Source organism: Phoenix dactylifera, chromosome 11, assembly GCF_051530095.1.
Source record: "Phoenix dactylifera cultivar Ajwa chromosome 11, Ajwa_hap1_PhDact_Kaust_v1.1, whole genome shotgun sequence".
NCBI classification, from domain to species: Eukaryota; Viridiplantae; Streptophyta; class Magnoliopsida; order Arecales; family Arecaceae; genus Phoenix; species Phoenix dactylifera.
Window position 1 is genome coordinate 5,087,917 of NC_143200.1, and position 71,677 is coordinate 5,159,593.

The 71,677-nt window shown below is 37.3% G+C and overlaps 5 protein-coding genes and 2 long non-coding RNA genes across 16 annotated transcripts in view; 3 read left to right on the plus strand and 4 right to left on the minus strand.

Moving 5' to 3' along the window:
• The first annotated feature begins 14,847 nt into the window (after window positions 1-14,847).
• On the plus strand, window positions 14,848-23,848 carry LOC103707820 (uncharacterized). 2 transcript variants are annotated; one of them, XM_008792485.6, is made up of 4 exons: window positions 14,848-15,911; window positions 16,137-16,187; window positions 16,337-16,409; window positions 23,390-23,848. In XM_008792485.6, exons 1-4 carry the CDS (start codon window positions 15,265-15,267, stop codon window positions 23,543-23,545), a joined length of 927 nt encoding a protein of 308 aa, XP_008790707.5. In that variant the 5' UTR covers window positions 14,848-15,264; the 3' UTR covers window positions 23,546-23,848. The 2 variants fall into 2 exon arrangements, with proteins under 2 accessions (XP_008790707.5, XP_088562701.2); XM_088706575.2 differs by lacking the exon at window positions 23,390-23,848 and adding an exon at window positions 22,681-23,147 and having other exon boundaries at window positions 14,853-15,911.
• LOC103707821 (uncharacterized) lies at window positions 23,285-34,425 on the minus strand. Of its 7 annotated transcripts, none has more exons than XM_088706581.2 (3): window positions 33,374-34,424; window positions 33,153-33,245; window positions 23,285-23,645 (listed from the first exon to the last, which is right to left on the minus strand). In XM_088706581.2, the coding sequence occupies exon 1, from the start codon at window positions 34,296-34,298 to the stop codon at window positions 33,435-33,437; it is 864 nt and encodes a 287-aa protein (XP_088562707.1). In that variant the 5' UTR covers window positions 34,299-34,424; the 3' UTR covers window positions 23,285-23,645; window positions 33,153-33,245; window positions 33,374-33,434. The 7 variants fall into 7 exon arrangements, with proteins under 7 accessions (XP_088562707.1, XP_088562706.1, XP_088562709.1 ...); XM_088706580.2 differs by having other exon boundaries at window positions 23,285-23,658; XM_088706582.2 differs by lacking the exon at window positions 23,285-23,645 and adding an exon at window positions 26,079-27,839.
• A 3,230-nt stretch (window positions 34,426-37,655) lies between these two features.
• LOC148700577 (uncharacterized) lies at window positions 37,656-38,117 on the plus strand. Its single transcript, XM_088707870.1, has one exon. It carries the CDS (start codon window positions 37,656-37,658, stop codon window positions 38,115-38,117), a length of 462 nt encoding a protein of 153 aa, XP_088563996.1.
• Window positions 38,118-48,956: 10,839 nt separating this feature from the next.
• LOC103707819 (transcription factor BC1-like) lies at window positions 48,957-52,357 on the minus strand. Of its 2 annotated transcripts, XM_008792484.5 has the most exons (8): window positions 51,594-52,355; window positions 51,304-51,468; window positions 51,140-51,205; window positions 50,973-51,041; window positions 50,809-50,892; window positions 50,531-50,692; window positions 50,301-50,428; window positions 48,957-49,825 (listed from the first exon to the last, which is right to left on the minus strand). In XM_008792484.5, exons 1-7 carry the CDS (start codon window positions 52,089-52,091, stop codon window positions 50,339-50,341), a joined length of 1,134 nt encoding a protein of 377 aa, XP_008790706.5. In that variant the 5' UTR covers window positions 52,092-52,355; the 3' UTR covers window positions 48,957-49,825; window positions 50,301-50,338. The 2 variants fall into 2 exon arrangements, with proteins under 2 accessions (XP_008790706.5, XP_089782467.1); XM_089926341.1 differs by lacking the exon at window positions 48,957-49,825 and having other exon boundaries at window positions 50,131-50,428; window positions 51,594-52,357.
• A 3,691-nt stretch (window positions 52,358-56,048) lies between these two features.
• LOC103707872 (putative pectinesterase 29) lies at window positions 56,049-63,019 on the minus strand. Its single transcript, XM_017842993.4, has 5 exons — window positions 62,805-63,019; window positions 62,546-62,723; window positions 62,183-62,371; window positions 61,373-61,596; window positions 56,049-56,967 (listed from the first exon to the last, which is right to left on the minus strand). The coding sequence occupies exons 1-5, from the start codon at window positions 63,017-63,019 to the stop codon at window positions 56,811-56,813; spliced, it is 963 nt and encodes a 320-aa protein (XP_017698482.4). The 3' UTR covers window positions 56,049-56,810.
• On the plus strand, window positions 57,325-60,364 carry LOC148700578 (uncharacterized). The gene is made up of 3 exons (XR_015971051.1): window positions 57,325-57,574; window positions 59,088-59,122; window positions 60,134-60,364. It is a non-coding gene; the product is annotated as an uncharacterized LOC148700578 (long non-coding RNA).
• Window positions 63,020-65,273: 2,254 nt separating the features above from the next.
• The window catches only part of LOC148700579 (uncharacterized), an 8,582-nt gene continuing 2,178 nt past the window's right edge, over window positions 65,274-71,677 (minus strand). The window contains exon 3 of one of the 2 annotated variants that reach the window (XR_016397838.1): window positions 65,274-68,944. This is a non-coding gene — a long non-coding RNA (uncharacterized LOC148700579). Of the gene's footprint in view, window positions 68,945-71,593 lie in introns of those variants that run through there. The other variant, XR_015971052.2, reaches the window with a different exon arrangement.

Consider the following 71,677-nt stretch of genomic DNA (forward strand, 5'->3'; position numbering starts at 1 on the left):
AAACCTTTCAATGTTGGTGTCTATTTTAGATGTGTGGAAGGCCATTTTAGATTTTCTTATCGAAATGTCCTCAACACTTTGCATGTGGAGGTATAGGGCATTCTTATTCTAGATGCAAAATGGGCTCCAAGCCTTTCTTTGCTTCATGATCAGAGAGCATGTATCTGAATGGGTGTTTGAAGGCATTGAATGCCTATGATATGCGGTCTCTCCTCAATCGCCTTGAATCGACAATAGTTTTAGAGCTATCTAGGAAATCTCTTCCAAAGGCTACCATCCACTTTATTCTGCCACTATGCATGGAAGAGGAGGAAGTGGATTACTAGAAAGCTTATAAAACAAGTTCATCTTGTTTCTTGCCCTAATCTTGGTGTAGGACATTTCTTTGCAATGATGGAGTGACCTATTCAAAAGAGCTCTCTCTTTCTCTATCATGTCCTAGACTCATTGCCCAGGTCAGGTACATGACATTGCCGCATGAACCCTAGACAGATTTTCTAGAGATTATGCAAAGTCTCTAAATTCAATATAACCTCTTCATCATTGGATAACAATGATCTCAATTTACATCAAAATAGTTCTATCATCAAGTAACAAAATTATCCAGTTATCAATTCAGCCATTTAACCAGTATCATTGATACTCTAACTATTCGTCCAATCACCAATGATCTCAAATTACAGCAAAGCAGTAAGTATCCTATGACTGAAAGAAAAAAGAAAGAAGTAGTGTGATATTTACAACTCATTAAGGATTAAGAGATTTCACCATGGAAATCGCTTGGGGATGATTCGATGATGGAAGGTACCTAGAAGGGGGAAGGGCTCTTTATGTAGAGGAACCCTAGGGTTCCTTCCATCCAGCGAACCTTAGGACTCTGTCTCCTCCTCGAAGTCCACCGAGCATAAAGACTCCCATCAGGAGTTCATTTCCATAGAGCTTATGTAGGGAGCTTAAGCCTACCTGCTCGATTAGGTTTGGTGGTTTGGCCAATCTAAAAGTGATGACCCAAAGATTGATTCATAAATTGATTTTGATGATCACAAAACCTTGAAGTATAGATACTAATGCTTATGTTGCAAGGAGAAAGATATTTATTTTGCAAGGAACATAGCAAGTTGGGAGAACACAAGAAGGCCTCCAAAGCTCTCAAGTTGGAAGAAAGCTACAATTTATTGGCCCAAAGTTTAAAGTTCAAAGGATTCAAATTGGAGGAGTAAAATCAAAAGAAAAATTCAAAAGAACAGTCTTCGAGTCGACTCCAGTGGAATTCGAGTCGACTCCGGAGAAGTATGAGTCGACTCCGGAGAAGTATGAGTCGACTCCTAGGAGTCACAGGCAGAAAAGTCAGAGAGCAGTTTTCGGGTCTGAGATTCGAGTCGACTCCAGTGGAACGCGAGTCGACTCCGATGGTTGGTAGGTCGACTCCAAAGAAAGCAAGAGTCGACTCTCAGCGGAACACAAGGAAAAAGTCAGAGAGCATTTTTGGGACTCTGAGATTCGAGTCGACTCCCGCATTGCACGAGTCGACTCCGAGACTCCGCGACCATCAACAGACAGAAAACCAAGTTACTGCCTCTGAGATTCGAGTCGACTCCCAGACAGTTCGAGTCGACTCCAAGGCAGCGCGACCCCAAAAATGCAGAGGATCAGTTTTCGGGCTCTGAGAGCCGAGTCGACTCCAAGAGAATCCGAGTCGACTCGAGGAAGAAAATCAGAAAGTATGTCCTCTGGATTCATGGGATGAGCCGACTCCGAAGATGCCAAGTCAGCTCCAGATGTTGGCGAGTCGACTCCGGGTTAAGTCGAGTCGACTCCCAGTCAAGGCATGCACTTTAATTCAAATTTGGAACAGTAGCCGAGTCGTCTCCAGTAAAGCACGAGCCGACTCCTGCAACAGGCGAGTCGACTCCTGATCGCGCGAGTCGACTCCGATCCCAACGGTAACATTGTCAGGAAATGCAGACTGGTTCCAACGGCTATATTTTTGTCTCTAACGGCTATATTCTTGTTTCCACTCCATCTAAAGCTATAAAAACAAGAAGAGAGCTAGGGGAGAACTCATGGAAGTGGGAGAAAACATTTAGGGAAGAGATTTGAAAGAGATTACAAGGAAAATCTTCCATAAGCACAAAAGGGCCATTCAAAGTAAAATAGAGAGAAGAAGAGCATCCAAGAGAATCCCAAAGCTTCCTCTCCATCCGTGTGCTGCCTCAGTGATCCTCTACCTCGTGCCAAATCAGAAGAGGGTCAAGTAAAGAAGAAGCCGAGCTCCTCCATCTTCAAAACTCGTTTGAGGGCTTCTCTTTACTCTATTTGTTTATATTGTTATATTTGCTTGCTTAAGAAGCTTTGATTTGTTTTTTATTCTTTGTTTTAATATCTTGTAACTTGATTCAATCAAGGGATTGAATCAAGGGGTTAAAGGTTTGTTGGTGAGCCAAAGGGAAAACCAACGGTGTAAGGTTTGTTGGTGAGCCAAAGGGAAAACCAACGGGGTTTAGGTTTGTTGGTGAGCCGAGGGTAAAACCAACGTGTAAGGGTTCGATTGTGATCCCGGGAAAACAATCGGGGGTGGTTCTAGTCGGTGAGCCTGGGAAAACCGACCGAGTTCGTTGTGCGCTCGTAAAACAACAAGTTGGGTTGTGAGCTTGTAAAACAACCGGCTGTAATCGGTAGGATTATAGTGAAATTCCCAAGAGGTCTTGGGGAGTGGATGTAGGTGCTGGGGTGCACCGAACCACTATATTTTTGTTGTGTTTGTGATGCTCTTTGTTGACTGACCTCCTCACTCACTTACTTAGATATTAAGCTTGCTTAACTCTTCTTCGTGCATCCTTTAGTTGCAAGCATAATCAATTTACTCAATCATTAAATTGAATAGCATACTAGGGCAAAATTAGACTAATCTTTTATTGAACCCACTGCTTAATAGTTGATTAGATTAGAATCATACTCTTGCTAAGGTTAAGCTTCACTAAGCATCCATACAACTTAGCATAATTAATCTAAAAGATTAGAAGTAGTTTAAAAGGTTTTAAAAGACCCAATTCACCCCCCCCTCTTGGGTTGTCACCTTGGGCAACAAGTGGTATCAGAGCAGGTGCTCAAATATTATTTGTAGTCTTAACCGACTAGAGCCAAAGATCATGACAACTCAAATAGATAGTTTTCTAGGAGAAGGACAATCAATTGATACACCACCACTATTTAATGGCATAAACTATACACATTGGAAAATACGCATGCGCATCTTTATTCAATCACAAAACTATTATTTATGGAAAATCATAATAAATGATCTTCACACACTCTCTCAAACTTTTAATGAAAAGGATTTAGCACAATTGAATGCTGATGCCATGAACCTTTTATATTGTGCATTAGATAGGAATGAGTTTAATTGCATATCTTCTTGCATGACTGCTAAAGAAATATGGAATATGCTTGAAGACAAATATGAATGCACTAACAAATCTGAAATATCATGTGTAGAAGGAGAGCAGTATCATATTGAAAATCTATGCTTGGTGGCACAAGAGGTACATGCTGAAACTGAAAGCAATTTTACATTTGATGAACTCCATGATGCCTTTTCTGATTTGTATTTAGAATATAAGAAACTTATTTGTAAGAACAAAAACTTGAAGATTGAAAATCAAATTCTAATAGATGAAAAACTGAAACTAACCAGTAAAACTGAAATCTTAATTAAAGAAAATCAAGAACTAAATCAAAGAGATCAACTTCTCACTGAAAGTCATGATAAACTTAAGAAAAACAATGAGTTACTTTCAGAAGATAACAGAAGATTAACTAAAGAAGTTGACAGATTAAAACCTGTTGTTGAAAGATTTACCCTCAGCTCTGAAAAATTGAACCTAATGATAAATGATCAAGGAGCTGAATTTGATAAAGTTACATTAGGATATCAACCTTGGTACACCCAAAAACCTTTTAAGAATATGTTTGTTAAAACAGTTTTTAATTACTCTAAAACAGATTCTCATAAACAAAAGCTAAGTAAAATCTCTTCTGTTGTCCCTAAATCTATACATTACAAATTTAATGAACCAAAAAGGGAGAAACAGAAAATTAAAAGTTTTCCTACTACTCATGTTCGATCTAAGTTTGTTAAATTCAACAAGAGGATACAGAAATACATCCCTTGTAATCCTAAAATCTGTAAATTCATGGACAAAATAGCTATTAAGAGAATATGGGTTCCAAAAGGAACAATTATAGCTAACCTACAAGGACCCAAAAGAGCTTGGGTTCCTAAGTTGAAAATATGATTATTCTTTCAGCAAGCATGTCTAGCTATCCAAGGTTCTAATGAAAGATGTTATCTAAACAATGGGTGCTCTAGACATGTGTTAAAGAATTGAATTTAAAATGTAATTAAAAAGAATGATTTAAATGAAAGAAAGGATGAAATAAGTAATTCTTACATCTTCTCGTATTGAAATTACTTTATTAGTTGATTAAAACATAACTTGAAAGTATTAATCATTTTTGTGATATAAGTGATATTTGTCTTTTTAGGTATGAAAAGAAAATATATTCAAATCACTTCATTTTTTTTGTATGCTCCACTCACTATTGGATAAGTTGCTAAATGATTAATTAATTCATTAAAAATAACTCTATGAACCCTCTATATGCTTGATTAAGAATTTTTGTCTATGGCATTATTTTTATTGATCATCAATATGATAATGTGTACTTGGTATGCTTTTGAATACCAAGATTAAAGAAACCATCCTTGGCACATAGAATCAACTCATGCTAGTATGTACTTAATATCAAAAGACCTTGCCATAGGCTTGTTTAGATTATCTACTTAAAGGTCAAAGTTTTGCTATGCATGCTAACTAAGGAAACAAACAAAAATCATTTCTAAATCTAAAGATGTTGTTTCCATCTCTAAGTCTTCAAAAGCTTACATTGGACTTGTTCTTGGAGAATAAAACTGAAGTATTTTTCTGTATTTACTAAATCTTGTAGAAGCGTTTCAAATGAAAAAGGTTTCCAAACTGTGAAGATCATGGCACAGTGTTGAAAACCAAAATCCAGATTAAGGTTATACAGAAAATAGTATTAAATTCAATTATTTCAGCTCCATGGACATCATAAGTAAAAAGGGGTTAATAGAATTCTTGAAGAAATGAAAAAGACAATTATGTATGATAGTCATCTACTTAAATAATTTTTAAAAGACTATCATCACTGCTTGTCATACATATGATTTCTATTAAATCTATTTTTGATGAAAATTTTGATCTTCTGAAAAAAAAATGGAAAATGAACCATTGCATATCTTTCATATTTTTCAGTCGTACATGTTATGCTTAATATGCTCTTATGAAAATAATGCCAAATCTGATAGAGATATGTCTACCCTTGGATATCATTCATCAAGCAATGCATATAGAGTATTCAATGAAAAGTTTTTAGGTGCAAAAATATCAAGGTATCTTATTCTTTATGAGACTACTGATTTATTATCAAAATACTAAAATTAAATTATGTATGTATATGGTTAATCTCTTACATATAACAATCTGAAAAACTTGTTAACAATTAGAACCAAATTGGATTTTTCAGATATGCTCTTAATGAAGGAAAAAGTGATGACTATTAAAAGACTAAATCAAGAAAAGATAAGATAGATCTTGATAAGATTCTTGCATGATTAAAAGTAAAGATCACCATTATCATTTGCTTGCTTTATGAGCTTTATATTATATCAAATGAGTGTATAAGGACTCCTATGTGTTTACTAAAGAAGATATATGTTAAATTACCACCATACTTGAAAACACTCATTACAAATATGATAAAGCAATATATGATTTGAAACAAGCATCAAAAGCACGATATAAAAGCTTAAGCAACCTCTTTGATATAAGGTAATAGTGATAATTCTTTGCATCAAAAAATGTGTGATATCTTACTTGCTTAAAGTATACATTAATGACATCATTTCTGGTTCTACTAATAAAGAGTTATATGAAGATTTTACTAAGCTCATGCAAAGTGAGTTTGAAATATGTATAATGAACGAGTTAACATTTTCTTTCTCAAACTCCAAATTAAGACAAACAAGAAAGGGGATCTTCATTGACCAAAGTTAGTCCACAAGAAAACACTTATAGAAGATTGGCATGAAGAGGGTATATCTATGATCCCATCTTGAAGAATTTGAAAAGAATGAGCAAAGTAGGTCTATTGTTTTAAAGTTGTATTGAAGCATGATAGAATAATTATTTTATCATACAGCTAGTAGACCAGATTATATGCTCATTATGTGCACTTGTGCAAGCCTTCAATCTAAGTTTAATGAATCATAGTTTATTGATAACAAATAAATCATAATCTGAATTTTGATAGAAACAACTGTTTAAGATAAGTTGATTAAAACTTAGCTAGCATGTCTTATTAATAATTATCTTAAGCAAATAAAATCTAAACTAAATCGTTTTTGAGAAATTGATTTGACCTTGATAAAACTTCCTATTGCCTCACATACTTGTCCTTGAACCATCTTGGTTAATGAAACTATCTCTTTAGTTCAAGTGATATGTGCTTGCTTATATTTAGGCAATCTCTTGCGTAAAGTGACTCAATATTCAACTATTGTCATATCTTATATTGAGTCATCTAGTTAAAAAAAAATATGTTGGATGAATGTTTTGTATCTTGAAGAAACCAATGACTTTCTTTCAAGAAAGAAAAGGAGTTTGTTAATAATGCAGGATCCTTGAGCAAGAAAATGAGAGATCTCAACTTGAAGGATATCTCCATGTAAGATACAATAAACATTCACTTGCAAACAAGAGAGAGGACCTTCTTCAGCCAAAGGTTCATACATAAGAAATCTAGTAGGTATTTGACTGAAGAATGCAGAATGGATTGGTAATTCTAGATACTTCTTGAGCAAAGTCAACAACTTAAGTCTTATTATGGCATGATTAAGTTCTTTAATTATTAACTTTTGATATCATGGCTCTATACATATTGATTGACTTATGCTCTTAGAAATTGTTTCATGGTTTGCCTAAACTAAAAGATTTCTTTGCCTATATCATAACCATGAAATACACAAGTTTATGCTTAAAATTTTGATTTAAAATAACTTGTAAGAAATTATGAATCATTGAGCACAATAAAAATATTGTTTGCATGATATACATCTATATGATACATAAGATTATTTCTTTATTCTGCTCTTTCATGTAAATTACTTGAGAATAACAAAAAGAGAGAGAGATAAAGAAAAGAAAATGAATATTATTCAAGAGGTGTAGAATCTAAGCAAAGGCAAATACTCCAATCTTAAGGAAAAGTAAAATAAGCATAATATATTTGGCACATTTGGAAGGGATAAAATCCATAATTAATTACACTTAAACAGGGAGAATTCGAAGCAAACATTTTAATCCTTCTATATTGCTCATCATAGGGATGGTGCCAATGGGGAGGCTAGTGGTAGTACCCGGCACTATTTGACCCAACTATTCGGTGTAGGGCATATTAGGGACGGCACAAGAGGGAGGCTAGTGGTAGTACCTCGTGCCCCTTCCCAACTCCACCGGATAGGGAGCAAATAGAATATAAAGCATAAGAAAGTTAAAAATGAAAGATAAAGTAAATGAAAATATATAAAAAGAATCAAGTCTAATTATTAGTCACTTGGAAACACACCATAAGGATGAAGTCAATGCAAGATGATATTTAAATAGGGGGAGTGTATTTGAAAAGAATTGACTTTGATCCTTGACATGCTTGTTATTATTATTTTAATGCATGACTTAACACTTAATATATTTTGCATATAGTATGATGTCTTGATTTATGGGTTCTCAATATTTTGTAATGTTTCATACTTGGACAATTTGATTGAATGCATGAATTGCTACATAACATCTTTTGTTTAGTTTTATTGAAAAGAAATTTCAGATTTGTCATTCACAATCATTGTTAAAATCTGAAAGCTAAATAAAATTGTAGAAAGGAGAAGAGAAGAATATCTCTATTTAGGGAAAATAAATTAATTTTGATCTATCTTTCTACTCGCCTAACTTTGATACATAATGTCCTAATACTTGTTAAAATATCCTTTATTTTGTATCGAAACTCAAAATTAAACACAAAGATTCTGAAAGTGCTTTAATGGTATTGAAATATGTATTTTTCAATCATAATAATTTAAGATGAGCCACAATGTGAAAGATACATATCTCAAATTATGACTTAAAAGGGCTCTATTGAAAATCTTTATGAAATTCAGAATTTGATTTTGTATAAAAGCTTAAACTCCATATGATTACTAAATAAAATGTTAATGTAAGAAAAACAGAATTTATTTTGATTGCTCCGATACGCATCCGAAACATATCATTTCTTATCTTCAAAGTATACTAATTTTGATCCAAATGATGTGTTTTTCGATGATCTTGATTGCAAACAAAAATTTCTAAATATATGATTTTATTTTGATATTAAAAGGATTTATTGTGTCTCATGTATACATTGCTGAAAAAATATGATTAAGAAATTGAGTTCTATAAATATATATACCTCAATGATCATCTATATGTTTTTCTCCCCTACATTATTAAAAAACTTCCATCAATAGAGTGAATGATCTTAAAACTAGAAATATTTCAGCTCACTCAAATGATTCTAAAAGAAAGAAAATGTAAATGCGGTTGAAAGAAACTAAGCTTCTAATGAATCATTTTCTGATTGATATTTCTATACATTTTCACTAAGATTAAGAGAAAGCATAACTTGTTCGTAAAGGATTAGAAAGAGTAATTACTACAAATTTTGGAATAATACTAGATTACTCTACATTCTCGATATTACAGGATTTCAGTGTTATTCATGTTTATCACTATAATCTGAAATTCAACAATTTAAAATGATTAAAGAAGAATGCATCTTTTGAGGGGGAGCTTTAGATATTCAGTATCCTATCCCAAAGACACTTTATTTTGATGCATGCTTTGAATTTTATGGATTGATTTTGATGAACCTCCTTATATTGCAAGACATGCTTTAATTACCTTAAGATGAGTTCTATAAAGGTTGTCTTATCTCAAACCTTGAGTCTTATGAAAATAAGCTGAAACTTATAGAAAATATATTTTTGAGATTGACAATTTTGTTGAACATTATCTTAGGATTCTAAACTCTTAAATGGAATGATCAATTGAGGGGGAGAAAGAAAATTTCAGAAGGAGAGGTCTTATGGAACTTAATTACATGAATCTATAGGAGAGGGAAAGAATACTAAATGAAAAGTGATCCTAATACTCTCCAATATGTATCATCTGAAATTTAAATCTGAAAATCTTTATGATACACCTTGAGGCGTGTTATTTGGTTAGTATATCTTATGCATCACTCATGAACCAAATTACAAATCTTAAGAGCCTCTAATTTAATAAAACAGGGGGAGAACAATGTATTAAATTTTCTTGAGTATCTCTTAGAAAATCTATTTTGAACCTCACTAATGAGTTTTAATTGGCTTGCTCTTTAGAACTTCTATTTTGTGCCAATTCATTATTTTATGTATCAAATTGTGCTTATTTTCTAAAGGAATAAAAGAAAGTCTTTAAAAGAGCTCAAAGATGTATCAAAAATTGCATAAACTCATATTTTAGTATTTGTGCCCCCAATGCTCTTATTATCATAAAAGAACTTTGAAGTCATTAAGAATTAATGATCCAACATGATGATATGTTTTTCCAAATATATAAGTTTTGATCTTTTACTCTGAAAATTAATTAAATTGCTCTCATGTTGATAAAATACTTAATAGATTGGGCAAAAGGTCTTAAATGAACAAGCTTTCATACTTAGTGAAGAGAGGTTAGATTTCCACTCATATTTTTCCTTGACTATCATTTGTGGTACTTCTTGAATTAACCTAAGGAAGATTCCACCTACACTTGATTAGAAAACTATCTGTGGTATCAAATTAAAAAACCTCTTGAATTCACACTCGATGTGTTCTGCTCTGATCTGTGTACTTAATGTTTCACTATCTTTTTGATGTTGTCAAAAAGGGGGAGAAATATCTAAGTATATGCTATATACTCAGAATGCTTTATTACTTTGAATTGAATACAAATCAGCTTAAAATTTAAATATGTTGATTGTGTTAAGCTGATTAAATCTAAAGCATTATCATGAAGTATGTTTTTAAATATATATGTTTCCTACTTCATGCAACTTAGCTATGTATTACTTCTAGAAATCAATATCTTTTATATTGCATATACTCCAAGTTTTGTCATCATCAAAAAGGGGGAGATTGATGACCCAAAGATTGATTCATAAATTGATTTTGATGATCACAAAACCTTGAAGTATAGATACTAATGCTTATGTTGCAAGGAGAAAGATATTTATTTTGCAAGGAACATAGCAAGTTGGGAGAACACAAGAAGGCCTCCAAAGCTCTCAAGTTGGAAGAAAGCTACAATTTATTGGCCCAAAGTTTAAAGTTCAAAGGATTCAAATTGGAGGAGTAAAATCAAAAGAAAAATTCAAAAGAACAGTCTTCGAGTCGACTCCAGTGGAATTCGAGTCGACTCCGGAGAAGTATGAGTCGACTCCGGAGAAGTATGAGTCGACTCCTAGGAGTCACAGGCAGAAAAGTCAGAGAGCAGTTTTCGGGTCTGAGATTCGAGTCGACTCCAGTGGAACGCGAGTCGACTCCGATGGTTGGTAGGTCGACTCCAAAGAAAGCAAGAGTCGACTCTCAGCGGAACACAAGGAAAAAGTCAGAGAGCATTTTTGGGACTCTGAGATTCGAGTCGACTCCCGCATTGCACGAGTCGACTCCGAGACTCCGCGACCATCAACAGACAGAAAACCAAGTTACTGCCTCTGAGATTCGAGTCGACTCCCAGACAGTTCGAGTCGACTCCAAGGCAGCGCGACCCCAAAAATGCAGAGGATCAGTTTTCGGGCTCTGAGAGCCGAGTCGACTCCAAGAGAATCCGAGTCGACTCGAGGAAGAAAATCAGAAAGTATGTCCTCTGGATTCATGGGATGAGCCGACTCCGAAGATGCCAAGTCAGCTCCAGATGTTGGCGAGTCGACTCCGGGTTAAGTCGAGTCGACTCCCAGTCAAGGCATGCACTTTAATTCAAATTTGGAACAGTAGCCGAGTCGTCTCCAGTAAAGCACGAGCCGACTCCTGCAACAGGCGAGTCGACTCCTGATCGCGCGAGTCGACTCCGATCCCAACGGTAACATTGTCAGGAAATGCAGACTGGTTCCAACGGCTATATTTTTGTCTCTAACGGCTATATTCTTGTTTCCACTCCATCTAAAGCTATAAAAACAAGAAGAGAGCTAGGGGAGAACTCATGGAAGTGGGAGAAAACATTTAGGGAAGAGATTTGAAAGAGATTACAAGGAAAATCTTCCATAAGCACAAAAGGGCCATTCAAAGTAAAATAGAGAGAAGAAGAGCATCCAAGAGAATCCCAAAGCTTCCTCTCCATCCGTGTGCTGCCTCAGTGATCCTCTACCTCGTGCCAAATCAGAAGAGGGTCAAGTAAAGAAGAAGCCGAGCTCCTCCATCTTCAAAACTCGTTTGAGGGCTTCTCTTTACTCTATTTGTTTATATTGTTATATTTGCTTGCTTAAGAAGCTTTGATTTGTTTTTTATTCTTTGTTTTAATATCTTGTAACTTGATTCAATCAAGGGATTGAATCAAGGGGTTAAAGGTTTGTTGGTGAGCCAAAGGGAAAACCAACGGTGTAAGGTTTGTTGGTGAGCCAAAGGGAAAACCAACGGGGTTTAGGTTTGTTGGTGAGCCGAGGGTAAAACCAACGTGTAAGGGTTCGATTGTGATCCCGGGAAAACAATCGGGGGTGGTTCTAGTCGGTGAGCCTGGGAAAACCGACCGAGTTCGTTGTGCGCTCGTAAAACAACAAGTTGGGTTGTGAGCTTGTAAAACAACCGGCTGTAATCGGTAGGATTATAGTGAAATTCCCAAGAGGTCTTGGGGAGTGGATGTAGGTGCTGGGGTGCACCGAACCACTATATTTTTGTTGTGTTTGTGATGCTCTTTGTTGACTGACCTCCTCACTCACTTACTTAGATATTAAGCTTGCTTAACTCTTCTTCGTGCATCCTTTAGTTGCAAGCATAATCAATTTACTCAATCATTAAATTGAATAGCATACTAGGGCAAAATTAGACTAATCTTTTATTGAACCCACTGCTTAATAGTTGATTAGATTAGAATCATACTCTTGCTAAGGTTAAGCTTCACTAAGCATCCATACAACTTAGCATAATTAATCTAAAAGATTAGAAGTAGTTTAAAAGGTTTTAAAAGACCCAATTCACCCCCCCCTCTTGGGTTGTCACCTTGGGCAACAAAAAGCTAGGCTGGTCAATGGACCAGACCTAGTTTAGACATTAGGCCGGGCTAAAGGGGCTAGGCCTCACACTTTCTATCTCTCCCTACTTTTTCTCTCATGTCCTGTCCATGAAGGTACCAAACCTAAGAAGCTTAAATTTGTTGTCACGACTCACCTTAAAAGCTTGCCTCTATTTTTCGGTAATGGATTGGGTTTTAGGTTTGGGTTGGCTTGACAAGGTTGAACTATTGGTTTGAGAAAAATCACAGATTCTTCTATTTGTTAATGTTGCCATAAATATGAAAACAACAAATGAAAGTTGTTTTCTTAAAATATTTTTTCTTCTAAATTTCTTGCCAATCCGGTCTATATAGCCAAACACAACCACTCCGCATGGATGGAATGAAGTTACCGATCGGGGAGGTTGTTTGTATTTCTAAATGGAGGAGAAGATGCAGACCGCAAATGGTAATTTTCTTGGCAAATGGTAATTCGCGACGCTTTAAAGCGTCGGAAAAGAGCGACGCTTAAAAGCGTCGCTAAATTGGAACTAGCGACGCTTTTGAAAGCATCGGAAAATATTTTTTCCACTGTAGCATAGGCGACGCTTTACCGAAGCGTCGGAAAAGAGCGTCGGGATGGTTTCTACCGATGCTTAAAAGCGTCGCTAATAGCCAAAAAAAAGCGTCGCTAATGTCCAAATTTCTTGTAGTGCTAGAAATACCATATATTGCCTCAAGATTCATGGTCAAGGCAAATGAACAGAATGAAGGCCTCATAAGCAACCTCTGGGGAGCGTAATTGATGTTTAAGCATGACCACTTGGTGGGACATGACTCATAGGCGTCCAAAACAATGCCGAGAGCAAAATCCATGCGCGGTATACCGAACGCCCTCATTACTTGTACCCCGTTCTTCTCCGTGTGGAAGACTAACATCATTTGCATATCTAATTCCACTATAACACGTCAGCATGTTGGTTCTTTGTCTTCTCTATAACACGTCAGCATGGAAACACCAGTTTCATTTTTCTCCTAGTTTCTAAAAACATTAAATTTTGGCATATAACACACTTCATTTTCTTTTAATTTTCATATAAACTCAATTATTTGTTCATTTAATTCTTTACAAGGTTTGTAGCTATATTCAATTTCCAGGCAGGTGCATATTGGACAAATTAAATAAAACCAATATTATTTATTTATTTATTTATTTTTTGGTAAAAATGGTATTTCATGTGGCTCTAAGGTGAAAGTAAAAGATACAATATTATTTATTTTCAAAAAACTTTCCATCTAAAATATGCATGATCATTTGTTGTTGCAATCGGAACATATGCTTCACGAGCAGAATAAGGTGCCATTGCCAACTCAATGGAGTTGTTGGCAATGCCTAAGTGTCTTGAATTAAAAGACATGAAACCAATGTACAAGGACATCAAACAACTTTCTCTTTTATTTTGAAATAAATCTTGAGATCACCTTAGAAGTATGAAGCAAGTGGAGAACATATATAAAAAGGTAGAGCTTGCTCTACGTCTTTTTTGTAGTAGATGATTTTCTAATTACAAAATAAGCGTAATATAAATATGGGGTATATTTGTTGAAATTCATGCTTAATTCATGATTAGATTTCAATGAAATAGCATAGTATTAATGTAAGAAATAAATTAATTATTACATAATAGATGTAATTTGCATGTTACCCAAAAAAATTAGAAAATCAAATTCAAATCATCTAAAAAAAGAGACGGAGACTGAAGGTGGAGCGCATCAACTTGGAGGCAGCGACTCGGCCACGGTGATCGGTTGGTTGCGAGAGAAGGAGCGGAGAGAGGACAGAAATCTCCTACTCGGCGATACCTGGCGGATGGTGAGAGATGTAATGCTTTTTAGGCACTGCATATATATGTATAGGGAGACGAACAGAGCTGCTAATTAGATTGCCATCTATACGGCACAACATTCTAGAGGGGTTCTCTGGACTGATCAGGATACTCCTCTCCTACAGTTTTGTCAGATTGTTGTCGTTGATTCTGTTGGCTGTAACTATACTAGACTAGGATGAGCAGCCCTTGTATAAAAAAAAAGAAGCAAAGTTTAACATACAAAAGAAAAAATTGAAGTTCGAAAGAATTTTGGCTTCCACGTTTCCCTTTGAATTGCTATACCTGTTGGAAGATTTACTTAAATAATAAAAAGGAAGAATGAGGCCTCTAGTCTCTTTCCAGTTGATCTCATCATTTTCGTTTATCTTGTATCATCCTGTTTCACATATCCCATGACTATTCATAGTCAATAGAATACTATTTCTTCAACAGAACAATAACACGTGGGTGTTAATGTAGACTTCTAACACGCCAAACTAATCTACTAGGAAACACAAATACTTGCAGACGTAGAAAATTTCTCTCTCTAGCGCCAGTGATTCAAATCACAAATACACCATCCAAATTCCATGAACTTGTTTACATATTACAATATGGATCCAATCATACTTCACTAAAATATAAATTACGTAGATGTAGCTGGACTTCCCACCATCCCCCTCTGTCTCTCTCTCTCTCCCTAACTATTTCATCTCCACAAGCCTCTGAAATTGGGGGGTGGAATAATGGAAAGCGAGATCTTCCATCCTTTCTCTTCTCCTTGTCTTCTCCGATGTTCCCCACCAGGGAAGAAGAAAACCTAATCTCACTCTCCCCCTCTTGCAACCTTCACCACTCTTGTGGCTTCTTCTTCTCCTTCTCCTCTTTCCACTACCCACAAACCTTCTCCTTCTTCTATCGCTTAAGTATCTGCAGCACTGCTACCACCCTCATGGAAACGATCGGACGGCGGCAGTCCCTCGGTGAATCAATATAACATGATGGTCCCGGCACGTAACCTTCTCCGGCAACACTACGACAGCTATGGTGGCCATCTCGATGACATCCAGTCGGAATTCCACCATGAAAAGGCTTCATCAGTACCTGGCCTAATGGCTGAGGGGATTCCTCGGGGCAGCGCCGGCGGTGATGAGGAGGAGGACGGAGGGGAGAGGCGGACTAGCTCGAAACAAGGAGATGAGAACTCCCAAGGGTGGCTCCGATTAGGCATCGGTACCTGCCCGTCTGGTGGTTCAGGGCTCCATGATGGCGCCCCAGTAGACCCGATGAGCAAAAGTAGCATACGCAGAAGTAGGGGTGGGCTGCCGGAGCTCAACTTGTTCTCTGATAGGTTACCCGGTCCACTGCAGCCCCGATTGCCAGCTGCCGGTGCTCCGACGATGGCGCCATTGTTTCCGGGATCAGCGGGGCGGGAGGTCTCGATGGAGTGTAGGAGTGTCCGTGCCATGGCGAGTAGTTCCTCAAAGCCGCTGCCAATGTTAACAAGCTATAATTGGGGGCAATTCATGTGCCCATCAGGGAGCCTCAGCCTCTCGGTGGAGATGGGCGGCGTGATGAAGGTGGTTAGCCCGCCGCCGAGGCGGCAGACCGGGGTGTGGTTCGTGCTCCAGCCGGCGCAAAACCAGTGAGTTGTGGGAGACTTTTGAGGGCAAGGATCAATACCTAATTCTAGATTTTGATCATTTATCTATCATGCATGTTCAACTCCTATGCGTGTATAAGTTTTTTCTTTCCAAGAATTGCAGTGTGATCCAACAAGGAAGATAGTCCAATCTCTTTGTTTCCTTTTCTGTTTCTTTATTCGGAGTGTGTGAGATTTCCCTCTCCTCACTATTTTTCATTCATGCAGGGAAAAAGAACCATTTTTGCCTCAGATATCCAAGAGCTACCTGAGGATCAAGTACTTTTGCTACCCTTTTGTCTCATCTCTTTTGTTTTACTTTCCTTATTTTCTGAAATACTCATCTAACCTCAGTTTTTTCTTCTATTTTCTCCTCTAGGATACTGGATTTTATGCTCTTTATTTGATAAATATTGGTTGGTTTGCAGGGACGGGAGGATGACAGTTAGGTTGTTGATGAAATACTTGGCCGATAAGCTTGGACTGGATGATGAAACCCAGGTATTTAAACTCCAGCCATTTCGCCATTTGTTTCCTTATGTCTGTAGATAGTTGGTAGCTGATATGAATATAGAGTATTCATTGTTTAGGACTTCAATTGCTCATCATGCTTAGGTAATGAAGCCTAGATTGACAAGAGAGAAGCCCATAGACAGGATCAGAGCCATATGCATGAGTTCATCTACATGGTTTTAGGCACCTACTAGGCTTTAAAGCTTCTTACATGGTTGGTGTTGGAGTGAAAGGAACTTGAGAACCCAAAGGATTCTTATGCTGAACGCTTAAGTTGAAATGTGTGTACCTGAGTGGCAAAATATTATTCCCTATGATCAACGTTATCTGACCTTGGATGGGACAAATAGGGTTAGGTAAATAGTTTGTTGTCAGCAGTGGTGAGGGGTTTATTAGCTGTAGGTGTTTAAGGTGAAGATGGTTAGCTTTGTGTGTTCTTGACAGCCTATGACCCATTCTAGAAATTATTTTACTTTAAGGTTCGATAAGCCATAGATTAGAGGTAAAGACATGTCTTGGTTAAACCATTTATCTTGTAAAATTTTGGAAGTGAGAAATTCATATAGCATGCGTTGCTTGCATCATGATTAATGTTAGAAATATTACAAATAATGGCCTTTTCGCCATTTACTTGCTTACCAAAAATTCTATTGTCCTTGTTATTAGTTGAAAACTGTGAACTAAGTCTTGTTTTTTTTTTTATTGAATTGTTCGTAAATCCTGTTAATTCTTCTTAAATTACATGTTTACTGAATTATTGTTCCAAGGTATAATCAAGATCATTCTACTTATATTAAAAGAGTATACAAATGGACCTTAATCAAGATCATTTTTTTTGTTAAACAAGACAAATAGATGCATAAGAAAGTGGGTATAAAATAGAACAAAGTAGTTCCCTATTATCCTTATTCGATCCTTAGAGTAAACATGATTTCTATTTAGGGCATGAATTTGGTTGCTTGGAAAACCGAAGTTTTTGGAAAAGTGAAATTTTCTGACTGTTTGGACATTGGTTAAACTAAAATAATATAGAAACGAGTTTTGTAAATTTGACAAAAAAATTTCACTTTTTCAGAAAATAGTTTCCTTTTCCTTTTCATTTTCCACAGTTACATGTCCTTAAAAAAAAAAAAAAACATTTATTTTTGCCGAATCTAATTGCCAAAAGAATAAGCATAATAATTATCTTTCTAAACTGGTTAGAGGTCGTGCTCCCCATTTACAGTGCTAATAATCTAATATGGAGGTAGGAATCTGATTCCTCTTAGGTAAGGAAAAATTAAAGAGCTTAGAAAGGTAAGCTTAACATAAAAATGATTGTCTAGACTCTTGCCTTCAAAGATCTCAAGGTTCGGACTAGATGCAAGTTAGAGCTTGCCTGCAATATTCACCTTATCTCCCGTCTTAATCTTGCTTCACTAAGATCAACTCTCTCTCTCTCTCTCTCTCTCTCTGTGTGTGTGTGTGTGTGTGATACCTAAAGACAAGATCTGTTCCTCAAACTAATTAGGTGCCTTCTCACTCTTCTCATTCCTCTTTTTGAGCAGATTTCTTTTTTATCCCTTTAGATACCCATCTTTCTTAGTTTTAGCATTTCCATGCTTAGGAGATTTTGCATCAGAAAGAAACCGCATATCTAATTATAAGAAGTTTGTTCTCTTAGTGTCAAAACCAGAAAATTCTAACACATTTACGAGGCAAGTTTATAACCAAAATTAACTAAATTTATAAAACTCGAAACTGAAGAAAAACTAAAACAAAAACAAATTGCAACAAGATGGAAGTAATTAATAATTGTAAATTCAACAAAATTACATACATTTTTAGTGTTTTACAAAGAAAAAGGAAAGTCAGTGTTTGCATAAAATTGATGTCCTTCTTTCACATGCTTTGGTTTTTGATGGGCAAGTTCTTCTTCGGAGGAATTAAAATAGGAATTTCACTATAGGTTACCAACCTTTTAGCTTTTGCAGTTGGGTTGTTGACAATATATTCTCTGAATTTAAATATAAAGCCAAGGTAGGTGGAGAACATTTTTGCTAACACACATTTTACCCCTATACTAATCACTAGATGAATATTTTGCGAAGGCTACTCTACTCTTTATATATATATATATATGGGGTATTTTTTTTTTGCATTATTACAAATGCAAACTTGGGTACGAATTAGAAGATACCATGTTACCTAGCATTTCCCTTTCTTATCTTTTTTGATGGGACTCCCTTTCTTATCTTTATTTAAGTTCTTTTTTGAGGGGATAGTTTTTAAACAAAAATAAGAATAGTTTCTTTTATGAGTAAAAATTAAAAGATGCTTTTGTATTCTTATTAAGGTAACTTCCACAGTGCTACCTGTATACTCAAGAATGAATTTATTTAAGGATTATCATACTTATGGATTTTCTTGCCTTTGTGTCCATAGGTATGCCAGAATATTTAACAAACATATGGCTTAAGCAATGTTTCATTTAGTCTTTTCGCTATTTACAGAATTTTAGCCGGTTGTTTATATATAGAGTCTGTTCCATTGTGTGTTCTTCTCCAAAGCAGATGAGCATGTACTTCAGCACATCGTTTTTAAGTTAACTGACAGGAGTTACTTTAATCTCTCGGATAAGGATTAACAAACATTTTGTTTATACACAAGAGATCAAAATGCTGCAAAGATTTCATAAATATTATGCTATGCTTCCATGACTTCTTAATCTCATCTACTCATAATAGGTTAAATTAATTTGAACTATACTTTGAATTCAGAAATTTAGGTTCTCTTTTACTGGGGAAGAGAATAAAGTATTTCAATTTTTTGGATTTGTATTCATTTTGTCTGATGACTGCTTGAGGACCAAAGATATCCAGCCATAATTTATTTATAAAACTTTGAACCCTTTCATAAAATTTGACTTTTCACGCAAATGAGATAATTGATGATTTATAATGTAATTTAGAAAAGAGACAAAAGAAAAAGAAAAAAGATTCAGTTGGTGATTTCAGAATTCATCTTGTTTTCTGGGAACCATCTTCAATTTGGACCAGATTAATACACCAACCACCTGCATTCTGCTTATCAATCAGCCACATCTTGTTCTTCCTTATTTTAACATTCTATTAATTGCATGATCCTTATGAACTGTTAACATGAAGATTGGTGTCTAACATATATAATACTACAACCATTCCTGCTGTATACAATTTTACAAGAATATACCTGTTTAAATATATTCATGTCATTCATATATTTCCTATTTGTTGTTTCTAAGGTCAACTCTGGACCATTATTAATCCGTTGCGTTTCTCATAATATCTAGTTTTTGCTGCACTCTGTATAATTAATTGCATTGGTAGATGCTAAAGTGGTGTGAATGAATGGGATGGGGCAGATAAGTAAAGATATTGATATAGTTTCCGATCAGTCACGGCAATGCATTGCGCATTCCTTTCCACACATGCCTTGTCCCTAAACAGCTAATGATTGAAACTATATGAGATGCATATATCACTTGAATGAACAGGAAAATGCTCTCTTAATGATTGATACCCAAATACTGAAGGCACGGTGTGTTAGCTTACCTCATGGCGTGATGATATTTCAAATTTGTCAAGCTGTTCATATTACTCCATGTTCAAAGTCCCCTTGTCCTATTTTTTTAACTGCAAACTAGTATGTTAACATCCTAGAATGACATCTGATGAAAGCTATAGATTAGCGAAAACATGCATGTGAACCACTGTAATGACATGATCTTAGAGATACCATCTTCATCATTGTTGCCATTAGGCTGGAATATGCTTTGACCTTGCAACCCAAGCAACATGTTCAACTATGATTACATTTCAACGTCATGCTTTCGCATGGCTCACGGCAGCTAACAGAAGGCCCTACAAGCCCCCCCCACCCTTTTGAATAGTCATTAGCATGCACATCAATTCCCTAAGTGGGGCACCTTTTTTAATATTAAAGGCCCCATCGTCTCATCCACAACAAAAACGCATGATAGGCGATAGAGAAAGGCATTGCATGGGAGAGAGTTTTTATCAACAACAAAATGATTCCAAATAGGTGAGGCGGAAAGCATCAGAACATAAGCAAAAAGAACGAGGCTACTTTCCCCTTAACTTGTAGACCGTGATCTGTTGAGCTCATGAGAGGAATGCATGGGAGTTATAGAAGCACGAATAAAGCCTTCTAAGGTTTGAAAACAAGGAGGTTAGGGTTTATGGAAGTGTTCCCATCACTCTGCTTTATTAATTTGTAGTCATTGTGGTTGGAGGAATATGAAAGTGGACGTGAGAGAGACGTGCATGAAATGATCTTTTTGTTTGCGTGTCACGTTTCGTTAGGTAAAGAGGAAGGCGGGGAAAAAAAAAAGAACTTATACGTTGGCTGATTCCTCGGCGTGCTTACCTAAAGGATCAGCCACTTCTCTTTCTTAATTATCCGTGGGACAACAAGAAAAAAAAGTGCAATACATGCATATTTGTACGTTTTGCTTTACGATTGGATTATTCTATCAGCTTAGTGATTTGGATCTGATCCAACTAAAAATTAGTTCTCTCTCAATCCATCTCTCCAACTCGAACAGGATTTTGAAGGTCGGATATCCCCTGCTTAGCCCAAAACTTAAATAATATATTTTCTTTCTTTTCAGAATATCAAGTTTTAAACAGACTTTCTTTGATACTTTTCCAGCACTTTTCTTTCATTGAAGTAGGTAGAGTGTGTCACTCCTTTTTCTCATTGATAAAAGGAAAAAAAGAATCGCATACATGCAATTTTTATAGACCAATATATAAGAAAGCTCAAGTCTATAAAATCAGCAGCAGTCAAAAAAAAAAAATTAAAGTCTATCAACATACACAAACTTTCATGAGGCATCCAAGTCATTCTTTTTCATTTTTCAAATCAATGTTGTGGCGTTGTGAGGGTTAGTATTATCAATTATTAAAGTCAGTTTTTGAATAGTAGAAAGGCTATCTTGGTTTTAACTCTTATCAATTTGTAAGAATCTCTAGACTTATAATAGAAATATTTTGTGGTAACCATGGAAATATTCATCTAATAATGTGATAATTAACAAATAAGCTTATAGATGATAGGTTAAGCTGACGCAACCAGTACACTTTGCACCAATTTATGGTGAAAGGATCAACTAAACGAGCCAAAGAAAACTACAAACACAACTGTATTGACCAACAAAATTAGTCAGGATAAGCCAATAATGACCCAAACCTAACTTGAGGAATTGGTACAACTTTCCTCAGCATTTTAGCTAATCATTCCGAAATTTGCCGCACAAATCGTGCCTTGAACCATGGGTGACAGTACATTTGATGTTAAGCACTATTAATTAGGTCTGCTGCTAATGTTGTATGGTTTACAATAAAAAACCATGCAGCAAAATTGGAACCTACTATGTTCATTTAGTATCTCGTATACCAAAATCTCTAAATGTTGTGAATTTATAGCTGTTAATACTAGTTTTTCTAGTCCCCATGAACATATCTTGTAGGAAAAAAGTTTCTAGATTTATAAGCCATGGGATGGTCTCTATGATCATTATAACTTTTTGCAGCTTTAAAGTAAAAGATGAGCTATGCTTCTTTCAAGATGATTTAATTCTTAATTGTATGACTTAATTTATATAGAAATGTACTATTTGTGATATATAAGTGTGTATAGATAAATGCATTAGTGTGCGTGTAGGTATATGTATATGTATGCAAATGTGTATGTGTGTGTACAGAGATGGCTACTCAATTTCTAGGAAACAAGCTGCTTGGTTATTCCCATTTGTGAACCATAACATATCAAATATGAGATAGTTGTACATGAATGATAATATTTTTGCCATTAGCTTGATAATTTCACTTTCTAGAGTATTATTGCACCTGTCACATGATAAAACTACTCCCATACAAGTACATGCATGCAGTGCAATACATGGGGTTTCTTGCCATCTACAGGTGGGACAACAAAGCTGGTTGTTCTCTAGGAATAAAATGGTCATTTCCCGACGCAGAAACATATATGTTTCAAATCTAAGAAAAAATTGAGATGATATTAATTGTTATCCTAATATTTTCTCATCTTTTGTGAATGATAAGGAGAATAGATTGGGTTAAAATAAAATTATATTTTTGAGTTTTATCAACGATTTGCTCATGTAGGAAGGCTGTATACTTATGTTTGTGAATTATTTTCATTAAAAAAAGTTTACAAAATATTTTTTTGGTGTTGCTTGTTCATGGGACCATAGGTTCCATACTGGTGCTTAATGGGAAAGCAAGTGCTGACAAGGAGATGGAGTTTTGTCCACACAGAGCTGTGGAGTACAGTGAAAGGCTTCGTCTAGGTTAAATCAAGATATCATGTCTATGTTCATTATGTTTTTATGTTATTTTATTTTAAAAGATAAGGATGAAAAGACCCATGATTATCCAAATCTAAATTTTCATAGATGCATCATCCAAGAATTAAACCCACACTCCTGCTTGCTAAATCAAGATGATTACAGCAATCATTCTGAGAATATAGAAGATTTTCTTATAATATCAGGAGAGTAGCTTTATTTGCTTGTAGAATTTATGCAAACTTTATGCATACAAGAATCTAAATGATTTCGATACAACCATAACACAAAATCAGACATTAGATTGTCCCCTAGATTGCTGATTATTTTTATACTTCTGCTAGAAGCTTAATGCTTATGTATGTAAATTTTTCTTCACTAGTTTACCAAGTAATTCCTTCATCGAACTTACAAACAAAACCTCTTAGTGATGCATCATTCTTCAACCTCGTAAATAGTTTGTCAGATTTCAGGGATGACATAGACCATGGAACAAGATTTCAAAGTCTAATTGAGATGAATAGGTGTCCAAAGCTTACTGATTTATTCATGCCTGTTATTTACTACTTGGTCATCATTCTTCTGCCACTCTAACACATCCATGTAAACTAATCAGGTAGTGATTACATGTAGAGGCCACCAGCTTCCTCCCTCATTGACAGTGCAATATGTTCGGGACCAAATATGGAGTTCGAGGGAGGCAGTAGAATTGCTTCCTGACTCGCCCAGCACTGAACATATCATGACCCTTCGATACAACAGAAGTTGCTAATTGCATCCCTCAGGCAGCACTCATCACTCCAATGGAGATTTTTGATCTTCGAATCCTTTGCCTCGCCGCTGGTCCGGTCCCTCTTCTTCGCCTAACTTATCTGAACAAAGGAGCTTGGAGATACCAACTCTAGGTTAAAACAAGGTACAAGAAATTATAAAGAATTATAAAATTAAGTGTAGATTGTGCATTTCCATGTCCACAGGGCTTTCCTATCTAATTAACTAATTTCAGATCCTCCTGTTATTTTTTTTCTTTTGTTATTACTTTGCTCGGAAGTATTACTTCTGTTGGCCAGCTTTATTTTGCTTGCTTTCCTATGGCCTTGCATGAGCTTTAAACCATTGAAGTAGAAAGAGAAAGAAAGCAGGAACATGGCCAATTACATAATTAAAAGCTAGCAGTGACAAAAATAATCAGTAGGACCCAAGCAAACAAAAGAATCTGAAGGGAGACCAGGGCTCAGACAGCAACTGCTTTGCTCAGTAATAAAACAACTTAATTCACTTCCAAGGACACTGGCTTAAAGAGCGACTGCTTTGGTCACTGATAAAAGTATTTAATTCACTTGTGTGCAAAGCAATGACTTGCTGCCCAACGTGCTTAACATCAGTTACGGATCCTTGAATACTCATCCCAGGCAGTCATAAAAGATGTTGCAGCATCTAGAGTATGCGAGCCACAGTTGAGGTTTGTGTAATTGTGTCTATAGCAGATGATATGCAAGAAACAGATGAGGTTTACTGTCATCAACAGTAATGTCAATTGCTTTTGTTCAGTCGCCAACACAGCATCCAAGCTGAAAAAAGAAACCATTCACACATACAATATAACAAGCAGATGCTGATGCACAGCTAGCAGCAGCGGGAAAAAAAAAAAAAAAACAGAGCTATGCTGATGAAAGATATTATCCAGGCATCTGCATCTTATATAACAGGACATATGCTGAGGCACAAGCATCAGCAGCAAAGAATATAGAAGAGCTAGAAGCTTGTCCATGAGGCATAAGAACTTCATCCACCAAGGCGATTCCTGAGAACCTTATCTACAATGAAATTTAGAGTCAAGTTATAGGTCCAAAATTTCTATCTATTTTCAGGACATCATTAACAAAGAATCAAGAAGAATGGATATCACATCACAAGAAGAGAATGAGCAACAACAAATCATCACGGTGACCATTAGGTCACGAAGTGAATTACCAGATGAACATAAGGGTGAAGATTTATTCATTAAAACAAGAAAAAAAACAAAGTGCCTTTGTTGGAAATGAAAACATTGCCACAATAATTTAGAAACTGCAAATGTAACACTTGCAGAACCGGAACCCTTCAGAGTTTTCAAATACAGATTGCTGTTGAAGCCAACCAGAAAATGTCAGATTCTAATTGTTCCACCTAGAAGAGAATGGCAGATTATATTGCTTGACAAATCTGCAGTTTTTTTGGAGTAAAGTACTACTAATATTATGCTCGAAATTTTCACACTTCTGAGGCTCTAAAGCTTGTCCCAGGTAAAAAATTTGAACTCAATCCACAAACATGCATTCCTAATATAACTTTCAGCTTTGAAGCTAAGCTGCCATTCACCATGCTAACCCTCCGTCACCAACATTCTGAATCTCTGATCATTAAAATGCCACGGGTCTTCTTTCAATCTTACACCTTTTTTAAAAAAATCTCAAGGGCATGCAACCATCACAGAGCTCCTATAAGCACTTTGCCCCTTTATCCACCGCTCAAAACAAGCTAACTACTTTGCCTACTTCTATCCCCTCCTGAGATAATGAAAACACTGTCACAATATCACCTCTTGGACTAACAAATTTTTTGGCTCTCGATTTAGATACAAACAAGAGATTCATATTCAGCTCTAGAGCGCACAAAAGCCTTGCCACTGTACTTAATGAACTCAAAGATTGATGGCCCTGCCTTCTTCAAAAGCCAAATACACAAGTTGATCATACCAATCAAGTACCAGGAAAAAGAGGGACCATAACAAGAAACAGAAGGATAAATACAAAAACCCATGAAATCAGATTCCCACAAGGACTTAACCGCACCACATAAAGAGCTAAAAACCATCTTCCAGAAGAACATCGTAATTCAAACCTCCCTTCTAAGATCTCATGAATGTACAGAAAAATTAGTTTTATTTGCCATAGTATCTAAACAAGGGCAGTACCAACACTTGGCCTTAAGGGGAAGGCCAACAAAATAGTAATCAACTATAATAGATTTTGAATTTTGTATTGAACCAGAAAGAACATTTTTCTTACATAATTTATTGTGCACATTGATTAACCATCATGAGAACATGCAAAAATTTGGGTTCACGAGCCTATCCGGGCGCTATTTTTTCTACATACTTTAGAGTAAAAAATTGACCTGCTCTGATTAAATTTTATATTTTGAAAGGGACTATGCAGACCAGCTTTTTAAGTTCTGATCTAGTAAAAAAATTTCACTAATCAACTAAAGATAATTTATAATATCTTATAATCAGAGACATCTATGTACCGGTAGCAATATGCCCCCATGTGCTAGTATTGACATGTGCAGCACCCTAACTTTCTGCTGTGCCTGCACATGGAGCTGCACCATATCCCGATATCACATAATATTTATTATTGGATGGTTACATGAGGAAAGAAAAGAAAATATTATAGGAATTTAATAGGGAGTGAATATTAAGAAGTTGAAGCTCGATGATTCAACTGCTTCTAATTCAATAGAAACGATTCAAAGATAGAAAATCAGCTTTCTGATGATCCCACAATCAAGGATCAACAGGTCGATTCAGCTGACAATCCATTTTGTCTAGTTATGGAAGATCCAATAGACAGAACTGACTATTTACATGAAGCCAATGAAGATGGTCAAGTTCGAATTCCATGATCCTTTCTATCATCCCATCAGATATCCAATTAATGAAACCCCTCAAATTGATGATCGATCATACTATGGTCAACAACCAAGAATCATGGGATCATGCATGCATTCTGTTTGTTTATGTTATTTTTTAATCTCAAATACATTCAACATCATGAATTGATTATAAGGATCCATATAAATGCGTACGTACATACATGTGTACATAAGTATGTTATGCATGTACGTATGTTTATATATCTGTGTATTTATGTATGTACAATTTATGAGTGTACATATAATATATATGTCTATACATGTAAACACATATATGTTTATATTTACATATGTATGTATATGTATCTATATGAATATATATACATATACATATAATGAATTCATGATGTCAAAGATATATGATAATAAAAAATAACACAATTCAAAGACAACGTAAATCAATATACAAACACAACCAAGATTGGCCAAACTATCCCGAATTGAATCAATCAAGAACCAGAATAGTTTGGGCGATCTGGATAGTTTGATTCTTAATAAAACCCCGATCCTCCCTCCCCCCTCCCCACGGTCCTGATTTCGCGTCTCTTCCCCCTCTCCTAGGGTTTCGATCTCCACCCCTTACTGGCGTGCTACCTCTCGATCTCTCGATGAAAACCCTCTCGCACCAGAGGAGGCCAAGGGTTCCACCTCCAAAACCCTCGCTCATAAGCACCAGCCGCCGTAAGTCCCCAAGGAGAACGTTGAACGCAACCCTAACCCACCAGAATTGTCCCCCTTCCGGTCAACTCCCATCATTGGAAAGCCCCTCGCCATGAAGAACTAGAGCCTGCTACCCCTACAGCCACTGCAATCCTTGAACCACACCGCCCTCTCCACATGGAGACCTCTCAAGTATGCCACTTCATTAGGGTTTCTCTCTCTCTCTCCTTCCCCATCTCTCTTCCCATCTCCTCCCTCTCCCCCTCCCTCCCTCCCTTCCTCTCTCTTCCTCTCTCCTTATTTTGACATGCCGCAGAATGGCATGGTATGGACATGTACCATACCGAACCAATCGTCGGCTAGTATGATCTCTAGTACCGGTTTAGCAAACCTTGAACGCAACAAATAATTTCAGTCACACTGACAAATAGTTAACAAAATGCATGTACACACATAACACATCCACATAAATAGTCAAAGAATAAAACATACAATACCACAATTACAACCAACCTTCACATATATACACAATACATAGTTACATACAATCATAAACATATGCCTTTTGCCTCCTCCAGGATGCACATAAGACACACTTTGCGTGCGCTTCAATACAGTCACCTCGCTTTGAGGTAGAAGAGGCATTATGGTTGCATCAAGGTCAGCCTTGCATCTTGGGCGCACCTTTGACAAGTCACCTTTCACCACTATTCACAATAAAAGATTAGGTTGAACCTTAACTAGATCATGTCGACTTAATAAATTAGTATAAATCTATAAGTTGTTAAGAAATTAAGGATGAGATTCAGATAACAAAATAATATGACTTGAGAAAACAAATAGTTTGCTTTCAAATTTTATTTGATTTTTACATTTATCTTTAGGATAAATGACAAATAGTCCTCAAAAACTAGGTTTTTTTATGGTCCAAGTGATTAGAAGTAATATTTATTAGAATGTGAAGTTTTGGGGTACAAGTTTTTATGTTGATTAAAAGTCATTTTGAGTCAAATTGTGTCGAAAGAGTTCTACGACCATACACGTATTTTGAACCATTCTAAAATTAGGAAACATTATGATATATATAGTTGTTAGATGTCAGCTCCAAAAGATTTTTCGATATGACAAAATCTTTCCCATTGGCAAAAAGGGACATGGTTCCTATATTTGGTTTAGAGATCAGAGGCATAATGCATTGCTAAAGCAATTTACAAAAATCTTCGTAGGGATGGATTGAGAAGCTCACATCACCAACTTAGCCAGGCCAAAAGAAAATATTGAAAATCTCTAGCTACCATCTAAATGAGCTATCTCTTTGGAAATTTATAGATGGAACCACAATCCCATTTCATAGGATTAACCAAACACCTAATATGTACAACATGCCAAATTCAACATGATACTCCTATTCATTCAGTTTCTCATTGCAAGTCCTCAGGTCCTATAGAGGAGGAGATCATTATGAAATTAATTTGCCTACTATCCAAGACAAAGATAAGGATTCCACTTGGTTGACTAGCCAAAGAATGTTTTTATCATGAATAAATGCATTGACAAACAAGAGAAAGCCAACTTTGTGCCAACAAATTAATCACCTTCTTTCTATAGGAATATTAAAATAGATTTGTTGGCACACCTTCTTTCTATAAGAATATTAAAATAGAAACTCAAAGCAGATTTTAAGATCAAGCTTCACTAAAAAGCAAGCATAGTGAAAAGAAACAATTACCAAAAAGCGGATTCCCTTTTCCAATTACATGATATGCAACGTGGAAAATGACATCTTTATATGTTCTCTAACTCCTTGAAACCATTCTTTAATTGATCCATGTTTCTTATGATGACCTTTCTACTCATATTATCAAATGGAACAAGTCAAACATTAAATTCCATAATAGATTGGACTATCTCCAAAAGCGGATGTACTAGTTTTTGAGCCACAAAAACATTTCTACAAGTCACCCACATAAAATAAAGACAAATTAAGATGGGGATTTTATTTTGGGAAAGATATTAGTATGCTAATTAGACAAGACCTTTGCAATCATCTTATAGTTGCAATTAGATAGGCTAATAGGCAGGCAATCAAAAGACCTTCCACTTTGTCTTTTCTGGAAGACCACAAATATTTGGTTTAATCCTTGGAATCAAGATTTGCCATTCTGATCGATACCGCACCGTACTGACACTCGGTACACTAAACCCTACCATACCGTACTATGTACCGATACTGTAATAGGATAGTACCGGTATAGGGTCTGGTAACGACCGAGATGGTGAACCTTGCTTGGGACTGCATAAAGATGAGAACAAAAATGCCATAAAGTCATGCTTAATCAACAACCACATTTTCCAACAAAAGTTTAGGATAGAAAAGTAAGCCCTTATATTTATTCTGATAGGAAATGACAATAACACCCCTAAGTCTGCTATGTATTGGGAATTCTGATTAGATTCCAATTTCTTTTTTCCAATAAGATAGGAAGAAATTGAGGATGGAATCAGTCTCTTCACTATCAACTTTAAACCCACAGCTCCTCATAATGTTCTACATATTATTTCAAGATTTCATCTTTCTTTATGACATTGTCACCAAACTAGGATCTGCTCGATCTAATTCAGTTAACATTATATACAAACTATTTGCTGACTTTAGTTTAAGTCTACGAAAAAATAAAATTAGCAAATGGTTTGCTGACTTCACTTAAGTGAAGTCCACAAACTATTTTCCAACTTCAGTTCTATGGGTTCCAGTACTGGTCGAACCTTGGTACTATTTCTCAAGGCCAACCAAAAGAGACTAATCTCTAATGGGATGATCCCTACTATTTTCTTCCTCATTTGATAGTGAATCTAAGATAGGCTTTCTTTTATTTCTTTTCTTTTTCCTTTTAAAGGAAACAAGGAAAGAGTCCTTTGATTGCTTAGAGTCCAAGTTAAAAGTCTGAGAGGGGTTTGGGGGTTTAAAAAGTGTCTTGCTGCAACAATTTGATGATTGATTTACACAAAAAAATCAAAGTTCATCTTTCTCATCATTTCTCTTTGTTTTGAGAATTTCGCATAAGCATTAGGATTAGATATAGACCTGGACTAGGCCAACTTCAAATAGTCCATGGGCTAAGCTCGAGGATACCTGAATTAGGATTGGGCCTATAATGGACCCCAAAAGAATTTCAAATTGGGATCAGGTCGATGCTTGGCCCGACCAGGGATAGAACCAAGCTCGAGGCCTGACACACCAGCCACTCTCTCTCTCTCTCTCTCTCTCTCTCTCGCCCTCCTCTCATGTCTCATTCCCCAACTTCCCCTACTAAGAAAAGCCCTACCTCCTTCCTCTTTTGTCTCTGTCCATATCCCTCACCTCCCCTTCTCCACCATCCTTAGGTACTCTCCCTCCTAATCTCTCTCTCCCCTCTCTCCTCTCTCACTCACCAGATCTCTATCGTGCCCAGTCTCTCCCATCACTACTCTCTCCTCCCAATCTCTCTCCCTTCTCCTCTCTCTCCCACTCGATCTCTCTTTCTGTCCTCTCCCTCTCTCCTCCCACCTAATCTCTCTCCTCTGTTCTCTCTAATAAATCTCTCTCCCCTCTCCTCTTTCTCCCACCTGATCTCTCTCCCCTTTTCACTCTCTAGCCCCTCTCTCCACTCTCCTTCCTAATTTCTCTCCTCTCTTTCCTCTCTTCCCCCTCTACCATCTCTTCTCTCTCCTCTCTCCATTCCAATCTCTCTCCCATCCGATATCTCTCTCCCCGCTCCGAGCTGGCTCAATCAAGCTTCGAGCCGAGCTTGAGTCGGGCTCAGTCCAGAATTTGAAAAAAGAGTTCAGACCTTTGCCCAGATAGAAACCCAAAATTTTTTCAAGCCAGGCTAGGGCTGCATTGAAACCTAATCCGACCTCCCCTAATTCCAACCCTAATAAGGATTGAGCTGTAGAATACACCACATTGTTTGTGGATTCGACCTAGGCTGCAGAGATTAACAAACAACCAGAAATTTAACAAAATTTTCGTTATTTCTCATATATGAAATTAATTTCAAATCCATACGAGTGTAGATTGATTGCCTTCGATCAATTCTAAGAGATCCTATATTAACAAATATATAACATCTACATGGTTACAACAGAACTTACAAACACATGTTTGCTATTAAACTATTTACAGTCTGCAGCAAGGTGGGTCTTCGTACCGAACCCCGTACCGATGTCACATTAGCACAGTGTCGGTACGGTACGGTATAGAATTTTTTTGATATGCCGGGTGATACCGAACCGGTATGGTATGCCCTATACCACCTAGTTCTGGCCGATATGGCGTACCTTGGTCTGTAGTATCTTCAGAACATGAAGAAAAAATAGTTGCGTGAGAAAGCAAATGTACAAAAATACACTCAAAGAAGCCAAGTTTGCAGAAATAGTTAGCACCTTCAAAGAATCTCCCATTACTTCCATCCTAGTTGTCCTTGATTTCTCCCACACTACCCACTCTCTTTTGCAACCTTCAACTTAAGGTCAAGAAACATCCCTGTCAAAGTTCTCTATAAACAACATTGCAAATGTATAAATGACCTTACACTATATTTTCCCACTTTATGCTCCTGACTACCCAACATTCTCATCGTTACAATAATTTCAGCCATACAATAAGATCATAAAATTTTCCTTTCAACCTTAATGGTAACCAACGACAATCACTTCAAAGATGTAAATTCACTTCATTTATCATACTTTAGTATTATCTAAGACATCCTTCCCAAATTGACTAGTCCTTCCATTTTTTGTATTATAATATTGGAATAGCGTCTTTAGCAAATATCTTATCCTTCAATTAAGACTAAATCCTTGACACCACCGAAATCTTTCAAAGTTGCACCGGATAGACTCCACATCACGTCAACTAGTTTCTTAAAGATTTAGCTAATCGAATTTCTCTCTTAATTCCCTTCGTGATCTAAAAGAACAACATCAATATTATCACTACTATATGTAGCAAGGGCTTGCCATTTGAAAGCAGGTCTTCACTTATTAAAAAAAAAACAAGTAAGGTTGGCTGTGAGTTGTGAGCCACAGTAATCAATATAAGTGGAAAATAAGAACAAAAGTTTCAACCTACCATTTCTAGAGACCCCTATGACTTGACTATCCCTAACACCCAAATCTTTTCTGCAGTTTTTTCCCCTACCCTTATACATGTGGGTGCTATTTATGTATAGGCACTTATCCAAATAAAAATCTTCTTCATGGATCTTTTCCTTTTTCCAATGCAACAGCCTACTTTCTCTTCTCTTCTTCCCATCATCGTTTTGTCTCCCTTGAATCCAAAAGCAGTAACTTCACACTTCTGAAAGATTTTGTAAAGGAAAATGGTCATACATTCATACTTGCAGGCCTAATTTGCATGGTATAAACTGTTATGGTATCAATGTTTTTTTCTCAATATATTACTCTCAGTAGATTAACTGGTTTGTGCATATCTTTGAGCCAGGTGGATATTATGGCAATCCCCTGGCTCAAAACACAAAAGTTCAAGTAGTGTTACACAAAACATCATAACCCATAATCCTCGCCACTCTAGGAGAGTTTCCAATTAGTGAATAACATTAGGCTGACCTGTTGCTGATGTAGCCTCTATGCATGAACCAAATTTTCAAAGCATCCTCTTGTACAATGTCACTCAAACTTTATCATAGACTATGAGAAAGATCAATCACCAAAGTTTCATGGAAGCTATATTCATTGCAAGAATCAATAATTATATTAGGCTAAGGAAATAAAATAAGCTTCAACAACACACTTCATGCTTTTCAGAAAAGTATAGAAGGTATATGAATTCCAGTTTTGTAACTGAAGGCAGCTTCGTAGTGCAACATTTTCCTAAAAAAATTGACTTCGAAGCTACAATGCATAAATAAGGTCAAAATACATAATGTTAATTGCATCGGAAGTCTTCCAACATATTCTACTTGCAACTGGCAGAGAAAACATTGCCATAAGTAACAATGATATGATAAACTTTTCACCTTCTTCTTTTTATAATCCTATATTGTATTTGAACTTGCCATAACTCAAATCATTCCCATGGTGCTCCATCAAAAGTTGTGAGAAGCTGAGGCCTAACATTGATGACCACAGAGCAGCATCAAAATATACATGAATTTAAGGTGCTATGACTAGAAACAAGTAATTAGATTCTAAGAAATTTTGTAAGTTGATCCATGGAAGATAGAGATCACCAACCAACCATTTCAGGCATCCAAAAATATCCTTTTCCCTGAACAATGCCGTCCATGCAAGCGGACCGATTACATGACGTTCTTCCTGAGCTTCTGGATAGCACAGTACATCTTCCTCCTCGAACCGACTGCATTAATCCCCATGTCCTTCAGATCCTCCAGTGTCAGCAATGGCAGAACCTCATCATCCACCTCATGGATCTCAAACACCGGAGCGTACCGGCCCAGCCCCAAACCATTGAGCCAGGATCGGACGCCACCATCCCCGACCGAGTGCCACCACCCGTTCTGGTTGTTCCAATCCCTATTGTCCGTCTCCGATGGCAAATCCCCCTCAGCCCAAGGACCACAATCCCTGCTTTCCGAAACCCTAACCCTCGCTGCCGCCAGCCTATCATTCCTATCCGATGGACTCTCCAAATTATCCCTATAGCCCTCATCGCCAGCGTCCTCCCCGCCGCTCGATTTCAAGTCGGCGCCCTCGTTGCCCACGTCGACCTTCGGGATCCAGCTCGACCTCGCTCGCCTCACTCCGCCGCCCCGCCACGCCTTCCCGTCCCGGCTCCCCCGCCTGATCCCGGCGCCGTGGGGGTCGAAGTTCTCGTCGACGGGGAGGAGGACGCGATCGTCGGCGGCAGGGGGGGCGTCGAGGGCGTCGCCATCGGGTTCGAGGGTGGTGAGGGGGCGGGTCTTGGAGGGGTACTTGAAGGGGTCCTTGGGGAAGTGGGCGCGGGGCTTGGGGTGGTCGGAGGGAAGCTTCCAGTGTTTAGTACGGCGTACGTACGGCTCATACGGGATGGCAGCGGACTGGTCACCAATCTCGCCGAGGCGGACGCTGGGGCGGCGCTGCCGCTTGGAGCCTGGGCCGGGGACAAGGGTTTCCGCCGGGCCGCCTCCGTTCGCCGGGGCCTCCGGCGGGTGGGGATCCGCCATTGGAGCCGAACGAATCGAGAGAGAGAGAGAGAGAGAGAGAGAGAGAGCGAGTGTAGGGGGTTCGGATTCGGGAGGCGAGTGGCAGGAGCGAAGGAGCAGGATGGCGTCGGGATCTTTCCTCAGATGCGAGGTCGGGATTTTGCTCGGCCACGGATGAAATGCCAGGTGAAAGGATTTTCTCTAATGTGCTTAGATGACCGACGGATGTTAATCCGACGGTTTAGTGGAGTTCAGTAAAACATCGTGACCGCTTTTATGCCTCGAGTCGTTATCTTTGATAAGAAAAGTTTGGATGTTACAGTTGTCGTGCATCTAAGGTGGTTGGAAAGAGGATGTTGCACCTACTTCTACAGCGAACCGACGGTGGAAGTAACCGACAGGAGGCGCGATTTTTCCGAAATGAGTTGACTCGGCTGACTGTGAATCAAGGCAAGTCAATGGCTGCAGCTGGGGCTGAGTAATGCTTGGCAGTCTAATTGATGGATAGGATCCGACATGATAAGATATTTACTGTTTGCATACCTGTTCATTTTCGCTTGATAAATACACATATTTTGACTTAATCAGAAGAGTGATTATATGTTTTATTGTTTTAATTAATTGTATGACTTTTATTGTGGATCTTAATGATTCTAATAAATTATTATTTTTTTTCTTGAATCAACCATATTATGCATTAAAGAGTGATTGTTAAAATGCAATGGGCCATATTAAAAATATCACTATATGGGACATGTCCATGATGTCATATATTTTTTATTTTATTTACAAAAGTGAACTTTAATGTAATATTAAAGTTGTTTCATTATTACCTAGATATTATGAGTTCAAAATATTGAGTTCAAAATATAGGAACAACTTTTCAGCATGTATTCAAAATCTTGTTAGCAAAAGATTTGTGCACCAGGGAGTCTTTAAAATATTTTCCTCTAGAATTTATAAACTAAATAGGGTTGAAAATAGGTTCAAGTATTTAGATATCCATAGTTGTATCCACTTTTTTGGACAAATATCAATGTAGATTTAAAATATAGGTTGGATGCTAAAATTTGTGTTTATATCTATCTAGATTCAAATAAAAAGCAAATCTAGGCAAATACTATCCTGTTAATATTCAACAAACTAAATCTCACATTTCTAACTAATTTTTCTTCGTGTGTAATTAGGCTTGGGATCATCAAATAAATGGATCCTATAATTCACCTTTTAAAAGATGTAATGATTACTAATTTCAAACTAATTTGAAGTACTAAAAAAAATAAAACATGTATTTGAAAAGTTAAATTTGGGTATATTTATGATGAAATTACAGAATGAAGGCATGATAGATCTTAAATTAAGATGGCAAATGGGTCGTGTTGGATGCATGTTGGGTCAAAACTTTGTCAACCTGAATCGAATAATGTATTAAATAGATCAAAAATCTTAATGCAAACCTAAGCTTTTTCTTAAACACATAACTTGATCTGACCTACATAAACTATTTATTAAATAGATTGAATTAGGTTAAATAGGTTAAGTAGATTTTTGACGAGTTAAATAGTTTAAACATATTAAGTGTGTTTTTAACGGATTAAATGGGTTAAACAAGTTAAACAGATTAAATAGGATAAGCGGGTTAGATTAAATGGGTCTGAAATGCATTAACTAAGTCATAAATGGGTTAAATGATTTAGATTATGAAGTGAACCAATTATTAAATGAGTCAAAGCATGTTAAATAGGTCATAGGTCCAAAATTGAACCCAATCTATGAAATAAATAGGTCTAGGTAGGTAGACCTTTTTATGACCCAAATAAATTTATGCTAAACAAGAACATGCTTAAAGTAGGTTGGATTAACATATTGGGTCATAAATTGCCACTCCTATATAAAATCATGAAAATATTGTTTTTTCCATCCTTTTCTTTCTTTTTGGGAAACAAAATGAAAAACTTAATTGTAGACATGTTAGTTATTCCATGAGCATTAGAAATAATTTTTTTAAAGAAAAGAAGGTCAGATACTTAGGTTGGTATGTGCATCTTGTGCTGCAAATAGCTATCAATTATACTTAAGGCCAGCCAATTAAGTTATCATCTTTAATATGATCATATCTCAATTATATAACCCGAAGGGCAAAGAATATAGTGCATTTAGAGAGATTCTCAAGACTCTACATAGTTCGGTTTACCTCTTATTACTGTAAAAGTAATAAAGTTCCCATACTACCCTTGATGTGAAAAATAAGCTTTTATAATCGATGAGCCTATTGCATCCATCAATCAAATATTCCTTCTAATTAAAACATGCTCACTAAGGCATTCCCAAGTAACATAATAATCTGAGGGACTAACCTCAATTCATGGCCTCATATAAATAGAGGAAGTGCCAAATATATGGATGCAAAACATGTTATACTCATCCTTAATATATATAATAAGAAACAACAGCCACCAAAACTCTATTTTTGTTATAAAATCTTGACTTTTCATCTTCACCTCTAGATGGATATTCATCTGAATTCATCCATGACTATTCAACTTCTCATAACCCTCCAATTTCATCATTAATAATTAATTAATGTATTTATGGCCTTTGATTTGGCCTATAAATGGATGATATGTAGTCTTGTACCGTGAGAAAAAAAAAAGCAAGAAAGAATAAAAGAGCCATTTGTATCTCATGCTCTCTTGTGTTTTCTTTCTCTTTATTTTCTATTGCTTTATCACTTTTACTTTTAGTTTCATACCACATTATCAGCACGAGACTCTAACCAACTAAGGGTCTTCACTTATTTGTGGTAATATATTTTTCTTCTCTTTTATTTCATAATGTCAAATCTCACCAAGCTTGAATTTGTAGCTCTTGACATATCCGGCAAAAATTATTTGTCAAGAACTCTTGATGCCGAGATCCATTTGGATGCAATGAATTTTGGAGAAACTATAAAAGAAGAAAATGACGCATCCCTGCAGGATCGCGCCAAAGCAATGATCTTCCTTCGCCACCATCTCCATGAAAGCTTGAAAGCCGAATATCTTACAGTGAAAGATCCACATGTTCTTTGGACAAATTTGAAAGAGAGATATAATCATCAGAAATATATGATCCTTCCAAAAGTCCACTACGAATGGTTCACCTACGGCTGCAGGATTTTAAAACTGTAAGTGAGTATAATTCCGCAGTATTCAAAATTAGCTCTCAATTAAAATTATGCGGAGAAAAATTACTGAACAGGATATGTTAAAAAAAACATATTCTACTTTTCATGCTTCAAATGTGCTCCTACAGCAGCAGTATCGAGAGTGGAATTTTAAAAGATATTCTGAGCTGATATCATGCCTACTTGTTGCTTAGCAAAATAATGAACTTCTGATGAAAAATCATCAATCACGACCAACTGGTTCAGATCCATTCCCTGAAGTGAATGCTGCATCATCTGTTCATCATAGACATGATCGTGGTCATAGTCAGGGACGTGGCCGTGGTAATGGTCGTGGTCGTAATAACCATTGGTATCGCAGAGGCCACCATGGCGTAAATTTTAAGAAATCAACAAACAAGGAGGAGAAACCACTGAAGTCCTCTAAAAATAAAGAAAGTGATTGCTATCGATGTGGCATGAAAGGACATTGGTCACGTACTTGCCGTACGGCCAAACACCTTGTTGACCTTTACCAAGCTTCACGGAAAGGAAAAGGAAATGGTGTAGAAACAAATTTTGTTGAAGATCAAGATGCACTGAACATCACCAATTTAGATGTCTCTGATTTTTTTGAGAATGCTGACGGAAAGTTTGAATACCTGAGTGGTAATGGAAATGTTCAATATGATTAAATCTTGTTTTTCCTTTTAGAAATCTACTTTACTTTGAAGCATGTTATCTTTAATTTTTGTATGATGATCTCTTTTGTAATAAAATATATATGGTGCTCCATTTTCTTAATTACTAACTTCTATGTTTTATGCATCTTTAATGCTTATATGTACTTTATTTTTATTTTTTTTAAAGAATATGGATTCATTTGGAATCAATGATGGAGATTTGTGTCTAGCAGACAGTGCAACAACACACACCATTCTAAAAAATAAAGCATATTTTTTCCAGCTAAAATTAGCTGAAGCAAATATTAATACAATATCTGGTATTGCAAATCTAATTGAAGGCTTCGGAAGAGCATGTATGGTGTTGCCTGGAGCAACAATATTATCAATAAGCGATGCCTTGTTTTGTAGTAGATCCCAAAGGAACCTACTAAGTTTTAGAGATATACGTAAAAATGGTTATCATATTGAGACCATAAATGAGAATGATAAAGAATATCTCTATATTACATCGCTTATCTCTGGCAAGAAGCATATGGTGGAAAAATTGCCAACATTCTCCTCTGGATTATATTATACTTATATCAATTCAATAGAATCCAATGTTGTGATTAATCAGAAGTTAATCAATCCAAAGACTTTTGTTCTTTGGCATAACCGCTTAGGTCATCCAGGAGCAATAATGATGAGAAGAATTATTAAAAATTCATATGAACACCCATTAAAGAACCAGAAGATTCTTTTATCAAATGAATTATCATGTGCTGCTTGTGCTCAAGGAAAATTGATTGCTAGGCCATCCCCAACTAAAATTTGGATTGAATCTCCTATATTTTTAGAACGGATTCAAGGGGATATATGTGGGCCTATTATTCCATCATGTGGACCATTTCGATATTTTATGGTATTAATAGATGCCTCAACACGTTGGTCACATGTTAGTCTATTATCCACCCGTAATGTGGCATTTATGAGACTCCTTGCCCAAATAATCTGGTTAAGAGCTCAATTTCTGGATTATACAATCAAGAAAATTCGTCTTGATAATGCAGGAGAGTTTACATCCCAAGCTTTTAATAATTATTGCATGTCAATTGGGATTACTGTTGAGCATCCTGTGGCCCACACGCATAGACAAAATGGTCTAGCAGAATCTCTGATTAAACACCTGCAGCTAATTGCTAGACCATTACTTATGCGAACAAAGTTGCCTAGTTCTGTTTGGGGACATGCTATATTACATGCTGCAGCACTAATTCGAACTAGGCCAACTGCTCATCATGAATACTCCCCATTACAGCTTGTTTCTGGCAAAAAACCAGATATATCCCATCTAAGAATCTTTGGTTGTGCAGTATACGTTCCAATTGCCCCACCACATCGCACAAAGATGGGTCCTCAAAGGAGACTGGGAATTTATATTAGATTTGAATCTCCGTCAATTATTAAATATCTTGAACCATTGACTGGAGATCTTTTTACAGCACGTTTTGCTGATTGTCAATTTGATGAAACAATATTCCCCGGATTAGGGAGAGAAAAACAAAAGCTAGAAAAACAGGAACTCTCATGGAATGCATCATCAATATCTCATTTTGATCCTCGTACAAATCAGGCTGAACTGGAAGTTCAGAAAATTATTCATTTGCAAAAGGTTGCAAATCAATTACCAGATGCATTTACTGATGCTAAGAAAGTAACCAAGTCACATATACCAGCTATAAATGCTCCTGCTCGAATTGGAGTTCCAAAGGAACAAACTACTAACACATTAGCAAATGAGTCTCTCGCATGCCAGAAGCATGGTAGACCTCTTGGTTCCAAAGATAAATATCCAAGAAAGAGACGAGAGCAAAATTATAAACAAGTTGGCACCACTTTAGTTCTTGATCCTCCTGAAGAGGTTATGGCACAAAATCCAGTAGTAGACATAACTAAAGAAACAACTCCAGAAGAGTGTCAGGCGCTTGAAAATGATGAAAGAATTGCAAATATTAAGAATGAAGAAATCTCAATAAGTTATGTCACTACAGGAAAAAGATGGAACCGAAATAAAGTAATGGTTGATGAAATATTTGCATATGCAGTAGTTACTGATTTAATAAAAGAAAGCGAGGATCTTGAATCGAAGTTCATTCGAGAATGTCGACATAGAAATGATTGGCCAAAATGGAAAAACGCAATCCAAGCCGAATTAAATTCGCTTGCAAAGCGAAATGTATTTGGACCTGTAGTCCAAACGCCTAAAAATGTACAACCTGTTGGCTACAAGTGGGTATTTATACAGAAAAGAAATGAGAATAATGAGGTCATCGGATACAAAGCATAACTTGTAGCACAAAGTTTCTCACAGAGACCTGGAATTGATTATGAGGAGACATATTCTCCTGTAATGGATGCAACTATATTTAGGTTTTTAATTAGTCTGGCAATTTCTGAAGGACTTCATATGCGTCTTATGGATGTGGTCACAGCTTATTTATATGAATTACTTGATAATGATATTTATATGAAAGTCCCTGAAGGACTGAAAATGCCTGAAGCATGTAGTTCAAAAGCCCGAAAAATGTATTCAATCAAGTTATAAAAATCTTTGTATGGATTAAAGCAATTTGGATAAATGTGGCATAATCGTCTTAGTACATACCTCCTGAAGGAAGGATATATTAACAAAGCTATTAGCCCATGTGTTTTTATAAAGCAATCAAAATATGGGTTTGTTATTATTGCAGTGTATGTTGATGATCTCAATATCATTGGGACTCCTGAAGAGCTTGCAGAAGCAGTCTTATACTTAAATAAAGAATTTGAGATGAAAGATCTTGGAAAGACAAAATTTTGTCTCGGCTTGCAGATTGAGCATTTATCAGATGGAATATTTGTTCATCAATCTAATTACATAGAAAAGGTGTTAAAATAGTTTTACATGGATAAAGCTCATCCATTGAGTGCCCCAATGGTTGTTTGATCCTGTGATATAAAGAAGGACCCTTTTCGTCCTCGAGAAGATAACGAAGAGATTCTTGGCCCTGAAGTGTCGTATCTCTGTGCAATTGGTGCACTAATATATCTTGCTAACTATACGCGGCCGAACATAGCTTTTTCTGTTAATTTATTAGCAAGATATAGTTCGGCACCAACATGGAGACATTGGAATGGTGTTAAACACATATTTCGTTATCTTCGAGGAACAACTGATTTGGAATTATTATATTCAAAGCAACCAAAACCGGAACTAGTTGGATATGCAAATGTTGGATATTTGTCTAACCCACATAAAGGGCGATCACAAACAGGATATTTATTCACATATGGTGGTACTGCTATATCTTGGCGATCTATAAAGCAAACTATCACTGCCACTTCTTCCAATCATGCCGAGATACTTGCGCTTCATGAAGCAAGTCGAGAATGTGTGTGGTTGAGATCTTTACTTCAACATATCTATGAAGAATGTAATCTTCCAACAATCAACAAGAAGTCAACAATAATATACGAGGATAATACTGCATGTATTGCTCAAATAGAAAGAGGATATATTAAAGGTGATAGAACCAATCACATCTCACCAAACTTCTTTTTCACATATGAACTCTAGAAGAAGGGTGAAATAGATGTTCGACAGATTCACTCAAGTAAAAATCTAGCAGACTTATTCACCAAAGCATTGCCTGCAACAACATTTAAGAAACTAGTACAGAAGATTGGTATGCGTCAACTCAGAGCTATTTGTTGACATGCTCACATGAGGGGGAGGCTTATACGCACTGTACTCTTTTTTCCTTCGCCTAGGTTTTGTCCCATTGGTTTTTCCTAGTAAGGTTTTTAATGAGATAGTTTGAGAAGCGTATAATGAGAATATTGTACTCTTTTTCCTTCACTAGGATTTTTATCCCACAGGGTTTTTTTCTAGTAAGATTTTAATGAGGCATTTTCTTAAGAGATGAATATCCAAGGGGAAGTGTTATAAAATCTTGACTTTTCATCTTCACCTCTAGATGGATATTCATCTGAATTCATCCATAACTATTCAACTCCTCATAACCCTCCAATTTCATCATTAATGATCAATTAATGTATTTATGGCATTTAATCTTATGGCCTTTGATTTGGCCTATAAATGGATGATATGTAGTCTTGTACCGTGAGGAAAAAAAAGCAAGAAAGAATAAAAGAGCCATTTGTATCTCATGCTCTCTTGTGTTTTTTTTCTCTTTATTTTCTATTGCTTTATTACCTTTTACTTATAGTTTTATACCAATTTTGCTTTTAAATTTGTTGGCATTTGTTATAGTCTCTGCTCCTATTTAAAACAATTGTTGCATGATCCCTCTCCGGTTTTATTTTTTATCCAAAACGCATCTGCAAGATTTGGAGATACCCGCCTCATATGCCTAGGCTCTAGAACGAGTCTTTCCGATGTGGGACTATTGGGCCTCACAATTTCTATAGTCATTATATTTTCTAGCAATAACATTCTAGTAGTGAAAATTCTCGAAGGTTCAAGATAGTAGAATCCACATCATTTCATTATCATCTATCAAACCTCCATACTTTCCAGTGACTAACTGATGCACACCCATGCATTCATCTAGCTAGCCATCTGCTATTTCCTTATTTCTAAAGAGAGGAAAACAAGGTGAGCCGTCAAGACATAGCCTGCAGGCTCCTCAAACGCAAGAACAACTTTTAGTGGGTAAACCAGCCCCAGCCATCGCAAAGTCCCTAAGTTTGCCTTTCAACCACAAGCCCGATCGATCATGGCCCACATGCAAATCTTAGACCAATTAGTTTGAAGTTGCAGTATAGGGGTGTAAAGATATTGGAGTAGCTGGACATCCAGAAGTACATGAACTGTGATAAAGGTTAGGTCAAGGTTTGCGCCCGAAAGTCTTTGGGATCCAAGAGTTAAGATGATTAGGGAATTGGCCCATCAAAAATGGGAATGGGCAAGGTCAAATAAACCAAGGACCTACGAACTCTTCAGTCAATCTCAGGACAACTACGGAATCTATGCAGGACTTTTGATACGATAATCCAAGGCCAAATGGATGGAGACAAAATGCCGGTCTAGATACTCCAAACACTGGTCAGTCCAAGTGCGAGACTTGTAATCTATACTAGAATCTATTATAATAACATGCTCCAAATCCGCATATCCGGCATGTTGCTCTAAATCAGGTTAAGCCACCTGACTGAGGCCGAATTTCTCAGCATTTGGCTCGGCTGACCAATTTGATAAAGAATTAGTTAGGCTCTGAATATCGGCTGGTCACAAGGTCAGTGTACAAAAAGTCTTACCTGAAATGGAATGACCAAGTCTACGAGCTCCTTAGGGGACATAAAGTCCCCAAATTCTGAAGACTCTTTGGAGATGATAATCTATCTACTATGGAGCATATAGATCAACTTTCAATCCAATGTGGAGAAGACGAGAGTAATGACTTCCATAAGGTCAGAGTCTTCGCTAATTCTTACTAAATCAGCCTTCATTTAGTATGCCAACCTACCATCCAAATCTATATATACGTGGCTGGACCTCAAGAGCCAGTTCGATGGATAGTTCTATAGAATTGAGCAAGAGATGTTACTAGACTATCTAGCTAGGTTGACTCAACAGCCTGGAGAATTTGTTGAAAAATATATTGCCAGGCTTAAAAGGACTAAAAACATATGTTATACTTCGCCATGGAGGCTAAGTATGTCAAAATCGCCCAAAATGGTTTCTGTCTTGAGTAGAGAAAGGTCATATGGAAGGAGTTGTCCAATATGTTCTAGCTCATTACACAAGCTATGAATTACAAGAGGGCAGAGGAAAACAGATAAAGGGATACACATAGGGATGGCAACAGATTGGATATGAGTCAGGTCGGCTAATACCCATATCCACCCCACAATTAAAAATCATGTACCCATACCTGCCTCACACTTGTCTCGGGTTGGATAAAGTAGATGGGGTAGGTTATGGTCGGTCAGGTCGGGTAGACAAGACGGGTCGAGTCGAATCAGGTTGGGTCGAGTTTAGGTTGGATAATTATAACTTATAGCTACAATTAATAAGATTACAACTGCTATATGATAGATAGTGAAGCTTATAGTTTATTCTCTTATGACCCAATTTTTGATTCAAATAGAGAAAATCTTAGTGCACATCAATAACTGTAACATATTCTAATAAGAAACATTTCGATGCTTGAGTCATATTAATTGAGGGCTTAAAAATAAAACAAACAAAAATAATCAATTATTGTGATTTTCGTAGAATATATATGTTTTCTAAATTTCAATAATAATAAATTTCTAAGTAAAGTGGGGAGGGATGACCGAGGCAAATGGGGCTAGGAATGAACCAAGGGATGGGGTGGATTAAAGTTATATTATGTCAGATCGAGTTCGGGGTGGGGCATACCATTATTTGTGCCCGACCTAAATCCGCTTCGGGTATTATATCTAAAACTCATACCTAACACCCAGTTTAAATGGGTAGGATAAAACCTGCCTCGTTCTGATAGGGCTACGTTGGGTACCTGATGGGTTAGCTAAAATTGCCACCCTTAGACATACGTGAGGAATCCCAACTATGAGATTTTGACTGTTGATATTGTCCTCAATCAATTGATGGCCAATGAGGATGGGCACAATGAGATTGCTGGGGTCAAAATACTAACTGGCAGGCCATATGTGTGCAAGGTTTTGAGCAAGCCAAATACAGATAATCGGCCATCAATGGAGGTCAATTGCCCCCTAGGAACAAAACTAAACACTTATTTGACATAACCAGTGTAGAGTAGATTTTCGACTGCTTGTTGAAAGGTAAGTGTGTTAAGTTGCTTGAAGGGCATAAAATCTCTTATCCTAAGGAATTAAAAGATAAGAAATGTTGCAGATGGCATAAAAATGGAGTTATAATATTAATAATTCTATCATTCTCTACAATGTCTTAAAGAAAGCTGTTATGGATAGAGGGCTAAGATTCCCTGAGGGGGCTAAGGGAGTGATGTTGGTTGTTGGTGATCCATTCTTCAAGGTGAATCTTAACATTATCCTGAATTATTTATCCAAATTCTCTCCACCAAGATAAAAGAATGATTGGAGAAGAAAAGGCCAGTGCGTTTTCTTTCTTTTTTTTTTTTGCTTTTTTGTTTTGGGCATTCACTCCTTGATTCCCATAAAATGGGTTTACATTGATATATATAACAAATAATTTGACTGTGAATAGAATAATCTCTAAACTATTCTTTCAGTAGGACAAAGGTGTAGGATTTTAGCGGGATTCCATCTTGGTTCTAGATATGTAAATAAACCCAAGCGCAGCTAAAATGACCATGCACTACCACCGGTACTCTAAATGAATGCTTGTCACCAACTAAAGTTTATTTCTACGTCAGACTTCCAGCTTTAGCATTGATGGGAGGCAAAATGGATCGTCCTGCTCGAGCGTGGAACTACTCAATTCTTGCCGAGCAAATTACCTCCAAGCAAGTAATGACGTCCCAGGCCTGAGCTCGGGGTGCCCTGCAGGATCGACTAAGAGCTGAAAAGGCCCCGTCGACCACAGGTATCTACAATGACGCCCCTCGAGTGGGGCTCAGAGCGTCCTTCAGAATCGACCAAGAGCCGAAGAGGCCCCGTCGACCACAGATATTTACAATAACGCCCCTCGAGTCGGGCTCGGAGCGTCATACAAGATCGACCAAGAGCTAAAGAGGCTCCATCGACCGCAGGTATCTACAATGACGCCCCTCGAGCCGGGCTCGGGGCGCCTTGCAGGATTGACCAAAAGCCGAAGAGGCCCAGTCGATCGCAGATATCTACAATAACGCCCCTTCAGCCAGGTTCGGGACGCCCTGCAGGATCGACCAAAAGTCGAAGAGGCTCCGTCGACCGCAGGTATCTACAATGACGCCCCTCCAGCCGGGCTCGGGGCGCCCTGCAGGATCGACCAAGAGCTGAAGAGGCCCTGTCGACCACAGGTATCCACAATGACGCCCCTCAAGCCAGGCTCGGGGCGCCCTGCCGAGCTGACATCCGAACCGAGGAGACTAGGCCGACCTCAGAGTCCGCCAAGCCGATCTCACCGAATATATGTCGCAGCCCCCAAGTCAGCTTAACCTCAGTGCTCACCAAACCGACTTCACCAAGTAAATGTCGCGGCCTCCAAGCGAGCCCGTCCTCGCCCACGGCCGCATCCACATGCGTACCTACGCGCACCCCTACGCCCGCATACATGGCCGTACATTACAACCTCACCGCCCCATATTTTACTTGCTGGTCACTCCAGGACATGTCGACTAGGGGCCATACCTTGCTGCCAAGGGCCATACGCTACCACATTTGTCAACGCCATGTCATTCACAAGAACGGCTTACTTCGTATGCCTCAAGCAAACCCTGACTGCAAGCCACTTGGCCAAACACCATCTTCTCTCATGATGAGGATGAGCCATACCTCTGCCACCTGGGTACCTCTGCCGAGACTATAAATAGCCCTCGTCAGGTAAAGCCTGGGGACTTTTGGGCTAACTAAGATCCACTCTAACTTAATCATCAAAGGGCCCTTACCGGGATCCACCGGTGAGGCTTTATGCAAGGTCCACAGAGCACAGAAGGCGCCACCCTTTCTCTGCCTCGGCCAGCGGCTCCTCCGACTTCTCCGGCGTGGTCACTCTTAGGCCAGATTTCAACCACAACAAGCGTGATAACAGACTCTAGGTTCAACTTGTATTAGGATTTGGCCTTTTCTCAAATACTATAGGAAGCACCCCCGACTTTGGACCTACATGTCAGCGTTATCTTTGACAAACACGTCCATTTACCATGCAGAGCTGCCTCGATGGATCGAGATGCAGCGAGGTAGGTTCTATCTTCTAGATGTTGGCCATACTCTAGGGATGTATAAGACTTGGCTGGACTGCTATCAGGATGCTTGGAACTTGAAAGCTTTGCTCACTACAAAAAATTGGAAATTGCCGACATATATGCCGACGCTAGATAAAAGCATCGGTAATTTAGCTCCCGCGCTAAAATTTGCCGACGCTTCTTAGTAGTATTATAAGGAATTAAACTAAGCATCATCAGAATCAAATATTAAGACGATGCTTATAAGCGTCATCGGAAGCTAAGAACTGATTTAAGGTGGCGCTTATCAGCGTCATATATACTCTTCAATTACTGCTAATTTTTAACATGTTCCAGATGGGCAATAGAGTCATGACAGAAACTAAATTACTGCTAATTTTTGCTATATTACCGCGCTGAACCACATCAATGCGGGATCCATTTAATGATCTGACATACTCTTCTTATTTCATCAAAGGCATGGTCCATAACAGACTAAAAGTTACTGCTAGAATAAAACATAGTTTAGGCCCTTTGTTTTGCTTTTTCTTTGATATGGATATATTGTAGGCCCTCAAACCAGATAATATGTAGCTATCACCAGAGGTCCCAAGCCTGAAATTCCCATTTAAGGCCCCTCAGATACTGATTCTTTCACATGCAGTGCTTGGTTTTACCATCAAGGATTATTTCTAACACCATTCTCACCCAATCATGTGTTCCTTTCATGTCGACAGGAAGGAGTTAAGCCACTGTGGATCACGACCAAATGTTTTTTATGTGGTTTGGTGATGAGCAAAGACATTGAATGCAGTCTCAGTTCAAGACCATACCGCCCTGGAGACAGTGATCCTGTCGCCCGATCCAACAACAATTTGGCAAATGAGCTCTTCCCTACCACTGTTTCTGGTAAGCTTGGCGCGGGGAGATCCCCACCAATTTGATTGAAGAAAGAGCAGGGAGGCATTGAGCATCAAATATTGAAGGCAGAATTTCCTGTGATAGGCTAAGCATTCGGGGGATATCTCTGAGCAGCCTAACCCTACAGAACTACAGAAACTTGATTTGCATGGCTACATTGTGAAACTTTCGAAAATAAGTTATTATGGATACATGATCTGTTTTGAGTAATCATTACAAAAAAACTTATCTTTTTCGGTGGTTTTTAGAGCTTTTTTCGATGCTTATAAGCGTCGGTACTTTCACTGCCGACGCTCTCATAAGCTTCGCAAAAAGCGTCGGTAGGCGTAGGATGGAAATATTTTTTGCTGACGCATTTTGAAAGCATCGGCAAAATGCGAACTTTACCGACGCTTTTAAGCATTGGGTTACTTGGATTTCCATCGATGCTTGTAAGCGTCGTCAAAACTTCTGCTTTCGCCGACGTTTATAGCCGTCGGTAAAACTTGGGTTCATGCTGGCACTAATATAAGCGTCCGCAATGCTTGGGTTTCTGCCGACACCTATAAGCGTCGGCAATAGCCCAAGACTTGTCCGACAATTTGGATATTAGCGACGCTTATAAGTGTCAGCAATACTGATATTAACAACGTTTTAAAATGTCATTAGAGTGATTTTACCATTGAGCTACTGATAATTAAAATAGTGGTACTTGTTATTTGATATCCGTTATAATGCACATGATGCACTTCATATCTATTATATCTATTATTCTACATATCATATCTGACCCATGCCATTGAGATGTGTAGCCATAGCCTGATGTTGCATTTGTTAATAATTTATAAAAAATAAATTTATTCATTGAGGTTTGATAAAAGTATAGTTTTCTTGCCCAATCAATGTTATTGTGCTTGTAAATTGCTATTTTGGTTTGTCGTTCGCTTGGCATGTTTCGACCTTACTTTGGTGTATTAGTTTACTCACTAAGCTGGTTTAGCTCACTTGCCTTTTTCTCTCTATTTTCATATTCTGAATCGTGAATTATGCAAGGCTTGGAGGAGTCATGCATAGATTTGCTTTGGAGTCCTAGTGGATCTAATTATCTCTGGTTAGTTGTGTTTAGTTAGATTTTCTGCCTATTAACTTTATTTATGCTTATTTGGAGACTTTTATTTGGTTTGGTTGCCAATAATATGTTGGAACATTGTGGCTTTCTATCATCCTGGAATAATTGTTCTCAAGGATAAATTGTTGTATACATTTTTCATTCCATTATTTTTAGAGGATTGAGTGAGTCTTATTTTATATTGAATTTATAGATATTTGATTGAGTTCATTCATTAGGTAGTTTTGTATGTGGCATCTGTCATATGCTGAGGGCCTGATCAAAAGTTTTATATATGTTTGTTATTGGCAGTTTTACTACTTTTGTTTGTTATTACCTAGATTTTGTATAAACCACCACAAATACATCAATATTTAATTTTTATATGTCATTTTAAATTTTAATTTTTTTAATTCATTAGTCATGATTTCCATGCATTATTGTCACTTCTTACAAAGGTATCTTGAACCATAAAAAAAATGAACGAAAATTTTTGCCAAGATGCCCTGCCCACAACAGTTGAAAATGCCCCCATCACAATAGGAACAGTACATAGAAGATTCCAACAACAACATCCATGAATAATAAAACATAAGGAAAGATATCACATCTGCATTGGCTAGTCATATCAGTCTCCCATTGTACAGCACGGTTCCTCGCTCTGCTCCTCTCTCTCTAGATGACAAAGAGGGTAGCTAATAGCAATAAATTAAGCATTATTTATCACATCCCATACCTTTGCAAGTCTAACATCACCATGACTGGGCCTTTTACATGCATGGGACCAAGTTTATCTGAGCTTGAGCTAGATAAGGCGCAGCTGGTATGGTCCTGCGTTTGGCCTTCCTCTTCTCCCTCAAGGTTCTCCTAGTTGACTGCATTAGGCAAGGAGATGGGCTAAATCCAAATAATTAATTTGTACAAAGGCAGATCAATGAGATTAGACTCCATGGGTTTCTTCTACTGTTGTGGCTGCTTAGGATAGTCATGCTGTGAAGAATGTTTGAAATAAAAAAAACATCAAATTATGTATGCAGAAAAAGACATGAAAATTTATTGAAGCTGATGCGTATTGGAACTGATGCAGTTTTTCAGTAAACTCTATTAATAGCCTACTTTGTTATATTTAGACTATGCTGTTAAATAGCTAATCTTGGAAGTTGTTTTTGTTTAATGCTATGTCATTTTTAAGGTGTCTATATAAACCTGTACTTTTGGAAGTGGAAAGGGCAGAAGAATCAATCAGACAGGTTGTTGATTGAAGTTTCTTCTGGCAATTCTCTATTTTTCCATTATTTTCTAACAAAACTTGATAAACCCGGGCATTTTATGGCTGTTAGTTGGACATACCTCATGTTTCTGAGGCCATTCTCTTTTTCTTTCTCTCTCTACTGGAAAAAGCACATGTTATTGAACATCATTGGATTGAGAAACCCTTGTCTTTGGTCACCCACTTGCATCAGAACGCTACTATTGTCCTGAGAAGGACGTCCATAGATTAATGTCAGGGATTTGATTTGCTCTTAAATTATTTGAACCTAATTTCCATTGGATACATAGGCCATCTAGGAGTAAGGGACCTGGGAGAAGGCCTGGGGCCCTTGCTGATGCAGTAGAAAAGGCGATGGGTCCATCATGGGGTAGTCTTTGGTGATGTCCCCTCCGAAAGCTACCGGTTGAATGTGATTTCTTTGTGGTACAAATGGCGTTGGCACCGAGTCCCGTGCCATGCTCCCTATTCTCTGAAGTGTAATGGTCCAAGCCCCCATCAACATCATATACGTGTAAAAAACCTGTCCACATGAGCACGTAGAAGACCAGGCAACAGTAAAGATTGGAGATAGGTTCAGTGTCCCACCTGTTGCTGATCCATATGTCCATTAAGATCCACACCAAGGTCATGCATTGTGGGGCTCAAAAAAGCAAGCTTCATGGAGAGGAACTGCACATAAGTAAGTACCAAAGTTTTCATAAAAATCTCCTCCTTTTCCATATGAATCAAATTTGTTAAAATTTTACTACCTCAACTTGATTCTGTAAGGATAGTACATAGTTGATGATCTCATCGAATATGAGGGCCTTTCCTGAGATCTGCTCGTAAGAGCAAAGAAGTAACTGTTAGAAAACAATGTCACCCTGCCAAAGTACGATCCATGGAGACAAAAGTTGCATCAAATTTAGCGCTATACCTTGTCGCAACCAGGGACCAGGCTTTGCAGCAGCTTCATCCTCTGACTTATCTTCTCTCTTCTCACCTGGAAACCAAGTAAGAAAGCATGTTCAAAGTCATGACTTTATTTTTTCTCTTCGTAAGTAATGAGCTTGTGGCAAAAAGAGGTATGTTATAGGGTACCCTTTCAGCAAGGCTGTGACTGTCTGTTGCCTGACCTCTCCTTGCTCTAACATGAATGTAGCCTGTTGGAGGCTCATCACATGGTTTCCTCTCTTTCACCTCATCGGCTTTGGGTTTCTCACCTTCTTTGGACTTGTGCTTCCTGCTCTTGCTTTCCTTCGTATCCTAACAACAAGCATTGTTACGTTGCAAAACTAACAGTACCTTACGATCAAAGAATAACCAATTAAAGAGGAAGTTGAGGTCTTTTTACTCGTAAAGTTAAAGTTGAGGTCTTTAACTCTTTTTACCTTTGACCGAAACGAGCTCAAGCTTGCGCCATGTCTGCTCTTTCTCTTCTTCTCCGTCGAGCCTTGTAGTGTTGTGGCCCCTTCACCACCATGGGTTTCAACCAACACTGAAGAAGAGCAGTCCATCTGGGTCTCCCCTGAGTGGAGTATTATAGCACCGTCAAGAGAGCCGCTGCTTTGGAAGGCCCTGGCTTCAGTCGCTGAGGCCTCTCTGATGGCTTCAGGTGTGTTACAATAGAGGAAGCCAGCGGACACATTGGTCATCTCTCCAACTTGGTGTGGCGTGGGAGGCAATTTGATGGCACTGTTTGGAAGGAAAGGAGAGTCTAGGAGGAGAGGATGGTGATGTTGATATGAGAAGGCTGCCATCCTTTCGTAGAGCGAAAAATAACCTAAGAGGCTAAGAAGGAAAAGGTGAGAAGTCATGTAATGTGAATTGAAATGGCAGGCCTGGCTTTGGCTTATATGAAGGTTGGAGAAGGGCAGTAGAGAGGCCATAGAAGAGCTCTGAACGTTTGACTGGTCTTATCAGTGCCCCCTCTCTCTCTCTTCTCCTTTGTCTGCTGTCGGATGGCTTAGGCAAGGATGGAGAAGGTGGGTTATTAAAAGACCCAAGCCAGCATGCCGCTCTTTTTATGGTTTCTCCAGAACTCAATGCATTGCAAGTCACTTTAAACGCCCATAAGCAGGCTTCTGATAGTCAAAAATAGCCACTCAAATGGCATGTATAGGGACACTCCTCACAAAAAAATGGGGCATTTCTGGGGCTCACTGCATTACATTGTTGCAGCAGTAACACTGCAATATCTGATGGTCCTCATCGTACATAATTGATGCCTCAAATGGTTGGTTCAGATTGAGCTATACAAAACGTATTCTATTTTTCTTTTTTTAAAATAAACAAAAGCACAAGCTCTCCCATTACATCAAAAAAATAAGAAGCACAAGCTATCGTTCAAATATATTTCCTTCTCTACTGAAAGATGTGATATATCCTTATTGTGATAAAAAAAATCATATGTTTACGAACGTAGGCAACTAATTCATTTAGGACCTGATTGGATTGCTATAAAGTCCAGTTACATGTATTTGGGGTTGTATGGGGATGGACCTTTAGGATTTGGAGTTACAAATCCAGTATTTGGTTTATAGTAACTACAGTTGCAGATTCTTACTTTCTAGTATTTTTTCACTTGTAACTGGAAGCTGCAGTTGCAGTTCACCTGTTTGTTTACATGTAACCGGAAATATCCCATATATCCGTGGAGAGATGGGCTTACACCAACCAGCCATACAATTCAATGCTAAAGTAATGTAGTTGAACTTTTTCCTTTCCTTGAACACAATTCAGTCAAACAAAATAAAATACTCAAAACACAAATCACATAACCTACTCAGAAATTTGCACTACAAAAATAATAATTTGCATTTCGGAACAAGTCAATATAATAATATTTTACATGGAATTTATGTACAAGCAAATTGATACATGTTTGCTATACAACTTATACAAGCAATTCGGAGTTTTCCCCATGATTCCATCCAATGCTCTGTATATTTCATTATAATTAGTACAAACGTGATTTTTTTTTTTTTTTTTTGTGGTTGAACTGGCAGCTTTGCAGAGCCCTCGAGTAAATACACCACTCGCATCGATCAAAATAATGTCTCAAAAATAAGAGGATAAAACTAAGGAAACCTCCTAAAGCACTAGGCCATAATGATTAGCTAGATATGAAATCATCCAGTCCGTCGCTTCATTTGCCTCTCCAAAGACATACTAGACAACACATGAAGTACCATTCTCTATGATTCTTCATATGCCTAACATTAATGGATGAATAGGTATATGATGCACTGCCTTTGCATAAATCTAGGATATAACTATTTTGGAGTCTCCTTCCAGAACAATGTGATCGGTCTATAAAGTAGTTATTGCAAACAAAAGGCCTTCCTAGGCTGCCCTTAATTCGAACCAATGGGACTTAGAATCCCGAATTATAAAACCTGCTCCACCATATTGGCCTCTATTCTTCACATTGCCATCAAAATTGATTTCAAGCAAATTAGGGGGTGGGGATTCTCTAGTGCAATGAAACATATGGGACATAGAAACTGCTGAAGTGGGACCCAAGATTTTTCTAACACCCAACAATCCTTTGATATTTTTACCCGCATGAAGTCCGACACATGGTGCGAAGCTCTCAAGACAAGAACTTGTGGGCTCTCATTAACATCCTCAAGCAGACAATTATTTCTGGCCACTAGATATGATAACAAGACATTATACAATGCTAGAGTGCCTAGGGCCCATGTGGTTTGCTGGTGCCGGCTACAAGGGTCTCGAAACCCAATATGAATTTTTTCTTATTAGAAAATGTGATGTTAGTTAATTTTATGGAGTTTAATTTTTATGAACTTTCTTTTTAAGAACTTTTGATATTATTAGAAAAGTTAATAGTTAGCATTCTTCGAGTTAGAATAAGATTTAGAAGCCTATTCTAATTTTCCATGATAGAATATGATTTAATTTTTGTGAACTTTCTTTTTAAGAATTTTTTATGTTATTAGGAGAGTTAGTAGTTAGTATTCTTTGAGTCAGAATATGATTTGGAATTTCATATTAGAAAACTGAAGAAAAGAGTCCTCTTGTACTACTTATAAATACCTCTATTAAGGCTCTTCTTATAATCATACTCAAGATAGTTGAGTTATTGATTAGTGAAAATTCTCTTATGCAAATTGTCTTGCCTTCTCTCTGTTCTCTCTCTTCTCTTTTGGTACATTCCTAGGGTATACTAGTGAGTGTGTGAGAGCTATATCCTAGGAGTAGCTAGCCAGGATAGTATTTTCGATCTCGGAATAGAGTGAGTCACCCTTGCTCCTCTTTCAACTATCATCCTCCCATTCTAGCACCTTGCATCGCACGTGTTGTAGTGGGTTTCTTACTCATCACAATTGGTTGCATGTATCTTTCCTCGTTCAAATTTTCCATCTAAGTTCAACACCTTCCCGATAACAGTCGGAGTTACAGCATGGTTTGAAGATGTCGTCTCATCACTGCAATATCGAAGAGTATGTTGAACGTAAGTAAGATTTATAAGACATCGAATTAGATAAATTACGCTACCAGCTTGAACAACTTAAAGAAAAAAATCAGCAGCTTTGTCAATGACAAGAGCAACATGAATATTGACATCACCACAGTTCCAATCATTATCGAATAGAGAGCCCTTTGATGATAAAAGTGAGTGTTCGAATAAAGAAGTGAAAGATTTTAATCTGTCTTCATCGAGCAAAGAGGATTGTCATCATCAATGCAAACGAAGACTATATCGCAATAATCATGACTTCCTACATTTCCAACTTTGAAGGTTGCATATCACCCTCGACTTTAAAGATTGCCTATAACCTAATGAGTTTGTTGATTAGCCCCACATTCTTGAACAAGTCTTCAAGCTTAACAAAATTTTTAATGATTGATGTATGAGGTTAGTTGTCATCAAGCTCAAGAAGTACATATCAATTTGGTAGGAAAATCTGAAGTGACGATGTGAGTATGAATGATGTGACAAGATCCTAGCGTATGATAAGATGCGTCATGAACTTAAGCATAAATTTTTCCCAAAGATTATTTTTGGAACAAATTTTTTAAGCTCCACAATCTTCAGCGGCATGAGATCATTGTAAAAGAGTACACAATGAACTTTGAGCAACTCCTCATGACATGCAACATCAAGTTGCTCGACGAGCAAACTACAACACGATATCTTGGAGAACTGAAATCTGAAATAGAGCAAATTGTGCAACTCCAACCATATTAGATGCCGAATAACATGATACGATTGGCAACAAAAGTCAAAAAGTAGCAACTAAAAATAAATAATTTGTGCTTTTTGAGATGTACACATGGAGCGTCCGACCAAAAGAGTTCTATTTCGAAAACATCAGTATCCTCCAAAGCCAGCACCTCCCAACTATCTCAGAAGACGAGAGTATTCTCAGCAACCCATAAATGAAGTATTTCAGTGTGCTTTAAAATTTGCACAGTTGGTGACCCTTAACTACGCATCATATGTGAAGAATTCTTTGAGATCCATGTAGGAGGATGAATGAAGAGGTTTAAAGTGCTTTGACATCTGAGCGATGGATGATCCTTCACTATAGGCCATCTATTATGCATGCTTTGAGATCTTTGTAGGTAGATGAATGAAGAGGTTGGGAGTGCTTTGAGATTTGTATGGTGGGTGATCCTTGTTTTAAGATTTGTGTGAGTAGATGAATGAATGTGTTCTGAGTGCTTTGAGATTTGTGCAAGTAGATAAATGAAGGTGTTCTGAGTGCTTTGAGATCAATATGGCGGGTGATTCTTAACTATGAGCTATATACTAAGAGTTTTTTGAGATCTGTGCTAGGATTTCACCCCACAAACAACTGATATGAAAAACATTTTGGTCATTAATTTCTTTTATGCTACCATATAATATTCACGTGATACCATTCTATTAACGAAGATGAACGACAAGACCTATTTGGAACAATTTGAAAACTTGAAGGATCCATTTGGAACTTTTTAAAGTCAAGAGAATATCTCTGGGATAGGCCCCAGGTTGAGGGGGTTCTTTTGTTAAAAACTCTACTTCAAAATCTCTATTGACAAATGTTCTACTATCAACAATAATCCCAAACAAGGCCATAATCATTTAAACAAAGAGCTATTTAGGGATATTTTAGTCATTTAAATAGAAACAACCAAGGATGTCCAAAATTTGGATTTTTCTCTTTTAGCAGATAAACGCACCGATTGCTGCCTGAGTTCTTAGAAGGTAATGGAGCTCATAATCTTCTTCCATACTAATTCGCAGGAAACATTCTCTAACAACATTGATCTCAACAATGATCCTTATTTATAAAATACAACTAAATAACACCATTCTTGCCGATGACCGATGCATCATAATTGTTGATCTTCAATTGGAATTTTCCAAAAAAATAAAATCAATACTATTGAATGGTAAACAATTAAGAATAAGTCCCGTATTTTCCTGCTATATGATGATAACAAAATAGAATGTTTGTTTTCATTAAATTTCTAAATAGGACAATGTAATCATAACCTCCAGTGATAGAACAGATTGGAGGAGAGTACATGCAACACACTTAAGGCGTCAACTTACATCAGAAGTGGTGCATTTTTAAGATCCAATACAATTAAATTTAGGGTTGTGCACTGATCCATCCTTCACTATCAATATATGTTATATCAGTCAACTTCTTTAGCTCATCCAGATGTAGTTTCTTCATCAACTTCACCCGGCGTGTTGTATTTGATCCGGGTCCAAAACAATCAGATTCCACAAAAGTTACTGAATTTCTGATGCATTATTACAAACAAAACTTAATCAATAGAAAGGTAAAGAGCATACATATTCATACAAATTAAAATATAGAATACAGACTACAGAACAATGTAAACATGATTGTAGGCATATACATGATTGTTAATCTACTGTCAGAAGAAAAAAAAAGGCAAAACTCTGCAGCATCTTAGAGAAGGAAACCGAGTAGCAATCTATCTTATCGACAATTGAAGCCAAGTATTGATTATATGACCTTTTTTATTGTGAAGAAGAGGATCATATCTGTGAAAACCAGCCCATAAGATAGTGAGCTAATGGGCCACGCCCAACATGGCCGGCCCATATGGAGACCCAGAGGTGGTGATCACCAGCTAAGGCAGTTACAACCGCTGCCACGATCACCACCATTCTTCTCCCCCATACCAGGGCTATAAGAACCTAGGAGTCTTCTCAGAGATGCTTCATCCCTCACCCTCTCACTGCCTCTCATTCCCTTCTCCTTCTGTCCAAAGGAGCTGGATCGGGAGCGACGGAGGAGGAGACAACCTAGCTCGTCACCACAATTGAGCCGCCAGAGGAGATACAGTATTCGTCGGAAAGGCCTCACGGCCTCGCAGCTAGGTAAGCCCATAAACTAGTGTAGCTATGAAATAACAAGACAGAGGTAGAAGGAAAGAATGAAAACAAAAGAAAAAGAATAGGAAGAATAAGAAAAAGAATAAGAAGAAGAGAAGGAAGAAGATGAGGAGGAGGGAAGGGGGAGATTCAACCTGCAGTGTTCGGCCTCTGAGTCAACATTGACACGATCGGCCATGGTCGTGGCCCCGACCATTGATGGCCGAAGACCCTTCTCCTCCCGATCATCTTCTTTCCTTATTGGCCAAACCCTAACCGAGCACATCTAGATTGGTAGCCGAGAATATGGCCGCCGGTGGAGGGGTTCTCCTCCCCCTCTGCTGCGACAGACTCGGAGAACCGTTGGCTCGGCCGCAGCCGCCATTGGTCTCGGCGAGGGTTGCGGCAAGGCCGAGGGGCTCTCCCCTCTCTCAGGTGACTGGTTTCAGAGACCCTATTCCTCAGAAGGGGGGAGAACAGAAGAAGAAGGGGGAAGATGAAGAGGATGGGGGGTCGGCTGCTACAGGCCGAGCCGCGGGCGATGTGGCCGGCCGCCGGCACCGCCGACCTCAAAACCGTCTTCCTCCCGAGCGCTCCACGAGCCTCCTCGCTTCAAGTGAGGAGGAGAAGAGAAGGTGGAGGAGATCGGGATGGAAAGAAGAAAGAAGGAAGAGAGGAAGAAATGGAAAAAGAGAGAAGAAGGTTCGGGAAGACAGGAAAAGAAATAAAAGAAAAGAAAAGAAAAATAAAATAAAATAAAAAAATGCTGTGGGCCGCAATGGGTCTAATTTAGGGGTGGGCTTCAAATAGGTTTGGATTTAGAAGCCTGAAGCCGGGCTAGGCCCTGGTCCGAGCCCAGTATTCTTAAAACCAAAACTAACTGGGCCTGAAGAGCTCAAATTTTAATATAGGGACTATATTGAATATAGTTTGAGGCTAGGTTCTCTTTAAATTAATTAGAACTGATAAGGTATAATTATAAATTAACCAATAGTATTTTTGGGCCTGAATACAAGTGGGCCCAGTAATTAAATCAGGCCAAGGGCCTTATTCAGAACCCAATTAAACATTGGGCCGGAATGCAAATGGGCCCAGACCTGAACTAGAGAGTAATTTGGTCTAAACCAGAAGTGGAATTGGCTCAGACCTGAACCAAAAGCTGGATCAGACCTGAATCAGAGCTTGAATCAGGTTTGAACCAGAAGCTGAATCAGACTTGAACCAGTAATTGAATCAAATCTGAGCCAGAAAATTTATTAGACTTGAACTAGAAATTGGGTCAGACCCGAACCAGAAAGTAAACCAGACCTGAGCCAGAAATTAAATCAAATCCGAACCAAGAAGTAGATTAGACCAGAACCAGAAATTGAATTGGGCCATGGGACTAAACCAGAAATTGAATTAGGTTACAGACCCGAAAATGAAATTGAGCTCTATGGATGGGTTGTAAATGACTTTAAGATTATAAATAAATAGAAATTAAATGTGCAAGTGACATGTAATTTAATGATCTTGCTAGGTATTGGAGAATTGGCATTTGGTGAGCAAATTAAGGTAAGTAACATGTCTTAATCTTATTATGGATCATGTATCACATTTTATAAGATGAAAAAGTATTATTTATGCAATTGGAAATGTGTATATGAATTATGGAAAAAGTAACCTTGATATAATCTTATGTTTTATCAAATACTTGTGACTACTCGATTATGAAATTGTATATGATTATTTATGTTTTCACAAAATTAGGATCAAACATGTGTTAGCAAATGATTACATGATTTTGGATCATAATTATTATTATATTACATACACATGATTATGATGATGTAGAAAGATGCATAGAAAAATAAAGTTTTCAGCATGATCATGAGTTTGATTTAGCATGATGCCATTATTCACTTTCCAATGTATCTATGAGAAAAGATTTATGAAAACATGATATGTTTTAAAGACTCTCAGATCGCTATGCACGACCCCCGCCAGTGGGTAACAGTAACTAGGCATATAACCCCCGCCACTGGGTAAAAGTAACTTGGCTTTACGACCCCTGCCAGTGGGTAATAGTAACTGGAAGATGACCCTGCAGTGGTAAAGGCCTTGCCGTGGGAATAAGAGCGGCCATAGCTACACTACCATCTGAGAGTATGAATTTCAAAGTATGGAATAATGACAAAAGTTTTATGATGCATAGTCATATTTATGAAGTTGTATTAATGGACTTGCATAGTTTTATGACTGGTTGGATTATATAAAATGTTTACTTTGTTACCAGCACAGATTTCAAAGCAAGAATAATGACAGCACAGATTTCAAAGCATGAATAATGATAAGTACGGATTTTAAAGCAAGAATAATGATGAGTACGATTTTCAAAGCATGAAATAAAGACAAAAGTTTTACGTTTGATTTGATTATAAGTTGTATGAACTGCTTACTTTATTACAACTGTTAGTTTCTAATAATAATGCACTAGTATGAAAAATATTATGCTTGATCTGATAAGATTATACATGATACCTACTGAGTTTTATAGCTCATACCAATTTATTTATATTCTTACAGATGAATAGAAGATGTTAAAAATAAGGAGCGCGACGTGCTTCTGGGTTATGGAAAAAGAAAATGAAATATTAAATGTTGCTATTTTTAGATCATTTGTAATCAATCTTTTACTGATGAAACATTTGATGACATTCAAGAATGAAATTGTTCATAATTAATCTGAAGTTTTAAAGTGGCTGCATGTTATTGTATGCTTAATTTTGCAATAGCACGGTCGTGTCATGATCCGAATTCAGGGCGTGACAATATCTCTATGTGAAATATGTCATAAAAGCTAGTTAGCCCCTAACAAAATCAATAAAATTCCTTTGATATGAGTTGCCTAAGTTTGATCTCACATTCTCTATACTGAAGTGAGTAGTTCCAGCAGCTACTTAATTTTTTTCTTCTTTTCATGGGCAAAATGGTGGATAACTACAAATTTCAGAGTGAGTGAAATGAGAGAACAAGGGCAGAGAATTAACCCTTAGCCTGAAACAAAAGAAAACAGTAACAACATATTTGCTGCCTATCCATTACAGAAAACAACAACAGAATACGCCCCAACCAAACCAAGGTTCAGCAAGCAACCACGAAACATTTTTGGCTTCTCTGTTTTCTAGAACCTAGAAACAAGGTGATGTATAAGAGCACAAAGGAGCAAGGTATATCTATGCAGTGACTACATGATTCCTTTTTATCCTATATCAAAACATCTTGGTAGTCTCGAATTCATTCACAAGCCCTCCAACGCTAGCTATTAGTAATAAATACCACACAGCAACTACTGTGACTATGTGTGGTGCATTGCAGCATGATTTCTACCATATCTATAGACCTATTAGAAGCTCACTTTACAAGTAGATATCTGTTGGCATCCGAGTTTCCACATGTCCATCAAAAACACCATCCATAGGGGACTGGATAATCTATGACTCTAGCTTGATTGAGAGTATTCTAAAGAACTGACAACACTACATTATTGAAGGAGTGGGCAATCAATATATTCCCATGAGAACAAATGTACGTAGCCTCTGCGCGTGCGACGTAGGACGAAGATTAAAATTAAACATTTAATGGCTTTCATCCTAGGGCCAAACCTCAATTCCTTAAGTTAAAATGAACTTTTTTCTGTGACAGGAAATTTAGAATGTGGCATAAAAAATTCGCAGTGAAGCTACTGAGGCACTTCATGATAATTATTGAAAAATAGTTCAGAAATCTTATATGTGAATAATTATACCAAGGGGATTGACTTACTTATTGCCATGCCAAACATGCCACCCTTTAGGTCTCACAATGTCTGACATGAAAGTTTCATAAAATATTACCCGTGCATGGCGTCCCCATGCTCTGCCTAATCCGGCTTTTTGAGTCCCAGTCACAAGACAATGCTTGAAGACAAATCCATTCTCCTCGGTAGGGCTTTGCCTTCCCTGAGCCGTCACATAGCCGGATCGTTCAACCGTTCGTATCGTGCATCCCTGCATGATTTATGAAAAGTAAATTAATTGTTGTTGGACTTCAGTGATAAATCGAGAAGAACGATGTTTATAGGAGGTTGTCGGCAATAAAAATCTAGGCTAGTTAGTTTCAGATCTAGAATTCCATGATGATTTGGATTTGAACCTGACTTGTCTACTCAACTGGGTTGGTAAAAACCTGGAGGTACTGCCTGTTCTACATGGATCATATGCTTTCTGAAACAATTTTGGTTGGAGCATACAAATAAATTGTTTAAAAAGTGGAGACATACAGATGACATTCACCTATATGTGTGTTTATATAACATGCCTCATTTCAGAAAGAATGTTGCAGATTCCAATACCAGCCTAACCATTAATTAGGTCTAGATTTTGAGTTGGGTTCAAGAGAAGCAACTGATGCACAGAGATCCATTGGTAAAACCAACTTGGATGGATCAAACAGAAGGTGTTGTTTAGATAATACCCTCATGCCTCATGAATAATGCTAAGGTTGCTTATCTACTTGCACAGCAATTTCCTCCATCCATGCATGAACCATGAGCTACCAAGCCAACTTCACACCCTAATCTCCTTCTTTCCATACCTCATAGATAGATTGGCCACTGCCAAATATGAAGTCGACTGCACCCTCAATATAGCATTCTTTGAAGTAATGTAGTCCACTTCGATCAAAAAGCGTGTCCTGAACGCCGACGAAGCCGCAGCCATGGAAAGCAGTATGGTTCCCTCCTACCGAAGCTGCCACCGCTTGCCCTACATTACTAGCACCATTCTGCATGGTTTCAAATACAAACTATCAAATACATCTCAATATGCAATGCTGCATTAGACTATCAAATGATCACCTCTCTTGTACTGTTGCACCAAATATAGAGATAGATGCATAAACAAATAACAAAACATTTGTGGGCTAGCTACAAATGTTAATGATGATTGTGATAAAAACCTTGAAAGTAATATTTTTAGCGACGAAATTGTTTGCCCAAGATGTGAAAGTTGCAGATGTGAAAGTATCATGCTTCCAGGGGTCGCCAGAATAGTCCCCCCACTCAATCACTGTGTTTGCCCTCCCATCCCCTTCCAGTAGGATGAACCCTTGATCTTCTTTTATGTTCACCTTCTCCCTGCATGAAACCTAGACATAAATTAGTATCCATTGGAAGGGAGTGTGAATTTTAGTCAAGCTGAACATAGAGTGGCATCACCTGTAGACTCCTGCCGAGACATGGATTCGTATCCATCGGTTGTTGTTAGCAGGCACTGAATTGATGGCCTCTTGGATGGTCCGGAAATCTCCTCTACCATCGAGATCGACATGGATGGTCTTCGCAACATATGCAGCTCCACTGGCTTGGTGAACATGTAAAGCGAGAGAGACGAAGACTACTGCAAGGAAGAAGAGAGAGAATCTCCACTTCATTGTAGCTAGATAGATGTAATACAACCAACAAGCAAAAATTAACTAGTGCATGAGGAAGATTCATATAAGATAAATCCAATGGGCTAAAAAGGAATACAGTAATAAAAGTTTTCATTATGATCCCTCCAATTTAGCCTTCTCTCCCATATGCGTATGTATAAAATTTCCATTGTGGGAATTAAGGGGATCGCAAGTATACCTTTATTGTAGGAATTCAACCAAATTGGCTAAATTCTCATTAACATGGCTAAGATTTATATGGAATTTTATTAAGTATACGATTTGTCAAGTTCGGAATGCAGTAAAAATAGTTTTTATGAGATTTCCATAAAAACTACCAATTTAGCCTTCTCTCCCATATGTATTTTTATGAGATTTCCATGTGGGAATTAAGGGGATTGCAGGTATACCTTTATTGTAGAAATTCATCCAAGTGAGTTTAATTCTCATTAACATGGCGTAGATTTATTTGGAATTTTATTAAATATATGATTTGTCAAGTTCAAGTGAACATTGTTGAAACAATGCTATGATACAGTGATTTATTCCTTGTATTTTATTGCATGCTATTTTTGGCGTGCCTACAAGCGCTCTTTCCATTGCCAATTAAAGCAAATGGTTACGGAGGCGCAATCTTAATTAGGGATTGGGTCACAACATGTTTCCATTGTTGGCTCGTGCTATATATAAATCTGCTCAATTGAATGGTAACAATGGCAGATCCACAAGCACCCAAAGGTTTTGAAGGAGTGCAGATGGAAGGTGACTTGCAAACAGTGTTCCATCGCTCTGCCAACTCCCTAGTGCTGCCACGGACCATCCCTGCCTACTTGGCATTCATATATATAGCTTCTCTGAAGCATCACGCAGGTTCACATTTTCTATATTATTGAGTATGTCTTGAGTTTGCAAGTTCGAGAAGATCGAGCCTCAAACAACATAGGACACCGGTTGAAGTTCAAATTGACTTAGATACTAGTTATATATTGGCTTAACCTAATTAGTATAGAAATAACCGTGCGAGTTTAAGTCGACTTACTCTATTATATATATATATGTATATATATATATATATATATATATATATATATATATATATATATATATATATATATATATATATATGTCTTGTAACTCTAAGAAAAAAGAGCAATTGAGTGCCCTAGAGATCGGGTATACTGAGAGTTAGAGTTTGTGAGATAAGTTTATACTCATAATCTCTAATTGCTTTTATATAGGTAAGCTTTTGCATCATCGTTGCCCATAGATACAGATTAATAGACCGAACCATATAAATATAGTGTACTCATGTTTCTTTCTTGTTCTTTTCCTTTTTTTTTGTTTCATTATTTTACCTACTTGTTGCAACAAGTGATATAAGAGCTTTGGCTTTTTCGATTGGAGTTTCATGATGACAATTGCAAAATTCGAAATCGAGAAGTTTAATGGTGTGAATGATTTGGCATCTGACAGATTAAGATGCAAGCCCTTTTAGTGCAACAAGGGTTGTCAAAGGCATTAGAAGGTGATGAGAGCACAAAAGTGCAATCGTCATACCATCTTAATTAGTATTATAGTTAATTTTTAATGATAAAATTAATTAATTAACGTTGTATTTGTGTTTGAGTGCAAGGAATTCAAAAGACCCAATAACATTGGGTTTAAGCCCAATGCCCGGCAGCTCGAGCTCAACAAATTCCTCAGCTGCCATGCAAGTATGAAATCCCGCGCCGTCCATCAGATCACCTTCCAAATCAGTCCCGCATCAAGGCCCCGCGATCGTTCCTATCGCAGCCATCCATCTTGTCAGCTCCAAGTCGTCAATCGTGATCGGATCAACCTCCCACACCCGTGAAACATCCCAGTCATCCCGCGCGTCTCCTTCCTTCCCGTGATCCCATTCTTCACGCGCGCATCCTTCCCGTGATCCCATTCTTCACGCGGCGGCTTCCCAACAATCCCGTCTTCCGAATGCCAGTGCCTCAGCCCGCGTCTCACCCTTCCGGATCCGGCCATTCGAGACGTCCGCTCGTGATTCTCCCCCAAATCCCCAGCATCCCTCGCTGCAATCAAGCAACGCATGATCCCAGCCTGTGAAGCAGCCAAGACCCCATCCCATATTCATCTTCCGCTTCATCAACGCCTCCTCCCAGCGTCCACGGCGTCCTCCCATCGATCCCGCGGAAATCAGCAACGGTTCCGTGGCCAGCCCCTTTCCCGTGATCCAAGCCTCCCACGTCCGCTCCTTCCAGCCGTCCGTGTCTCTTCCGGAGCCGATCCAGCCTCCTCCGCCTCTGCTTCCGCCGTGATGCAGCCGAGTGAGGTGATCCCGCACATGGCCGAAGACCGCGCCCTCCTCCTCTCCCAAGATCCATCGCTGCCTTCCATTCCATGGGCGATCTATAAGAGGGGAGGAGAAGCAGAGAGGGGGGGGGGGAGAGCTCGGAGTGGTGGTGGCCGGCGAGTCCAAAGAAAAGAGAAGGAGGGTGGAGGCCATCGGTTTGGAGGAAGGAAAACGGGAGAGGAGAAGTCGTGCTCTGTTTTCAAACAGAGCACGTTGCTTGTTCTCCTTCTTCTTTTTATTTTATTTTATTATTATTATTTTTTAGTTTTAGTTTAATTAAGAGTAATGTTGTTTTTAATTTTAATTAATGGTCTTATTTGTAGCTCTTTCTGTTGCAATTTTACTGGAGAGTTTTATTTTAGGAGCTTTAGATTTGCAATCTTAATTTATGTTTTTCACATTCTGTAATTTTTCTTCTAATGCAATATATTTAAATTTCTTTCATGCAATTTATGTCCCAGGCTTCAATCTTCTTAGCTTTCATCCATTTTAATTTATGCCAAAGCCTTTCTTTTTCATTAAATATATAAATGCTCTTTACATCTAAGTATATGTCTTCTAGTTAATTTCAATTAAAAATAATTCTCTGTTAGAACAGAAAATCAGTCAATATCCCCGACATAATGTTTTTCTTTTATCATTCAAAAATCGATTTCAAATCCGAGTGAACATTCTAATTTTTATGCAACTCCAATCGCCTCCCTATGGATCGACCTCTTACAACCACTATTCTTCAAGTAGGAAAGGTAAGAGTAAAATTAAATTAAACTTTGTTTGTCGGTTCTAACAACGATCTGTTTAGCATATTTTTAGGTAAACAGGAATTAGACAAACAGAGGGCAAGGAAAAGTTATCGGATAGCATATCTAATGGAGTCAAGGAGTTGTTGGTGAAGACACACAATATAATTCAATTATATTTTACAAATGAGCTACTCAAAAAAGTCATTGAAGAAAAGACAACAGCTGGACTATAGTTAAAATTAGATAGTACATATATAACCAAGTCAAGTCACTCGAAAATAAATTTTACTTGAAGCATTTGCTCTACTACCTATGCATGCAAGAAGGTACACATGTAAAAGATCATATAGATGAATTCAATATAGTATTTATAGATTTAAGAAATATTAGTATTCCAATTAATGATGAAGATCAAGCTCCTATTTTATTCAATAGCCCATAAATACAATTAAAATTTTCTGCAATCAATATAGGTATTGACCCATTAAAATAGATGCTTCTTTCCAAAGAATCCGTCTCAAGCTATACTCCGGATTTGTATACAAGGCCATCAAAACCCATGGAGGTTTTACCAATTTCAGATATCACAAAAATAACCTGCTATGTACAGTTATTAAAAACATCAATTTTAATATTTTTTTGCTGCCATGTAGCTATAAAACCTGACAATCTTGATTCAAAAAATACAGAAATCAAAGTATTATGTGCCTGAATCAATCTCCCAACTGCTGGCATAAAGGAGGGTTTACTTGCCTCTCTACAATTCCATAGAAAAATCCTTATAAAATAATTTAAGTTGCGAAAGTATCAATTACATCAACTGCATCTCTATTTGGATTCTCTTCTTCATGCCCATCATGGTTCACATCAACCTCTGATTCTTGGAACAGTGGGTTTGACTGCAATACTCCTTTTGAGTAAGGCAATCGCCCTCTCATGTTCCTGAACAGGTAGATTCTGGTTTACTGAAAATTCCGAATCTTTGATTCATTGAACAATTGGTTCCATCCATAGCCTCAGTCTAATTGTCAGAAATCCCATTCTTCTGATTTACAAGAACTAATGCCTTCTCATTCAAGCTTTTAGTCTGAATAGGAGTCGATGAGAAGACAAAAGGGTTGGATGATGAATTTCCTGGCCCTTTTCACTGAATTATGGCCTATTTGCTTGTGCCATGAGCCCATAAGAAATGTGATGCCCCTCAACCATGGAAAGCACCTCTATCTCGTTTGATATCTTGGTCCTGTTCTTGAACTCTTTAACAATCAGACCCAAAGGAAGACAATGCCCCCAAACTCTTCGCAACCACCAACTTTTTCTCCCACCAGACTACTAAAAATAACTAAGAAGAGCCATTTTTCTGTAATTTTCTATCTAATTTTACTGAATTTTGAAAAGGGGATGAGTTTTTTCTCTCCTTTCCATTTAATAGGTATGGAGATCCATAAAAATTTATATCCTATCATCTCAACCGATTTAAAATGATAAAATTTGATACATTGATGGATGATATGTTCATATCAGTTGGTATGTGTTAATCACTTTTTTGTTTTCTTCAAATAAAAGTTTCTAATTAATAAATTTTGAATCAATATAAAAAAAAAAGTTGTAATCTAGATTTATCATATTGGTGGAGATTTTAGTGTCTCAATTGGAAAATAAAGATGCAACATAATAGAGGGCAAAAAAAATACTGGCATTTCAAAATGATACTGAAAGATTTTCTGTAGCATTTCTATATGCTAGTAAAGCTCTTTTAATAATGTATGCATTTACCGGTATTTTTTTATGTCGGTAAAATGAATTTCATGGCAATTATAAACACTAGTAAAAGAAATATAAATATAGTAACAGGGATAGATTTACCGATAGTTTTAAATGCCGGTGATACCTTATTTTTTTAATAATTTTTTATGGCATTTTCACATACCAAGTGATAATTATTTTTAATTATTGAGTATCATAATTCTTTTCAACCTATACAAAATATGTTTGAAATATATGTTATATTCGTTAATATGTTATATAATGAAATATCACCAAGCAAGAATTATGAAATGGAAAATCTAGCAACAACCACCCATATAAAACAATAATTATCTTAATATACTTTTTGAAAATATCTATAGCATCCAACAAATCTAAATTGATAGTGTAAATTATATTTTCAAATGAAAAGTACGAACACTTCTCAAAAGTTACCAACAACACGCACTCATCACAATTCATTGGAAACTATATACTGAAATGTGGAAAAGATAAATCGAAGTCCAAAGTCAATTCATTCTATGCCTAAGCAGGCGTCACCTACAAAACAAAAATAAATCAAACATTTGAATCATGATTATATAAATTTATATATATACAAAAATAATAAAATATTTTATAAACTATATTATGTTAATAAGTTTATTACAAAAGTCAAAGTACATGCAATGTATACTCCAGCAGCATCTCTAATTTTTCTATATCATTTTTACTAAAAAGATTCTTCTATATCATCCGTCAAGCCTTATCAAAGGCTTATTATCCACTTTTGCTATCTCGGGATACATCTCCCAAATTGAGGCCTAAGTATACTCTTTCTCATAACTTTATTTGGGTCTTTGCTTATAATAAGAGTACCCAATGCCACATCAAGATGAAGCATTTTGGAGCTCTTTATTACAACTTGGTTTCCTTCCAGCAAATAGAAATACATATAAATATTATAAAAAAGCAACAAAAAAGATAGCTTGGAAAAATCAGTTTATAAAGATAAATTATATAAACTAAGACCCATTTACCTTAAGGGAAGAAGCATGCATGGTACAACTTTATCCTTTTTTCTATGCTTCCCTGTATTATGAAAATATTATTGTTAGCTTTTCTTACTGTGCATATACCAAACTAGTTCCAATTATATAGGCAATTTATGCACTTCCTGAACTGTCATATTTATAATAAAGATGGAACAAAGGAACATTTTGATATATATGGCTGTAGTGGATGATGCATGACAAGCAAACAAAAAATATAATATGTAATAATAAGTGAGGATTCAAATCTGAAGTATTTTGCCTAATGCCATTTTGTTCCAATGCTTAGTGCTAGCATTTACGTGACCAGGCTTGAATAACTTCAGTACCATCCTTTATTTGCACAGATGCATCATGTTTAAGGAGAAAACCATATGTTTTTGTGCATGGTTTCTTTATCCTAAAACATATTATAGTTTGGTTATGCACCAATGCAATGTAATGGTTCTCAACAAAGCGTGTATCCTTTTTTATTCCTGAACTATAGTTTGCTTTAGAGAAGAATGTGGAAAAACTGTTAAAGGGGACACATTCAAAAAAAATTTGAACGGATAAGAACTCATAATTTTTTATTGAACTGAAACTCTCTTGGATTACATAACTGGTACGGTGCACAAGACTTAAATAGAATTTTGTACAACTTGGTAGTTAACTTTGTTGAAATCACTATTTAGGATGAGGTAGATTTATTTATATATTTTATATTTTTTTACACTCCTCCTCACATATGGGCCGGACTTTCCTTTAATGGGTGAGTCCAACATGTGAAATTTTTAATAATGGAGTTACAAAATGCGGAGACAAGGTTCGAACTCAGAACCAAACCATGTTGAAATCACCAATTGTCCTAAAAACTTAAACTTATAGGATGAAGTAGATTTATTTATATATTTTATATTTTTTTACAAACTCATATAACCCATTTCCAAGTTGTCACACACATGCAGCCCACTTTCTAATTTTTTTAATAGATTGCCAATTCAAGCTCACAAGCTACCTTCCAAAATTGGATTCATACGTTCATGCATTTTGTTATTTTTTAAAAAAATAAAAAACTCAAATCAAATCGCCTTTTCTTAAACAACATCAATACTAATTTTAATAGCATTTACAGACAACCATCAAAAAGCCTGCGTAGAAGGTCATATAACTTTAAACGGAAGCATAACAGCAACATCTTTTTCCCCTTCAAAAATACTGGCCTGGTTTTTTTTTTTTTACTAAAATGGACATTTCATACATCACGGGTATGAATACACCCAATAGAATCGGAAAACGAAAGATTCCGAAGTGCTCCGGGCATCTCTCCCTCCTCAGTCCTTAGGGTGCCTCCTGAGTGGCATGCTACATATGTCACCATCCAGTCGGCCGCACTGTTAGCTTCACGATATACATGCATAGCCTAAAATGTAACGCCCTCTCTCACCATCATCCAAGCGCAGTAGTATTTTTTCGCTCTGCATATATTATGCTTCATTGGAGAGAAAATTTTGGCCAGGCTATTTGTGGTTATGTTTAAAATAAAATATTTAAAACACTTCTTAACCTCATATTTCAAGAAAATAAGAGAGGAAACCTAAGTGAAGCAACCTGGTGTGTAAAACCTGCCTTGTATTTTAGATTCTTTTGGGTTATTAACCAAGATGACTTTGAGCAGTGCCACATATATTCATTCATATGGACCCTGGATTTTCTTTTTAAAAAATGGAATATTGGTGGCTCTACCATACCTAAAATATTTCAGAAATTAATTAAAAATGCAGTGTAGCAACAGAACTTTTGAGCAGTGCCATTCAGTTTGCGTTTGTGATGCTTCATTGGAGAGAAAAATTTGACCAAGAGATTGGTGCTGATGTTTAAAATGACAAAATAATTAAAGAAACTTCTTAACGTCATGTAACAACCCAGGACCTCACTTAAAATGGCCAGCCGAAAGATATTATTTGGGTTCCTTGATCCTGTATACGTATCAAAGATCTATCTAGCAAATAACCGATATAGCGCTAAACACACGCCCGCACGGATCCTCACATATTTTTTCCGTTCAAGTCCTAACATCTTTGTCAGGCTAAAGGTTCAAATTCATTCAAATCTAATCATAATTACCATAATCGGCCCGTGGTCAATCCCAATGGATCCATGCTGTAGTGTCCCCCAGTCCACATAGGTTATGGGTCAGGTCCGCTCTGATACCATTTGTAACAACTCATAATCTCACCCAAAATGGCCATCCGGAAGGTATTATTTGGGTTCCTTGATTCTGTACAAATACCCAAAATCTACCCAGCAAATAACCAATGTGGAATTAAACATACGCCCGCACGGATCCTCACACGTCATACCTAAAAAAAAATAAGATAAAATTCATAACCGTAGAGCGAGTAGGGACCAAGGTAGATATCTAGAGGAACTGGTTAAAGAAACTTCTCTACTTCACTCACGATCACCTCTCCGTGGTCAAAGCAATGCACCTTATATTAAAACCATTTACCTACATAATTTTTTTTTTTATGAACTTGCTGTTGTACTCCCATGGTGCTCAATCTTCTCCATTGCTCTCCGTAGTCAAATCAATGCATCTTATATTAAAATCATTTACCTACATAATTTTTTTTATGAACTTGTGGTTGTATTCCCATGGTCAATCTTCCCCATTGCTCTCCCTTAGGGAAAGGCTTCATCACCTTTCTGTTGTTTCGTTAGTTGAAGCTAAGGGTGAAGTGGGGTTAACAGGCTCCCTTTCTAAGGGGGGGAATTATTATTTTGATTAAAA

What these genes read in the sequence shown, in the direction of transcription:
- LOC103707872 (XM_017842993.4), bottom strand. Translation starts at nt 63,019, where the DNA reads ATGAAGTGGAGATTCTCTCTCTTCTTCCTTGCAGTAGTCTTCGTCTCT. An exon ending in CTAAAAATATTACTTTCAAG is followed by an intron (nt 62,372 to 62,545) that starts GTTTTTATCACA and finishes GAAACCATGCAG; the next exon opens with AATGGTGCTAGTAATGTAGG. An exon ending in CATGTTTGGCATGGCAATAA is followed by an intron (nt 56,968 to 61,372) that starts GTAAGTCAATCC and finishes ATAATGCATCAG; the next exon opens with AAATTCAGTAACTTTTGTGG.
- LOC148700577 (XM_088707870.1), top strand. Translation starts at nt 37,656, where the DNA reads ATGAAAAATCATCAATCACGACCAACTGGTTCAGATCCATTCCCTGAA.
- LOC103707820 (XM_008792485.6), top strand. Translation starts at nt 15,265, where the DNA reads ATGATGGTCCCGGCACGTAACCTTCTCCGGCAACACTACGACAGCTAT. An exon ending in CTCCAGCCGGCGCAAAACCA is followed by an intron (nt 15,912 to 16,136) that starts GTGAGTTGTGGG and finishes TCATTCATGCAG; the next exon opens with GGAAAAAGAACCATTTTTGC. An exon ending in AAGAGCTACCTGAGGATCAA is followed by an intron (nt 16,188 to 16,336) that starts GTACTTTTGCTA and finishes GTTGGTTTGCAG; the next exon opens with GGACGGGAGGATGACAGTTA.
- LOC103707821 (XM_088706583.2), bottom strand. Translation starts at nt 34,298, where the DNA reads ATGGCGGATCCCCACCCGCCGGAGGCCCCGGCGAACGGAGGCGGCCCG.
- LOC103707819 (XM_008792484.5), bottom strand. Translation starts at nt 52,091, where the DNA reads ATGGCCTCTCTACTGCCCTTCTCCAACCTTCATATAAGCCAAAGCCAG. An exon ending in TGGTCCCTGGTTGCGACAAG is followed by an intron (nt 51,042 to 51,139) that starts GTATAGCGCTAA and finishes TCTTACGAGCAG; the next exon opens with ATCTCAGGAAAGGCCCTCAT. An exon ending in GGCCCCAGGCCTTCTCCCAG is followed by an intron (nt 50,429 to 50,530) that starts GTCCCTTACTCC and finishes CGTCCTTCTCAG; the next exon opens with GACAATAGTAGCGTTCTGAT.